The sequence below is a fragment of the Notolepis coatsorum genome, assembly GCF_963971535.1.
Source record: "Notolepis coatsorum genome assembly, chromosome: 5".
Taxonomy (NCBI): domain Eukaryota; kingdom Metazoa; phylum Chordata; class Actinopteri; order Aulopiformes; family Paralepididae; genus Notolepis; species Notolepis coatsorum.
Window position 1 is genome coordinate 58,251,159 of NC_140169.1, and position 67,789 is coordinate 58,318,947.

General features: G+C 44.3%; 1 protein-coding gene across 1 annotated transcript; it reads right to left on the reverse strand.

Moving 5' to 3' along the window:
* Nucleotides 1-14,535: 14,535 nt before the first annotated feature.
* On the reverse strand, nt 14,536-59,867 carry LOC311228217 (uncharacterized protein; the record flags this gene model as incomplete). Its single annotated transcript, XM_084314128.1, has 9 exons — nt 14,536-15,477; nt 17,436-19,012; nt 24,984-25,205; nt 27,345-27,869; nt 30,591-30,704; nt 33,564-33,755; nt 33,850-33,921; nt 58,175-58,474; nt 59,132-59,867. 9 exons carry the CDS (start codon nt 59,865-59,867, stop codon nt 14,938-14,940), a joined length of 4,278 nt encoding a protein of 1,425 aa, XP_084170254.1. The 3' UTR covers nt 14,536-14,937.
* Between the last annotated feature and the right edge of the window lie 7,922 nt (nt 59,868-67,789).

The window sequence follows — 67,789 nt, forward strand, 5'->3', positions numbered from 1 at the left end:
AGCCCAGTGGAAACACCCTGGTGGTCTGCAAGCTCCTCCTTCAGCCCAGTGGAAACACCCTGGTGGTCTGCAGGCTCCTCCTTCAGCCCAGTGGAAACACCCATGAGTGTCTCTATTGGCATAACGACTAAATTGGGATGGGGAGAAAAATTGAAAATCAGGCGGAGAAAAAGATTAAAAAAAAAATATTATTTGTGCACTTTATGAGTACACCCATGCACGCAAAGCGCTGGCGGGGGGGTGTTGCAAGCACTCCTGTCTGTGTGTCGGTCTCTGCATCAGCCATAAATGGTAAATAAATGGTAAATGGCTGCATATAACAGCTTTTATCCAAAGCGCTTTACAATTTGTTCCTCACATTTTACCCATTCACTCACACATTCACACACCGACATCAGAGGCGACCATGCAAGGTGCCAACCTGCTCTACCGTGAGCAATTAGGGGTTAAGTGTCTTGCTCAAGGACACTTCGACACGTTGCCCGGGAGGAGCGGGAATCAAACCGGGAACCTCCGGGAGGCGACTGATCTACCTCCCGAGGAATGTGTATTATAAGATGATAAATCTAGTGATCTATGCATGGAATCCATCATTTCCCCCCCGGAACACACGCTAGGGGGCGGAACACACGCTAGGGGCAGAACACACGTTCCGTCTACAAAGTGCTCCAAATAGTCTAAATGTGAACAGAGTTTGGTCAAACGAAAAAAAGAGAGGAAGAGAAAGAAACAGAAACATGCTGGAGCAGAGGAAAGAGAAGATCACCAAGATAAGAGAAAGAAACTTACGGACATCCTGGTCTATGTGCTCCTCCTTCATCTCAACGCACGTATCCATGGGTGGATCTAGTGCGTCCTGAGCCTCTTCTTTTTTAATGACCATCACGAGGTTTCCAGGTTGATCTGAATAGAATAGAAATAGAATAGAATACTTTATTTATCCAGAGGGAAATTCGGCACTACTGATCGCTCACAGTAAATAGTAAACATTTAGGGAGTGAAAAACAAAGTCACGAATAAGAATAAAAATTATATAAAATATTGTCAGAGATATACATTCTGATATGTATATACATTCTAAAATATACAGAAATATACAGTCAAATGTACAGTAATAAGTGTCTAATTGTAAAATGTCGATTTAAAAAGTAAAAGTCCAGGAAGAGTATGCCAGATTGTACTGTCACTCTGTGCTCAGTGATGCATTATGAATAAGTCTGTCAATCGATACAAATATTTAATCTGAGTAATCGCATGATTGTCCATAGTTAACTCGCGATTAATCGCATATTCTTTATCTGTTCTAAATCTACCTTAAACGGATCTTTTTCAAGTTTTAATACTCTTATCAACATGAGTCAACAAATGCTTGCTTTATGCAGGGATTAAAGCAAAAGAAATCTCCTGACTGAACTTTTTTTCTGGCCAAGTCATATTATTATTTTAACCTCCACTGTATTTTTTTTTAATAGCGTTAGTGTTTAAGGGAGCCTACTTGTAGAGCCTACTGTCCTGACTGTGACTATAGACCCTACTGTTGTGGTTGTTGTGCCAGGCAGGGAGGCTGTGTGCTGGAGAGCGTGAATGCAAGTCTTGTGGCACTGGCTAGCTTCTGATTGATGGCGAGCTAGCACCCCTTTCCCATTACTTTGAACCATGAACTAAACGGCTTGTTATCATACAAACAAGGGACTAAACACGTACCGTAATTATGCCACAACAACAATGGACAGTCTCCTCCCCACCATTTGTATATATTTTTTACCACCCACCCCCTCCTAATGTACAGTCTCCTCCTCATCATATGTATATATTTACGGTTAGGATCTCTGGGTAACAGTACTGTATATTTGCATATCGTATATGTGACAAATGTAACAGTACTATATACCTGTAAGTCATGTATGTCCCTATGTCATAAATGTCATATATGTTGTGTATGTCATAAATGTCACTATGAATTGAAAATGGGGGACCCTGATGATGTAAACAAGACAAATGCCTTTCTCTGGTCTGCATCCCCTTAACAATTGTGTGTATTGCTACTGGATTTACCAGATCCAGAATGAATGAATGAAAACTTTATTTTATACATGAGACCCTCTTCTTGGGACCAAGTAAGTTTTCGTCGATAATCCAATGTACAGTTACAACCCCCCCACCCCCCATCACACCCACCCAACCACCTCCAATGTACAATTTCTACGTCAAATGGATACTCTATTTTTTAGACTATTTTTGTATCACAAACAATACTGTATTTGTAAATCTGGTATGTCATAAATGTATAGATGTAACAGTATTGTCTATCTGTATGTCATGTGTGTCATATATGTTATGATGAATTGAAAATGGGGGACCCTGATGTAAACAAGACGAAAGTCTTTCTCTGGTCTGCATCCCTTAACAATTGTATGTATTGAGCTGTACTGTATTGTACCCATTCTGCAATCTGTTAATAACAATCAATCAATCAATATTTAACAGATTGCAGAATGGGTACAATACAGTACAGCTCAATACACAGTTGTTAAAGGGGATGCAGACCAGAGAAACACGTTCGTCTCGTTTACAACGTGGTTCCCAAACGTCTTGTTTATGCGGACCACTAGATTGTTATCAAGAACATTTGCGGACCACCTCGTATGCAAACAGTAAACAAAATAAAAAAATTTATCAACATTCATATGTACATTTATCATACACGGACAGCGAGCGGCGCAAGCACACCAAGTCAGAGACGAAATGCACAAGTTATTATGGTTGCAGACATACAACTAAAAGACGTGTAATAATTGAGCTTAAACCCCCTGAGCTTCCCACAAGGGTGCACAACGTTTACATGTCAGTTGACTGCCGATACACTGTATGAAGACCACAAGGTGCAAACTGCAAATAAGAATCAGAGAAAAGTTTGTTTGGAGTGGAATTGAGTTGACGTGAATAATACATTACAGTTTACGGAGAGAATGATGATGAATGTGATGCAGCAACAACAACACGTCGCGTAAATAACGTTCTGATTAACAAAAGGCATTGAATGAATGAATGAAAACTTTATTTAACAGATTGCAGAATGGGTACAATACAGTACGGCTCAATACACAATTGTTAAGAGGATGCAGACCAGAGAAAGACGTTTGTCTTGTTTACATCAGGGTCCCCCATTTTCAATTCATATAGACATTTATGACATACACAACATACATGACATTTATGGCATTCGTTTTGTGGCATTCACGTTACCTAGATTTATCAATAGCAATAGTAATATATATGTTTCTTTAGACTAGAATAAGTCAAATTAACTTACTATCTCGGAAAAGTTGCCGCTTGTCTCGCATGTCTTGAGTAGAGCTAAAGCAATGGCCGACATTTCAGAAACTGAAAACTCAAATAGTCGCTTCCCATTGGTGCTGAGCACAGCGGAGGCGGGTGAAAGGAGTAGGGGGTATCTGCAGAGCCGCAGAGCCAGGCTGGACGGGTTGGAGGCGGGGCTTCGTGGTCTGAACAAGTATTAGTGGTCTGGACAAGTATTGCGGATGAGGGGGGGGGGGGGCTTTGATTGATTGATTGATTGAAAACTTTATTAACAGATTGCAGAATGGGTACAGTACAGTACAGCTCAATACATACAATTGTTAAGGGGATGCAGACCAGAGAAAGACTTTCGTCTTGTTTACATCAGGGTCCCCCATTTTCAATTCATCGTAACATGACATACATGACATACAGATAGACAGTACTGCTACATCTATATATTTATGACATACCAGATTTGCAAATACAGTACTGTTTGTGATACAAAAAGAGTCCAGAAAAAAAAGTATATACACTTGACATAGAAACTGTACATTGGATTGGGTAGGTGGGGGGGGGGGGACGAGTCGGACGACGACTGTACATTGGAGGTGGTTGGGTGGGGGGGGGGGGGGGGTAGGAGTGGGGGGGGGAGGTTGGGTAGGAGGGGTGGGTGGGGGACACTGTACAAACAAAACTGTACATTGGAATATTGACAAGACCACACTTGGTAATTTACTGTACATTGGAGGGGGTTGTGTTAGGACATTTACAGGGGCCAGTTTCGAATTGCAGTCTCCCGTAGGTGTTTTTTGAGAGTGTTTTTGAAAGTGGGTAGTGATTCACATTCCTTTACAGCTTTGGGTAGGGCGTTCCACATTGATGTGGCATAATTGCGAAACGTGTTTAGTCCCTTGTTTGAGCCGAATCTGGGTTTAACATGATTTGTGGAGCTCCCTCTGGTGTTGTGATCGTGGTATTCACTGACCTTTGGGAAGTATTTTGACATGTACATGGGTACCTTGGTCGTGTAGTGTATCTTGTAGACCAGGCCGATTGCAAGTTGCTGTACTCTGTCGTCTACTCTAAGCCATCCTAAGTTGTCAAAGTGGGCAGGGGTGAGGTGGGTTCTAGGAGTAAGGTCAAGCAGTAGTCTGACCAGTTTGTTTTGAGATGTTTGTAATCTTGTTTTTAGCGCCTTTGAGGTGCTTTGGTACCATGAGGTGCAAGCATAGTCGTAGTACCCTTGAATGAGTGCTACTGCCAGAGTCTTCAGGGTATTCTTGTTTACCAGTGAGGAGATCCGGTACAAGAAACGGGTTCGTTGGTTGACTTTTTTTATTACATTGGATGCCATTTTGTCACCGGAAAGATTTGCCTCTAGGATGGAACCCAGCTCTCTCGCTATGTGTTGGAGTGCGCAATGTGTATGCGCATGCGTGTGGACTGGAGCATGTGAGAGTATAAAGAGTCAATTTTTTCCTAACTCTTTCTCACATCACAACAAGAAGAAGAAGAAGAACTCTTTCACAGTGTGAAACTGTGCCTAACTTGCCTGCCATTACGTTGCGTTCTGAAAAGCGAAACTGACCCTGAAAACGAAACGAAAATGGCCCTGTGTGTAACTGCAGCCGTCTCTGTGCTAACAGTCACGTTTTCAGTACGAGAAGACGAGACAAAACTTCTTTCTCTGGTCTGCATCCCCTTAACAATTGTGTGTATTGAGCCGTACTGTATTGTACCCATTCTGCAATCTTGTTGAAATAAAGTTTTCATTCACACTCAAAATCTGTGTTCATTTTTTATTTTGCATACTAATGTTCTGTGTCTTGAGTCGTACTTGTATTGAAAAACTGATTTTATATGTTTGAGGAGAAGACCGGTACTCATCATCTTCGTCTCCACAAAAAGAAAAATTACATGTGAAGTATGTTGTGTGCCAGGTTCAAACAGTGCTGTATATGTACAGTTTATTCCTACTCCTATCCAAGCTCCGGGAGGGTCATCAAAGAGAAGTCGCCTATTCTTAGTCCTTGCCCCACAATGGTGGAATGAACTACCCACCCCAGTTAGGACAGCCGAAACCCGTCCAATCTTTCGCCGTCGACTAAAGACTCACTACTTCAACCATTATCTAAATAAAAAAAATCTAACCCTAACTAACCTTACTGTCATGCACTTGTCCTAATAAACTAACCTACACTGTAGCACTCAACACTTTATGAACATTGTTACTCAGCTGATAGAGTTATGCCCTTCCTGATGGCTTGTCGTACAGAACTTGTAAGTCGCTTTGGATAAAAGCATCGGCTAATCATAAATGTCTAGATGTAACATTACTGTCTATGTACCTATGTAAACGAGACGAAAGTTAAGTTTACTCTATTATTTCGCCGTCGACTAAAGACTCACTTCTTCAACCATTATCTGAATAAAAAAAATCTAACCCTAACTAACCTTAATGTCATGCACTTAAAGACTCACTTCTTCAACCATTATCTGAATAATAAAAAAAAAAAAAAAAATCTAACCCTAACTAACCTTACTGTCATGCACTTGTCCTAATAAACTAACTTACACTGTAGCACTCAACACTTTATGAACATTGTTACTGAGACGAAAGTTAAGTTTACTCTATTATTACTAGATCTGGTATGTCCTAAATGTCTAGATGTAACATTACTGTCTATGTACAAGTTTACTCTATTATTTGTCTAGATGTAACATTACTGTCTATGTACCTATGTAAACGAGACGAAAGTTAAGTTGAAAATGGGGGAAGGTAAGTTGAAAATGGGGGATCTATGTAAACGAGACGAAAGTGAAGTTGAAAATGGTGCGCAGTAGTGCAAATACTCAATAGGGTCGAGCTGCAGACTCGGAGCCTCGAGGTCCAGATTGGTACTTCCGGCCTGCCACAGGACTAATGCGGAAGTATCTCGAAGTACGTCTGACGTAATAGTCCTGTGGCAGGACTATGCGGAAGTATCTCGAAGTACGTCTGACGTATCTCGAATTACGTCTGACGTTTCTCTACGTTAGCTAAGCGAACATTAAACGTTGTATTGTATTCATAAAATAATATAAAATCAGCAGCATGGGGAGGGCCGGGGGGAGGGGAGGTACAGGTAGTAGAAGACATAGAGGTACAGGTCACATAATTATAGTACAGTGGAGAAGTAAAAATGGAATAAAAAGGCAGTGTAAACAATATACAATATTATTAACTCTAATAATAACACGCCTCGCGGGCTCATTATAATACGAGAGCCGTGGGTCTGCATTGTATAGAGCGGATCCCCCGGCCGTATTCAAGCGCTGGAGCGCTTTGCGATGGATCAAACTGTATTAATATAGTAGTAATAATAGTAGTTGGCTAGTTGCGAGCTTCTGGCCACCTCCCGCAGTGCGCGCATACACACATACTGTCTGTAGCTATACAGTACGTGCAAAATTAATTGTCAAGAGCCAATCGCACAGGTTGCCTCATCTCATCTGGCTCTGCAAATAGATCTAGAGTCTGAATATCATATAATAGCCTGCTGATGATCTCTCTCTCTCAAATCCATTCTGAGAACGGAATGCAGTGCCCGCGACGAGGGTCTTGATTGATTGATTGATTGAAAATTGTATTAACAGATCATGCTGGACCTACAAAAGGCCTTTGACACTGTCAATCACTCCATTCTTGATTGAACATTTTATTAACAGATTGCAGAATGGGTACAGTACAGTACAGCTCAATACACACAATTGTTAAGGGGATGCAGACCAGAGAAAGACTTTCGTCTTGTTTACATCAGGGTCCCCCATTTTCAATTCATCAGGACATATATGACATACCAGATTTGCAAATACAGTATTGTTTGTGATACAAAAAGAGTCCAGAAAAGAGAGTATATACATTTGACGTAGAAACTGTACATTGGAGGAGGTTGGGTAGGTGGGGGGGGGGACTGTACATTGGAGGTGGTTGGGGGGGGGGGGTCGGGTAGGAGGGGTGGGGGGACACTGTACAACTGTACAAGCAAAACTGTACATTGGAATATTGACAACCATACTTGGTCATTTACTGTACATTGGAGGGGGTTGGGTTACAACACAGGAGCAGAGTATAAACAACAGTACAGTACTGTTTCTCATTCCTGTACTGTTGTTTATACTCTGCTCCTGTGTTGTAACCCAACCCCCTCCAATGTACAGTAAATGACCAAGTATGGTTTTGTCAATATTCCAATGTACAGTTTTGCTTGTACAGTTGTACAGTGTCCCCCACCCCTCCTACCCGACCCCCCCCCCAAGGCGAAAGTCTTTCTCTGGTCTGCATCCCCTTAACAATTGTGTGTATTGAGCTGTACTGTACTGTACCCATTCTGCAATCTGTTAATAAAATGTTCAATCAAGAATGGAGTGATTGACAGTGTCAAAGGCCTTTTGTAGGTCCAGCATGATCTGTTAATACAATTTTCAATCAATCAATCAATCAATCAAGACCCTCGTCGCGGGCACTGCATTCCGTTCTCAGAATGGATTTGATCATCAGCAGGCTATTATATGATATTCAGACTCTAGATCTATTTGCAGAGCCAGATGAGATGAGGCAACCTGTGCGATTGGCTCTTGACAATTAATTTTGCACGTACTGTATAGCTACAGACAGTATGTGTGTATGCGCGCACTGCGGGAGGTGGCCAGAAGCGCGCAACTAGCCAACTACTATTATTACTACTATATTAATACAGTTTGATCCATCGCAAAGCGCTCCAGCGCTTGAATACGGCCGGGGGATCCGCTCTATACAATGCAGACCCACGGCTCTCGTATTATAATGAGCCCGCGAGGCGTGTTATTATTAGAGTTAATAATATTGTATATTGTTTACACTGCCTTTTTATTCCATTTTTACTTCTCCACTGTACTATAATTATGTGACCTGTACCTCTGTCTTCTACTACCTGTACCTCCCCTCCCCCCGGCCCTCCCCATGCTGCTGATTTTATATTATTTTATGAATACGTTTAATGTTCGCTTAGCTAACGTAGAGAAACGTCAGACGTAATTCGAGATACGTCAGACGTACTTCGAGATACTTCCGCATAGTCCTGCCACAGGACTATTACGTCAGACGTACTTCGAGATACTTCCGCATTAGTCCTGTGGCAGGCCGGAAGTACCAATCTGGACCTCGAGGCTCCGAGTCTGCAGCTCGACCCTACTCCAAATACTTGTCCAGACCACTAATACTTGTCCAGACCACGAAGCCCCGCCTCCAACCCGTCCAGCCTGGCTCTGCGGCTCTGCAGATACCCCCTATTGGGAGTCACAGAGCCCTGCGTGGCAATAGGGTCCAGCTGCATCCCCGGAGATGTTCTCTCACGGGCAACTTCCGCCAGCCACACGACATTTCTGCCGCTGACCGGACACGCGCTGATTGGCGGAAAGTACGGAAGTATCTCGAAGTACGTCTGACGTATCTCGAAGTACGTCTGACGTTTCTCTACGTCCGTTAGCGAACGTTAATTGAACGTCAAAAGCAAGTACGTCTGCGCTGACGTGCGGTTGTTGAGAGTGATTGATTGAAGAGTTCCTTGTTCCATGAGAGGGGGGGGGGGGGGGGGGGCTTGTATTGATCAGGTTAGTAGATATTGTACCGATCAGGTATTACAGATCATATCCGCATGAAATAAACTAAAATTTAGACCCATTTAGACTGTTTCTCATTCCTGTACTGTATACTCTGCTCGTGTGTTGTAACCCAACCCCCTCCAATGTACAGTAAATGACCAAGTATGGTTGTCAATATTCCAATGTACAGTTTTGCTTGTACAGTGTCCCCCACCCCCCAGTCCTTTGTACAGTTGTACAGTGTCGCCTATTCTCAGTCCTTGCCCCACAATGGTGGAATGAACTACCCACCCCAGTTAGGACAGACGAAACCCGTCCAATCTTTCGCCGTCGACTAAAGACGCACTTCTTCAACCATTATCTAAAAAAAAAAAAATCTAACCCTAACTAACCTTAGTCATGCACTTGTCCTAATAAACTAACCTACACTGTAGCACTCAACACTTTGATGAACATTGTTACTCAGCTGATAGAGTTGTGCCCTTCCTGATGACTTGTCGTACAGAACTTGTAAGTTGCTTTGGATAAAAGCGTCAGCTAAATGACTAAATGTAAATGTATTCCCCCTCAAATGTATATACTCTATTATTACTATATTTTTGTATCACAAACAGTGCTGTATATTTGTAGATCTGGTATGTCATAAATGTCTAGATGTAACATTACTGTCTATGTAAACGAGACGAAAGTTAAGTTGAAAATGGGGGACCCTGATGTAAACGAGACGAAAGTTAAGTTGTGTATGTGTGTCGTAAACGAGAGGGAGCGAGCGAGAAACCCCCCCCCCCCCCCCCTCATCCGCAGTAGTGCAAATACTTGTCCAGGCCACTAATGCCATGAAGCCCCGCCTCAAACCCGTCCACGCCTGGGCTCTGTGGCTCTGCAGATATCCCCTACTCCTCTCATGAGGCGACATCACAACAGTGGAGGGAAAATCAAATGTAAGATGTATGATTTTATACCTATTGCTATCTGATTTTGATGTTTTTGGGCTAACTCTCCAAATATACTTATATAATACGCAACGCTTTGGTGGTCGAAGTCCCCGCCCGTCTCTTGAACGGCCTCTTCGTATTTCGCCCCTAATCACTATACTGGGAAGCTAAATTGGCGGCGCCCAAGTCGCTACTTCCACTCGCTCCCGCCGACACGACCTCCATCATCTGGGAATTTTGGCGAAGAGAAGGTTCCGCCGCGCGCTGAGCGCTCCTCCTTGATCCCCGCTTCTTCGTTCCCTCTACCTGTTGCCAGACCAACTCCCACCAGCTCCCCTGGCGGTAGTCCTCTGCCAGGTCTCACTGAGTCCAGAGCAAAACGAGCCACAAAACAAAATTACACAACAATATTTACACAACAGTTAGGATGACAGTCAGACACCTTCACGTGTCTACATATAGTCAAGAATCTGCAGCATCAATGTTACTAATATTAATATTAACAGTATGTTGTATTAGCTATAGTCAAGAATATGCAGCATCAATGTTACCAATATTAACACACATGTTGTATTAGAGTCAAGAATATGCAGCATCAATGTTACTAATCACAGTAATACACAAAGAAGGGAAAGACGCAACACTATGTGGGTCCTAGTACCGTCCAATAAGTTTGCTCAACTGTGATTTAAAGGTGCTCACCACTGTTTTAGCCCGGAGGATGAACTCAGTTATAAAAGAAATTATTATACACCCTGATCAAACAGGATTCATCACAGGCAGATATTCTGGTAATATACGAAGGCTCTTGAATGTGATGGCGTTTTCCCAGAAGGGTCAGGATGAAGCAATGGTCTTAGGGCTGGATGCCGAAAAGGCTTTTGACCGGGTTTCATGGGAATTTTTATTTCAAACTTTAGAAAAATTTGGTTTTGGCCCAATATTTATTAATTATATTAGAGTATTATATTCAGATTTGAAGTCCTCTGTGCGTGTGAATGGCAACATTTCTACTCCCTTCAGCCTACAACGGCGAGTTAGGCAGGGTTGCAGTCTTTCTCCTATACTGTACGATATTTCAATAGAAGTGCTGGCCCAGTTGATAAGGGAATAGGTGAATATCAGCGGAGTGAACGTGGGAGGGGAAGACCATAAGATTTCATTGTATGCAGACGATGTCCTCCTCTACCCAGTGAGGTCAATTCCATGCCTTATGAGTCAAATTAAAACATTTGGTTATTACTCTGGATATAAAATTAACAGACAAAACAGAGGCACTGGCTATTGGGGGGGAACATTTCTCAACAGGCCAGATCCCTCTTCCCTTTTAAATGGCCAAGCACTGGTATTAAATATTTAGGCATTACCATAACACCCACATTTGACCAATTGTATAAAGCCAACTACACAAGGCTTATCAATAAGCTCAGAGAGGACGTGGATAGATGGACTGTTCTGCCTCTTTCCTTGATAGGGAGGGTGGAAATAATCAGAATGAACATACTCCCTAGACTACTGTATCCGTTTCAAATGCTGCCCATCCCAATTGATAACCCCACTTTTAATTTACTTAATTTAATATATCAAAACCTAATATCAATGAACCCCAACGACTCGCTATACATTAAGTTGAAGTGGGAGGCTGAGCTCCAACAGGAGATCTCACAAGAGGAGTGGTTCGATGTTTGTACTGAAGCACATAAGGTGACTAATTCTAATTCCTGGAGAGAATATATATAAATGGAAGGTCATTAGTAGGTAAAGCAGGTACGACTCCCACAAGCGAATGCTGGAGGGGATGTGGTGAACAAATAGGTAACCATACACACATTTTCTGGATATGCCCAAAACTATGTCACTTCTGGAATGATGTATTCAGGGATGTAAAAAAAGTATTCGACATGGACATCACACAAGATTTCAAAACTGCCATCCTCTCGGAGTCATACCAGAGGGCATTGAGGGAAGGAAAAGTGTGTATCTGATAGTTTTTTAGTTCATTGATGTAGTAATATTTGTTGTCAATATCCTATGTATCTGTGCACCTATTGTCTGATGCACGCTGTAGCCAGGGCGTCTCTCAGTCTGTGTCGCTCACTAGCTTGAGTGACCTGCTGACCTCGTGGCTGTCTCCTTCCACACACACCCATTAACACACACAGGGCCCCCTGTACATCCTGACTGGGTTATCGTCTGTGGCTCCCTCCTCACACACACACATCCTCCTCTTCCGACGCTTGTATAGTGCTTAACAAGCATAATTTAATGTTGCCCAGTTGTGGCCTATTGAGGGGCAATACATGATCAAAAGTTCCAAAACATCTATTGTATTTGTATGATCCACTATATAAACATAGTAATTATAATAATATCTACATATATGGCATTTGATTGGAGGCTAGTCTCACTTTGTCCCACAGCAACATTAAAATAGTTTAGATGTGTGTATGTTGTTTATGTAAAAAAAAATACTTGAAAGTATCGCAATAGTTACTTTCTGAAGTAACTAGTTACTTTTATAATTTGTAACAGAGTGAGTAATTTAGTTACTTTTTGGAAGAAGTAACTAGTAACTGTAACTAGTTACTTTTTAAAAGTAACTTGCCCAACACTGCTAATAACACACATGTTGTATTATCTATAGTCAAGAATATGCAGCATCAATGTTACTAACAAAAACGAATACTAAAATGGCCACTTTTGGGGGCGCCAGTTAAGAGGTTAACTTAACTTCAAAATTGCGAGGGTGACCCCTCTGCACAAAAAGGGCAGCAAATTAGACCCAGGCAACTACCGCCCTGTTTCTATTCTCACCTCCATCTCGAAAGTCATGGAAAAAATAGTCTACGAACAGGTCGAAAAGTACCTAGCGGAAAAAAATCTAATCTACGAATTCCAATCTGGCTTCAGAACATCCCACTCCACTGACACATGCCTTCTCTATTTGAATGACCACATCAAACAAGAGGTGGACGCAGGCAAATACTGCGGCATGGTCATGCTGGACCTACAAAAGGCCTTTGACACGGTCAATCACTCCATTCTGATTGACAAGCTAAAAGCAATTGGTTTTGATAGTCAGTGAGCTGGATGCAATCCTACCTTGAGGGGAGGGAACAGATGGTGGAGGTAAACGGTACTCTATCCCCCCCCCTCACAGTGAGCTGTGGTGTTCCACAAGGAAGCATACTAGGACCGCTACTGTTCCTAATTTATGCAAATGACATGTCGTCAGCTTGTGACTGCAACTTGTTCCTGTTTGCGGACGACTCAGCCCTGCTGGTCTCTGACAAGAACAAGTTACAGGTTGAAAAAACCCTCAGCTCGGAACTAGGCAGAATCTGCATATGGCTCGCTGATAACAAACTATCATTACACATGGGCAAAACAGAGTCCATTCTCTTCGGTTCAAATAACAAACTCAGCATGACCGACGGCTTCTCAGTTACAGTGGGTGACAATATTGTCACAAGGAAAGATGAAATTACCTACCTGGGTTCCATCCTAGAGGCTAATCTCTCCTGTGACAAAATGGCATCCAATGTAATAAAAAAAGTCAACCAACGAACTCGATTCTTGTACCGGATCTCCTCTCTGGTAAACAAGAACACCCTGAAGACTCTGGCAGGAGCACTCATTCAGGGGTACTACGACTATGCTTGCACCTCATGGTACCAAAGCACCTCAAAGGCGCTAAAAACAAAATTACAAACATCTCAAAACAAACTGGTCAGACTACTGCTTGACCTTACTCCTAGAACCCACCTCACCCCTGCCCACTTTGACAACCTAGGATGGCTTAGAGTAGACGACAGAGTACAACAACTTGCAATGGGCCTGGTCTACAAGATACACTACACGACCAAGGTACCCATGTACATGTCAAAATACTTCCCAAAGGTCAGTGAATACCACGATCACAACACCAGAGGGAGCTCCACAAATCATGTTAAACCCAGATTCGGCTCAAATAAGGGACTAAACACGTTTCGCAATTATGCCACATCAATGTGGAACGCCCTACCCAAAGCTGTAAAGGAATGTGGATCACTACCCACTTTCAAAACCTCTCTCAAGGGACACCTACGGGAGACTGCAATTCAACACTGGCCCCTGTAAATATCCTAACCCAACCCCCTCCAATGTACAGTAATTTACCTAGTATGGTTTTGTCAATAGTTCAATGTACAATTGTGTTTGTTTGTACAGTGTCTCCTCCCCCCCCCCCTCAATGTACAGTGTTACTTGTTTATACAGTGTGCCCCCCGCCCCCCCCCCCCAACCACCTCCAATGTAAATTACCCAGTATGGTTGTCAATATCCCAATGTACCCAACCCCCCCCACCCAACCTCCTCCAATGTACAGTTTCTACGTCAAATGTATATACTCCCTTTTCTTGACTCCTTCTGTATCACAAAAAGTACTGTATTTGCAAATCTGGTATGTCATAAATGTATAGATGTAGCAGTACTAGCAGTACTGACTATCTGTATGTCATGTATGTCATATATGTCTATATGAATTGAAAATGGGGGACCCTGATGGAAACAAGACAAACGTCTTTCTCAGGTCTGCATCCCCTTAACAATTGTATGTATTGAGCCGTACTGTATTGTACCCATTCTGCAATCTGTTAAATAAAGTTTTCATTCATTCATTCATTCATTCACATAACAAGATGCAATTAGTTTAATTTGAAAATTAACAAAAGCTTGGCAAATGATCCTGTGCCACTGTGAAATAATTAGGCATAATAAAAAGTACAGTTGTAGGCCTACAGTAGGCTACTTCCCTGAGTAGTAATTTCTTTTCATTCAAATAATAATAATTAGCCTTCCCTGAGTAGGCTCGTAGATTTCTTTACATTCAAATAATAATTGCAGTACTTCCGCCACTTCTCCATTTTTGTTCGATTCCTCTCAAAAATGTCTCTCATCTCTCTTCGATTCCCATTCATTCACTCATTCGCTTGGACAATAGCTACATAATAGAGAGAAGACAGAGATAGGAGCGGCTAAACACAGACTTTATGAGAATATCGACTGCAGTTGCAAAGCATAACGGTGCATCTTCGGTCTACTTGTACATAAACACTGCTTTTCTCTCTTCCAGAGCTGCAAATTTCTCTATGACCTTTTTGGTGAAGTCCGGAATGTCAGAAATCAGTTCCCTCTCGACGGAAACCATGGCTTTGAGCTGCCGCCCGGGCGCGGGGCTCTTCAGAAAGGCCTCGATCCTGCCCCGGGTGGACACGGGCCCCTGGGACTCGGTGCACATGGGCGTGGTCACGTGGATCTTCAGCAGAGCCACGGTCTCCGAGAACACGCCCTTCAGGTTGTTTCGGGTGAAGTGCTTCAGCATGGCTACGGCCCGACCGCCGCAGGCCCGCAGCTGCTCCTCCTTCTCCTTCTCCTCGCCGCCGTAGACGCGGGAGAGTTCCGCCCGCAGCTTGGCCTCGTTCAGCACCGGGTAGGCGTGGACGACGACGCAGAGGGACGCGTCGGGGAACTCCGCTCTGTACCGCGGGAACATGTCGGCGCGCAGCAACGCGGCGGTGTGAGCGTGTCCGTTGAAGGAGAAGAGCTCCTCGGCGTGGGACACGATGACGTCACACACCTGGGGAGTGACAACACAGCAGCTTTACAAAGGGGATTATGGGAACTTGTGTTTCATTAGGTCACAGACTGAGATACACATGCAGGTCTTATTCAGGTGACCGCTCTTCTTAATCAGGGTAACTGCAGGTTTCAACAAGTTCAATTTAAGACCTTTTAAGGCCTTTTTTCTAATACCACTTAGAGCTAAATTTAATACCAATTCACAACCATACAAAATAAAAATAAAAAACATAGCGACACTGAACTGGCAGCTGCACTTTAAAGGTGACATGCATTATAAATGTCATTTTTCAGTCTCTAGCATTGTATTATAGTAATAGGAGTTAGTATCAATGTGTTTTAGTGTCTAAATACCATATTGGCGGATTGCTCTGATTCAGCTCAGATCATTTCCTGCTCCAGTAAATTAGGCCATCCTGATTTGAAGGCCTGAGTGACGTTACTCAGGCTCTGGGTAGCAGACAGTGATGTGATTGGCTCTGTGGTTGTAGCTAATGCCCGCCCACAATCTACCTAGACTGACTGTACACAGCGAGTGGAAACCACTTCCTCATACTCTGCATGCACTCTGGAGGGAGAGAGATAGAGAGCATTCGGGAACACTTGGGGGGGGGGACCTGCCGCGGCACACGGGAGAGTGAAAGAAAGAAAAAAAGGGAGGTAGGGAGGGCCCCCCCCCCAAGCTGCCGCGCGGCACACCCGAGAGGGAGAGAAAAAAAGAGAGAGGGAGGGAGCCTTATCAATACTCTCTCTCTCTCTCTCTCTCTCTACCAGTCGCAGACTGTGTGGACTGACTGTCACTCAAAGTGCTTAAGCTGAAAAATGATGGTCGAGTACTTGATTAGAAATATAAAACAATGCATTTTTTTTGAAAAAAACCTTACAGAGGTCTTCAATAGACTCACAGGAAATGTGTAAAGTTGCCCAAATAGTGCTAGGAATAGCAACGCATGTCCCCCCAAGGGCAAGGCTAAGAGAATCATTAAAGACTCCAGTCACCCGAACAACTGCCTCTTCGAACTGCTGCGGTCAGGCAAGCGATACAGGAGTCTCAAGGCGAGCACAGAAAGACTCAGAAGTAGCTTCTATCCCCAGGCCATCAGGCTGCTAAACGAACAATGAATGAACACTACACAACAACAACCACCAAACGCACATAGCACACACATCCACACGCACACACTCACTTTAAACAAACACACTGTAGCACCCACTCCACACACTTTATAGCACACACCCACTTTAAACAAACACACTGTAGCACCCACTCCCCACACTTTATATTTATGGATGAAGGATTGCACTACAACTCGTACACCTTACTGTAAATTGTACCTAAAATTGTACCTCATCCCATTTCTGCTTTGCACTAGATAGTACTGTACATTAGTACACTGCATAGTATTGTGTATTGTATATTATATGGTAACTCAGAACATTGTACATATGTCTATACCGAACACTGTGACCTCATTTTCTTCTTCTAAATTCATGCTATATTATGTTATTATGTTATTTGATACTATCTTGTCTAGCACAGTCTCTGGAGCGTAACAGTAAGAAGCATTTTGTATGAAAGTATTCTGTACTTCTGTATGACAACTATTAAAGAACTTGAACTTGAAATTTAAATTCTTGCATTCTTCCATCCAAGCTCTCGCCAGATGCACCAAGCTCCCGGTAGCCCCGCAAAAAACAACAACTTGGATACCCAAATCTGGACCGTAGCATACAGCAATAGTCTTGTATATAATTTGTCCAAACGCTTACTCAACTGAAAATTGCAAGCAAAATTGCAATTACCAAATTAATGTCAAAATCAATAGCTTTTTGATCATAAGTACATATTTTATTATAATAAATAACCAATTTCACACCAATGTTCCAATACTGTACCACCACTATACCACCAGCAACATGAATGAACAACAAGCCAATACATGTGATGTCACTCACCTCTGCAGCCATCGCCTGGTAATCCAGTTGGTCCTGCTGTACTGGAGACATCTTGCGTTTAGCATAGAGAGAGGGAACGGACGTCTTAATCCCCCTCATCGTTTCTGTGAAGCTCTTCAGGACGACCTGAGGAGAGACCGTATCCTGGAGCCGTCCAGAGAGAGCGTCCACATGCGGCATGACGGCGTGGAACAGATCCAGGAGGAAGTCGAACTCCTCGTCCTCCAGCAGTCTCTGAAACACTTGCGCCTCTTGCACGGTCTCAGGACGGAGCGGCTCGCCGCTGGACACGATGAGCTCCAGGCAACGGGCCATATCTTCCCTGTGCTCGGACACAATGTACACGCCGCTGCTCTGGAAGTCCCACTGTGCGGGGACGGATCCCGTGGAATGTTGCGCGATCACCGCACGGAGCACGCTCGCCGTCGCGGGAGAGGAGAAGAAAGCGCAGAGGGTGCTGACGTTGGAGAAGAAAGCACTGATGGATGGGATGCGGCTGGTCACCTGCTGCATTACTGGACCCAGCCGGTACGTGTAGGAGTGGAGCTGGTAAACGCCAGGCGTGTGCGGGTAAACACGCTTTATTTCACCCGGCACTCCCCCGGCAGCGCGTACGTCGGTCAAAGCGGCATCCAGGCGGCCCAACAGGGTTCTGGCGATCTCGTCCGTCATCATGTTCTGGACGGGGATGAACTCGTAAAATCTCTCTTGCAACTCGTCGGACGTGTCGTTGGACCGGTCGACGTAGCGGTACGCGAGCAGCCGCTGGCGCCGCGCGGAGAAGATGCCGGACTTCTCGTCGAACTTGAACGACAGGAAGTCGGCGCCGCCCATCTCCGCACGGACGTGTTCCCGCATCACGGACAGCATGCAGTCCAGCCAGTCGTCGATCACGGACGCCTTGGAACGGCCTCTGAACCCCAAGAAACACTCCATGTGGTGCAGGATGGTGTCAAGTTTGACCACAAAGTCTAGTAAACCGGAAAACGGTCCCGTGCTCCTCAGAGACGCGTTCGTCTTGCTGCCGCTCTCCGGAGCGAATACGACGGTGCCGCCGGACAGCACGCAGTCGGTCATCCTGGATAAGATGCAGCGCTTCGTGGTCACTTCCTCGTTGTGCTGCTGGACGCCGACTGACTTCCCCTGCTGAGCAGAAGCAGACTCCTTGTCGAACTGCATCAGCTTGAGCACATTTTCCATGTGGCCCCCATGCCGCTCATGTGCCTCTATTCTTGCTGCTAAATGTTCCATATCGGTGATCCCCGCCACGGTCCATGCCGGGTCTGTGCCCACGGCCTGGAAGAGCAGGCATGGGAAGCAGAACAGAGCCCGGTCCTGGCAGCAGCCGGTGAGCCAGGACGTTTTACCGTACAAGCACTTCGTGAAGATCTTCATGTGCTTGTTGCCGTCTGCCGAAAGCTGCCATTTCTCCAGGGCGGGTCGATCGGGCCCCAGTATCTTCACCAAGACCTTCTCTTCCCACGTCCGTTGCAGGAAGGGACGTTTCTGCAGGGATTTTACTCGGATTGGACGGGAAACTCTTGCCAGTGCCTGTGAGGTGCCGGCAGTTTCAGCAACTAAAAGAAGAGGGCAAGTGTTATTAGTAGGGGTGGAACGGTTCACAAAATCTATGGTTCGGTTCGTATCACGGTTTTGGTGTCACGGTTTTTGGTTCGGTATACGTTGTTTTTTTTATTTATTTTTTATTTAACTTTTCAGTTATTCTCAAGGACGTAGTCATGCAAAAACTGAAAGAATGAGACAGTTTGACATCAGGCACATTATTTCGACAGGGACGGTTAGAGCTAGGAGAGAGAGGGGAGGCATTGCTGATTTAAACATGCTTCTCATTTATTTGGTAAAAATTCCCGGCCAACCACGGACATGTCCGTGTTTCGGATCCAACAGTAGAGGGCCAACCACGGACATGTCCGTGGCAAGGTTGTTTTGGCTTTTATTCCATTTTAATAACCTACTCAATGTCACGAGCGGCACTGCAGATTTACCCCACTCTTGGAATTCTGAAAAGTGCATTACCGGCCAGATCCTCGTAGGGGCGCTGTCTCGATAATGCACTGTTCCCTGTGGCAGAACGGTGCTTTCTTTTTTCTTTTTTCTTTTTACTTTGAATGGAGTTTACCGTTAGCTGGAATCTATACCAGGGGCGGATTTAGGATTGTAGGAGATCCGGGGCTTAGCCCAGATGCCCCCCCCCCCCTTTTTTTTTGTATTTTTTTTTGCAGGCAAGGGGTGGTTTGGAGGGGGTCATGCACGACCCCCTCCACGACATTTTTTTTTTTATTTAATGAACCTGTACGTGCAATTTCCTGCAATATAGAGCCTTCAATCTTGACCAATAAAGCTGCTCTTTTCACTATAAAACTCAGTTAACCATAACGTAGTATTTATATATTGGGGGGGATATATCATATTTTTCATATAATCAAAAAGTGGTGGAGCAAGATCATACCTTTGCTCCCCCAAGTTCAATAGTGGGAGAGCAGAGATGCTCCGAATGCTCTTATGGCCAGGCGTCTATGATTCACTGATACAAAGTAAAATAGTGCAGTGCAATAAAATAGTTAGTAAAATAGAATAAAATAATGCAATAGTGCATTGCAATAAAATAGTTATCGTATTTTTTTGGGAGGCCGGTAAGGAGTGCATTACAGTAGTCGAGTTGGCTTGAGATAAATGCATGGATCTGGTTTTCAGCGTCCTTTTGATTTATAAATGGCCGTACTTTAGCTATGTTTCTAAGGTGGAAGAATTACGTTTTTGTCAACTTGTTGATTGTGATTTAAAGCTTGGGTCTGAGTCTACCATAACACCAAGACTTAACTCACTCAAATACAGTTAGCAGCTGGATAGACCACAGATGGAAATTAGCTTCTGCTAAATCTGGTGCAAACATATTTTCATGTAACAATGATGAATTGTATAAAAAAATTAAAAATAATAATAATTTTCTTTTAAATAGATTCGGGGCTTTTCAGAATACATCCGGGGCTTGAGCCCAGGTAGCCACCCCCTAGCTCCGCCCCTGATCTATACGTGTAGCCGGTAGCTTGGAATACCTTTTGCGACGCCGAATTCACTATGGAGTAAAGGAATATATCATCAGCCAATGGACATATCGATCTACCAGATGGCGATCGATAACTGGGAAATCCTTTTGGGGATCCAACCGGCCCACGGTAAGATCTTTTTCACGTAAATTACATGCTGATCAGGCCTTGTTATCATAGCCAACCAGGCGATCAGCGAATGTGGCTACTGAGGCTAACGCATTTATTGGTAATCAATCAGAAACAACGTCCCCCGCCCCCCCCCTTCATGCATTCATGGTGGACCATGAATACCGACAATATGCATTTTGCGTTTTAGCTCTAGCTTCTGTAGTGCCGAAACGCTGTTCGATTTAATGTTATTAGCTTAGCGCCCTGTATCTCGCCTTCCAGGAAATATACTAGCCCAAATCCCATATAACGCTTATATTCACGAGGCTATACGTATTGATGAAAAAATTATTTCTTTAAGCCATTTTGAAGGGACGGTTTATGGTCTCAATTGACAATGAGAATGGACAGATAGCAATACTATAAAGTATAGATTTAGCTCTGGTCTTATAGAGTGAGATTAGGGAATGTGTTAAGTTTGGCACACAAAGACCAAACTGACTAAAAAATATAGGCAACATTTGTCAAAGTGTTAACTTAGTGCAAACAAACAAAATAATTAAACCTTTCTATTTTTGTGGCCATATTATAGACAAAGCCCATCAACATAAAGTATGCATATGCTCAACCAGCACTAGACTTTCTTATCAAAAAGGAAAAGTCACTGTGTTATTTAAAATAAATAAATCATGTGTACTAAATATATATTTACTTTGTAATTGCATGAGAATAAGTATTCTCTTATGCCGCTTTTCACTGCATTGTACCTAATCGACTCAACTCGCTTTTGCTTTTTGAGTGTCTTGGATGCCGTTTTTGAAGTGATGTCACACAAGGAAGTAAATAGTCAACAGTAACACTGCGTTGGAAGGAGAAGCCCTGATGATATAATATAAACCAACAGCCAATAAATAAATAAATATGAAGTTATCTTTGAACCTCTGTTGTCAAACCACGTCAATATACCCCCCCCTTCCCCACCAAATGGAACTGGTGTCATGGAGTCACTTCACTGTGTTTTACAGGGTTAGCTTGGGGCTAATTTAACGTTAGCCTAGCTTGCGGCTAACATTATAACCGAACAATAGTTTCAAGTTCAAGTTTCAAGTTTCTTTAATAGTTGTCATACAGAAGTACAGAATACTTTCATACAAAATGCTTCTTACTGTTACGCTCCAGAGACTGTGCTAGACAAGATAGTATCAAATAACATAGTATAGCATGTAATTTAGAAGAAGAAATGAGGTCACAGTGTTCGGTATAGACATATGTACAATGTTCTGAGTTACCATATAATATACAATACTATGCAGTGTACTAATGTACAGTACTATATAGTGCAAAGCAGAAATGGGATGAGGTACAATTTAGGTACAATTTACAGTAAGGTGTACGAGTTGTAGTGCAATCCTTCATCAATAAATATAAAGTGTGGGGAGTGGGTGCTACAGTGTGTTTGTTTAAAGTGGGTGTGTGCTATAAAGTGTGTGGAGTGGGTGCTACAGTGTGTTTGTTTAAAGTGAGTGTGTGCGTGTGGATGTGTGTGCTATGTGCGTTTGGTGGTTGTTGTTGTGTAGTGTTCATTGTTCGTTTAGCAGCCTGATGGCCTGGGGATAGAAGCTTCTTCTGAGTCTTTCTGTGCTCGCCTTGAGACTCCGGTATCGCTTGCCTGACCGCAGCAGTTCAAAGAGGCAGTTGTTCGGGTGACTGGAGTCTTTAATGATTCTCTTAGCCTTGCCCTTGCAACGCTTGTTGTAAATGTTCTGGAGGGTGGGGAGCCCCCCTCCAATTGTGCGTTCGGCTGAACGTGTCACTCTTTGTAGTCTGCTTCGGTCTTGTGCAGTGCTATTCCCAAACCAGGAGGTGATGTTGCCGGTCAAGATGCTCTCCATTGTACATGAGTAGAAGTTCTTAAGGATCTTCTGACTGACTTGGAACTTCCTTAGGCGCCTGAGGAAGTAGAGGCGTTGTCGTGCCTTCTTCACAACACTGTCAATGTGTGTGGTCCATGTCAAGTCCTCGGATATGTAGGCTCCGAGGTACTTAAAGCTGTTGACTCTCTCAACCGGTGCCCCGTCGATGCTGAGGGGGCTGTAGTCCTTGACCCCCGACCTCCTGAAGTCCACAATCATCTCCTTTGTTTTGCTGACGTTCAGGGAGAGGCTGTTTTCCTGGCACCATCCCGCCAGGACCTTGACCTCTTCCAGGTAGGCCCTCTCGTCGTTGGCAGAGATCAGGCCCACCACCACTGTGTCGTCAGCAAATTTGATGATTGTATTGCTACTCCGCTGAGCCACACAGTCGTGTGTGTACAGGGAGTAGAGGAGGGGACTCAGTACACACATGCCCCGAAGGGTGGAGGTCTTACCGAACGGTGTACGGTTCGAATGCGTACCGTTCCACCCCTAGTTATTAGGGCTGTGAAAAGAATGTGTTAACGCAAATGCGTATTAACACCACACATTTATTCACGGCGCGGTACTTTGCACTCGTCTGCGTGCTTCGGTTCTCAACATGATGATATATCCGGCGAGCGTCATTTGACAGACCTCTCCGTCAAATTACCATGTCCGGTAATGACCGGTCCTGAACTGCCCAATCACTGCTGATGGCGAACATTTTTGATCACCTTTCTAGCCAACGAGCGTCCACTCCGAAAGAGATCCCACACGGGCGGGTGAGAGTGGGGAAAGGTGAAACAAGACGACGAAGAAGTCCATTGTTTTGACTTGCGCGTGGCAGCGGACGGCCATTTTGGATAATCAAGCTATATTTTTACCAGTACATCAGGTATAGAGTCTAGATCAGGTATAAATAGTCTAGATCAGGTATAGAGGGTCTAGATCAGGTATATAGAGTCTAGATCAGGTGAGTCTAGATCAGGTATAGAGGGTCACAAATCTGGGGGTTCGATTTGACCCCCACCTGACCTTCAACATCCACATAAAACACCTCTGCAAGACCTCATTCTATCACCTAAAAAATATATCCAAACTGTGTCCCACTTTAACCCTTTCAGACGCAGAGAAGCTTGTCCATGCCTTTGTCTCCTGAAGACTGGACTACTGTAACGGACTCTTCATCGGGATTCCTGGCAAGAGCATCCAAAAGCTGCAATACATCCAGAACAGCGCTGCCAGGATCCTGATGAGAGTCTGTAAACACGATCATATAACCCCCATCCTCCACTCACTACATTGGCTCTCCGTCTCATCCCGGATCAACTACAAAATCCTGATGCTCACCCATAACTGCATAAACGGACACGCACCCCTCTACCTACGGGAACTCATCACTCCACAATCCTCCACCCGCACCCTCAGATCCGCAGGTAGCCTGCTCCTTCAGGTCCCCAGTACCCGGCTCTGCACCATGGGGGGCCGAGCCTTCTGCACGGCTGCACCACGCCTGTGGAACAGCCTCCCCATCCAGCCGAGGGCACCACAGAGCCTGGACTCTTTTAAAGCAGGCCTGAAAACCTGTGTTTCAAAAGGCCTTTGATTGCTATTTTCTTTTTTTCTTTTGAATTTTCTTTCTTGTGCTGTTTTTTGTTTATACTATGTTTTTAACTATGTTCTATTTTTATTTTATTTTAATTCTGTATTTTATTTGTATTATTATTAATAATTTTTTAATTTTTTAACCCTGTAGCACTTTGGGATCCTAGTGAACGAAAAGTGCAATACAAATACAATTTATTATTATTATTATTATTATTATTATTATTATTATTATTATTATTATTATTATTATTATTATTATTATTATTATTATTGTCTAGATCAGGTGATGAATTGAAAATGGGGGACCCTGGTGTAAACAAGACGAAAGTCTTTCTCTGGTCTGCATCCCCTTAACAATTGTTTGTATTGAGCTGTACTGTACTGTACCCATTCTGCAATCTGTTAATAAACTTTTCAATCAATCAATCAAGAGACGAAAGTGGGAGGATTACAAGGGGAACGAAAACGACATCACAGAGGAAGAACCAAATGCATCACAAGAGGGCGAAGGGTAAAGGAGGAAAGAGGTTCAAGGAGGGTCTCTGAACCCATGTCACACACTTTTGACTTAGTTAGTATTTTTTGATTTTATTTTTATTTTTGTTGGGTATTAAAATTGTACTATATTTTTTGTACTTTATATTTATATTTATTTATGTCTGTTTAACAATGTTGTATGCTGTTGGTCTATAAATGTCAATAAAAATGTAAGTTTAAAAAAAATTTTTAAAATCAATCAAGAGACACTGCACATCTTCTTGACTAGCAGAACAACAGAGTACACTATTTTACAGACTTTTTAATGATAAGCAGTGGTTCAGAGACAAATATGTGATATAGTAGAGGCCAAAATAACTTCTCCTCACCAACAACTTCCTCTGTCTCGAGTACGGGGCCGCTCTCCCTCATGACCTTCTCCGTGTTGACCGTCTCCGTCTTGACCGTCTCCATGTTGACCGTCTCCGTGTTGACCGTCTCCGTGTTGACCGTCTCCGTGTTGACAGTCTCCATGTTGACAGTCTCCATGTTGACAGTCTCCGTCTTGACCGTCTGCGTCTTTGCATTGACCCCAACTCTCCTCCCCACATCTTTTTTTGGTGAAATATAAAAGAAAAAGACAAAAGCAACAATTGAACTTAAGGTATATTTCACTTTAGTAGAAATCAAATCAGCAGTCTTACCTCTATCTAAAGTCAGCTACAAGTAAGCTATTCATTTTACTATAGGTATACCTTCCTGGACATTTCCATTTGACTATAGGTATACCTTCCTGGACATTTCCATTTGACTATAGGTATACCTTCCTGGACATTTCCATTTTACTATAGGTATACCTTCCTGGACATTTCCATTTGACTATAGGTATACCTTCCTGGACATTTCCATTTGACTATAGGTATACCTTCCTGGACATTTCCATTTGACTATAGGTATGGACCTGGACATTTCCATTTTACCGTATATTGTCAGACTGTATATTTCAGAATTTTAGAATGTATTGTATATACATATTTTAGAATGTATATCTCTGACTGTGTATTTTTATTTTATTCCTATTCCTCTTCTTATTTTTGACCAACTAAATGTTCATTGTGAGCGATCTGTGGTGCTGAATTTCCCTTGGGATTAATAAAGTACTTCTATTCTATTCTAGCGACCCTGTTGTGCCAGGTGTCTTTATTTATTATGGATTTATTCCCAACTGTATTTGGACCGGGTCACATACAGGAGGGTATTGTGGCCATTTGCCACTGAGAGAAAGAGGTAGAGGAGCAGGAATCTGGCTCTGCGTCATCCGCAGCACAGGGAATGCCGGAAGTGACAGCGAGTGGCACTCGCACCGCGTCACTCGTTGTCAAGAAATCCCAGGCTGGCGAGACAATGCTGTCGCGTCACGCCTCAACACGAGCTGGCCGGGACAGGGCGAGAGAGGGAAGACAGAGCGTGCGATTGGTGCATGGAGCAGGGAACAGGAGTGTTGTTACTGTTAACTAGGGATGTCTTAAATACTTCGAAGCTTCGTTCGATGGGCATGGGATTCAAATATGAAAATAAAATTTGATTATTAAAGAAAAAAAAAATAATAATTTAAATCAACTCTGCCTCTCTTTGTTAACACTATGATCGCCGGGAACGTGTTAAGACGTCATTCCTAGCCATGCTCATTCTGCCGAAGACGCCGTAACTCGTCTTTGATATCAATATTTAAAAAATCTGTGATCGAAATCATATTTCCCCTCCGGAGCCCTGAGACCCACTGAAAAGCTCCACTCAACTCTCTAGCGGTTCAAGAGCGCCATCTGGTGGCCGATCGGCAGATCGAAACCGGAAATCACCCTTTGACCCAGAAGGGGTCACTCCATATGTGGTCCGGGCACTCGCTAATGTTAGAGAGACTCAGTCTTCACACAGTGAACATCGATCGGTGGAAATAACTCGAAAAAACAACATGATTTGGACGTATATACTATTATACAACCTGGAAATAGATCGGGCATTTCTCCATCCCATAATAGAAAAAATTCTGTTCCACGATCATCTGCCAGCGGCGCGAGGAAGCCACGGTGAGTTTCAATGTTATTTTCGAATGTCTTATATACTAACTGATCTGATGAACATATGACCCACATTAGATGAATGGTATAACGTTGCCCACGGAATTATAAACGCCCCCTTGCCCATCCGGTCAACATCAGATGACGTGTAGTAACTTCTAGAACCACGTCCAGTTGACATTTTTGATCTTGCACAGATTCCTACCAAACTGTATTTGATCATCAATATAATGCATTTAGGGCTATAAATCACGTTCTGGAGAAAGCTGCAGAAAACGATAAAAACATACTTATACTTTAGACCATATTTTAGTATGAATATGTGAATGAAAAAGTGTAACGTTGCTACACCCTGAACAATACATATAGGACATTGAATGGGCCATAATAATGGCAATTTAGCAATAGAATTTAAAAAGTTATAGCCCTGCAAAGAAGGGGAACTTCTCCATAGACAAATAGAGCTGGCAAGGGATGGTAAATCATGAATTTTAACGATGGCGATCAAAGTGTTAATTACAACAAGCAATGCTGTTTGTTATTTAAGATGAGGTCGGACTCGGCACTGACAGATTTGTGTTCATTGTGCTGCTTTTATAAAGCCTCAAATGTGGCTTTAAAGACATACAGATGTGCTGCAAGAGAGAATGAAGACAAGAAGAAGAAACATACTGATGTCCTGGTGGTCTGCAGGCTCCTCCTGACGCCCAGTGGAAACACCCTGGTGGTCTGCAGGCTCCTCCTTCAGCCCAGTGGAAACACCCTGGTGGTCTGCAGGCTCCTCCTTCAGCCCAGTGGAAACACCCTGGTGGTCTGCAGGCTCCTCCTGACGCCCAGTGGAAACACCCTGGTGGTCTGCAGGCTCCTCCTGACGCCCAGTGGAAACACCCTGGTGGTCTGCAGGCTCCTCCTTCAGCCCAGTGGAAACACCCTGGTGGTCTGCAGGCTCCTCCTTCAGCCCAGTGGAAACACCCTGGTGGTCTGCAGGCTCCTCCTGACGCCCAGTGGAAACACCCTGGTGGTCTGCAGGCTCCTCCTTCAGCCCAGTGGAAACACCCTGGTGGTCTGCAGGCTCCTCCTTCAGCCCAGTGGAAACACCCTGGTGGTCTGCAGGCTCCTCCTGACGCCCAGTGGAAACACCCATGAGTGTCTCTAGCCGCTCCAGAGCCTCTTCTCTTTTAATGATCAGCAACGGATCTGGGGCAGAGAGAGAGAACAAGTATTTATATTGGCATTAAAATGTATTTGTGAGGGCGGTCGGGTAGCGGAGATTGCGCTAGTCACCAATGGAAGAGGCTGCGGTCTCGACTCCCGGAGTCAGCATTGCCCTGCGGCTTGGGCCAGTCGTCATTGTAGGAACCATTATGATGGTGACATATTATTTTATTATTTTTAATATTATTATTGGACACCTGGTGGCGGGTTTTAGGTTTGACAGCACTGGTTAGGTATTTAGAGGGTCACATGTGCAGTAATCAAATAGGACACAGGTAGTGAGGAGTACACCGTTCTTACCAGTAGCTCAGTAACAGTAACTCAGCAGCTCAGCAACGAGAAGCCAAGAAATACCAAATAAATATAGAACACCATATAATTCCTACAGAACCCACACTGGCATTAATGGAATGTACAACTGCAATTTCAAGCAATAAATACACTTAAACCTGGAATCACAACTGGACATCCATCTGTGTGTGTTGCTGTGTCTTAGGGCTGGGCGATATAACGATAACGATAAATATCGCGATATATTTTAATAATCGATATCGAATAAATATATATATTGATTATTTTTTTCTTTTTTTTTTGTGACCTGCAACAGGGCAGTTTTAAAACCAGAGACAGTGGACAGACTTGTCTTTCTTGCCTGCAACTTAAAGTAATGGCTTTGCTCGTCCAAATGACAATACTGACCAAATTGAGATTTATTTTTCTCTTGTCCATTTATTTTGTTTGCTTTCTAATTTAAAATACAGTTTGAAACAGTCTGTACACAGTAGGCTATGTGTGCTAGCAGAGCTAGTCTCCAGTCGTGAGTCACGGTGCACATGTGTGCGGTGGTTTGTCCACCAAAAAAGCGCCAAAAGATAGAAAAGAAACTAGCAGAGCCAGAACTGTTCAACTCCCCTGGAGCCACAGCCAGCAGAGAAGCCGGTTTACTTTAGCTTTTAAACCAGCTGCAGCCTGAGAACTGGAGTGTGAGGGGATGTAACACTAAAGATGGCGGCAACGACAAAGAATTGCTGCAAAATAAACAAACATCTGTTTAAAAAAAACCAAAAAAAATAAAAAATCTTTTACTTATAACAATTTTGATAATTATCGATAGAGAAATATGATAACATTATCATATCGTTATCGCGATATGATTTTTTGCCATATCACCCAGCCCTACTGTGTCTACTGCGTAGGATCACTCCCATACCCTACCTGTGAAGTAATGTGCAAGGTAAAACCGGACATTGGAACATGGAAATTAGCCTTTACATTCAAACTAAGTCGTTTGGCTGAGTTAGGGGGAGGGAAGTCGTGGGTGGTAATCTGGCGTTGTGGACAGCGACGCCTACAGGTCAGGTCTGGGCGCCTGCTCAGCGAAAGGCAGGAAATGGTGAAGGCAGCGTGACCTCCCACGCGTTACACTTCACCAATGAGAGTCCTCGCTGTGGAGACTGGCTGTCTCCACAGCGTTATTTTTTTTCGTAGCCGCATTCTGCGGAGACGCTCTCTGATTGGCCACTTCATGTGACATGTGCGCCCAATCGTGCGACGCCTGTTTCTACACCGGTTAAGCTTAGGCACTCTTTCGAAGTTGGTTAAGGTTAGAGCACTCTGAGATTCTAACGAATGTAGAGCGCGGTACAAATGGAATCCATTAGTATTATTATTAGTTTGTCTTAGAGCAGGCCGATAGAACACCAGCCCTGATTCCAAACTCTAACCTTAACCAACTTCGAAAGAGTCACCTAAGCTTAACCAGTGATAAACTAGGCGTTAGGTAGTTTGCAGGCTGTTAGACCCGGAAATGGGCAAAGACACAGCTCGTCACGCGATTGGGCGCACATGTCAGTGGCCAATCAGAGAGCGTCAGTCAGCGGCCAATCAGAGAGCGTCTCCGCAAAATGCGGCTACGGAAAAAAATAACGCGTCTCCACATGTGTCGGAGGAAGCATGTGGTAGACTTCAGGGTTCCCTTGTACCGACCAGTAGGGGGAACATGCGCACAACAACCAGGTAGGGGAGGGGGGGGAATTGGCATAACGACTAAATTGGGATGGGGAGAAAAATAGAAAATCAGGCGGAGAATTTTTTTTTTTTTAATTATTTGTGCACTTTATGAGTACACCCATGCACGCAAAACGCTGGCGAGGGGGTGTTGCAAGCACTCCTGTCTGTGTGTCGGTCTCTGCATCAGCCATAAATGGTAAATAAATGGTAAATGGCTGCATATAACAGCTTTTATCCAAAGCGCTTTACAATTTGTTCCTCACATTTTACCCATTCACTCACACATTCACACACCGACATCAGAGGCGACCATGCAAGGTGCCAACCTGCTCATCGGGGAGCAATTAGGGGTTAAGTGTCTTGCTCAAGGACACTTCGACACGTTGCCTGGGAGGAGCGGGAATCGAACCGGGAACCTCCGGGAGGCGACTGCTCTACCTCCCGAGGAATGTGTATTATAAGATGATAAATCTAGTGATCTATGCATGGAATCCATCATTTCCCCCCCGGAACACACGCTAGGGGGCGGAACACACGCTAGGGGCAGAACACACGTTCCGTCTACAAAGTGCTCCAAATAGTCTAAATGTGAACAGAGTTTGGTCAAATAAAAAAAGAGAGGAAGAGAAAGAAACAGAAACATGCTGGAGCAGAGGAAGGAGAAGATCACCAAGATGAGAGAAAGAAACGTACGGACATCCTGGTCTATGTGCTCCTCCTTCATCTCAACGCACGTATCCATGGGTGGATCTAGTGCGTCCTGAGCCTCTTCTTTATTAATGACCAGCACGAGGTTTCCGGGTTGATCTGAATAGAATAGAAATAGAATAGAATACTTTATTTATCCAGAGGGAAATTCGGCACTACTGATCGCTCACAGTAAATAGTAAACATTTAGGGAGTGAAAAACAAAGTCACGAATAAGAATAAAAACGATAGAAAATATTGTCAGATATAATTTTTTTTTCTTTTTATCTTTTCCCCCCTCCATTTTACTCCGATTTTCTCCCATCCCAATGTTAGTCGTATGCCAATTCCCAATCCCCTTCCTGGTCGCTGCGCACTTACCCCCCACAGTCGGTCTGGGAGAGTGGAGGCTATCACGTGCTTCCTCCGACACACGTCTAGCCAATCACCGCTTCTTTTCACCTGGCAGCGCGGATTCTCATTGAGAGGGCGTAGCGTGTGGAAGGATCACACTATCCCACTCAGGTCCTATCCGCGCTTAGCAGGCGCCCCGACCGAACTGTAGGAGTCGCTGTTTACAACGACCCGGACCCACCCCTCCAGCTTCTCCCACCCTCTAATACTGCCAATTGTATTAGTGTGAACGGCCAGCCAAGCTGGTGACAACCCCAGAGCTGTGAGCTGGATTCGAACAGGCGAACAGGCGAATCCAGCCGCCCCGGGGTTTGGTGACGAACGCAATCTCCGTTACGCCACCTGACCGCCCTGTCAGATATACATTCTGATATGTATATACATTCTAAAATATACAGAAATATACAGTAATAAGTGTCTAATTGTAAAATGTCGATTTAAAAAGTAAAAGTCCAGGAAGAGTATGCCAGATTGTACTGTCACTCTGTGCTCAGTGATGCATTATGAATAAGGCTGTCAATCGATAAAAATATTTAATCTGAGTAATCGCATGATTGTCCAGTTAACTCGTGATTAATTGCAAATTAATCACATATTCTTTATCTGTTCTAAATCTACCTTAAACAGATCTTTTTCAAGTTTTAATACTCTTATCAACATGAGTCAACAAATGCTTGCTTTATGCAGCCATTTAACACAAACGGATGCATTACAAATTTGCATCAAATTCAAAACAGAGTGATGTACAAAATAACTTAAAAGAAAATAATAATGGGCGCTCTAGTAGCACACCATGTATCGCACTGCGTCGCGAAGCGGCCGTCCCGGGTTCGCTTCCCACTCCCGGTGACTCCCATTTGTCGCATGTCTTCCCCGCCTCTTCTCCCGTTCATCCCCTCCTCATCTGTCGGTCATGTCTGACCATGAAAAGCGATAAACGCTCAAAAATAAATCTTAAATAATAATAATAATAATAATTTAAAACAATGAATAAAGTGTGCATGAAATAATAGGGGAAAGAAAACGTTACATTCACCCACACAAGGGCTGAGGACTCATACCCCCCGCCCCCCCCTCTCTCTCTCTCTCTCTCACACACTGGCACTCTCCCAGCTCTCTTTCTCTATTGCCCCTTCCTCATCTCTCTCACCAGTCACCCCCCTCTCTCTCTCTCTCTCTCTCTCTCTCACACACACACACACTTTGAGTCAGAAACCAACATAGTATCAATGAGAATATCAATAATACACCCGAGTGAAGTCTAGTAAAATTTTTTTTTTTTTTTTTTTATTATCTTTCTTCCCCTCCTTTTTTCCCGATTTTTTTCCCATCCCACCCTTCCTGGTTGTTGCGTACTTTCCCCCACTGTTGGTCCGGGAGACCGGAGACTGTCACATGCTTTCCTCCGACGCATGTGCAGCCTGCCGGCAGGCCAACCTGGCCGCGCAGGTTCTCACCGGGGAGAGTGTAGCGTGTGGGAGGCCACACTATCTCTCCTCAGTTCCAACCCTTGCTGAGCAGGCGCCCCGACCGAACTGTAGGGGTCGCTGTCCACAACGCCCAGGACCCACCCTTCAGCTTTCCCACCCCCTGATACAGCCAATTGTATCAGTGTGAGAGGCCAGCCAAGCTGATAGCAACGCCGGGAGCTGGATTCGAACAGGCGAATCCTAGTGTCTCCCGGTGTTGGTGACGAACGTAATCTCCGTGCGCCACCTGCCCCCCCCTAAAATTATTTTTTAAGTTAAACGTTAATCATGCGTTAAAAAAAATAGTGGCGTTAAAAAAAAATTGTGGCGTGGGCGGCCGGGTAGCGCAGCGCACTAAGCGTCTGTCTACCACCGCAGAGACACTGGTATCGAATCCAGCTGTCAGCGGTGCCTCCGGCTTGGCCGGTGTCAGCGGGAGGGAAGCCGGTGGGTGGTAATCTGGTCGTTGTAAACAGCGACTCCTACAGGTCGGTCAGGGCGCATGCACAGCGAGGGAGGGAAATGGTGATGGTAGTGTGCCCTCCCACGCATTACACTCACCCAACGAGAGTCCTCGCTGCCAGGTGAAAAGAGGCTGCTGGCTGTCTCCTATGTATCAGAGGAAGCATGTGATAGAATTCAGGGCTCCCTAGACCGGCAAGTAGCGGGCAAATGCGTGCAACGACCAGGAAGGGGAGGGGGGAATTGGCATAACGACTAAAATTGGGATGGGAGGAAAATACAAGAAAAATAGGAGAAAAAAGTGGATAAAAAAAATGGTGGCGTTAAAAGAATTGCGCGTTAACACGTTAATATTCTTTTAACACGTTAAAAGAATTGCGCGTTAACACGTTAATATCTTAGTCCAACACTGAACGTGCTCCTTCTATCTGGGACACAGGGAAACGCAACGTACAGGATGTCTACAGGTATCAGCAAGTAGTTTTATTGCCACAGTTTAATTAGAATTAAGGCCAATTTTGCAATAGAAATACCGGTAAGCACCAAATGTGAAAATATCGGTATTTATAATGTAATGAGTAAATAAAGATATTATTTGTTAAATAAACCGAATTCTTATGTGTTTCGCACAAACCTGATCTTTTTCTTCCTGTGAAAGATTCTTCCTGTGTAGCTCCGCTCTCCACCTCCACCTCCACCTTCACCTCAGCTCCTTCTGCACCTGGACGTTGAAGGCTGCAACTCTCCGCAGCACTCGAGGTGTCGGATGGGACCAAAGAAAACTGAATCAATCCATAAACAAGGTGGCCTGTTGGGATGGTAGATCCTAATGTAAAAAAATAAAAAATAAAAAATAAGCATGTGCTTCAGCCTATTCCTTTTTTTCGGTCATTGATTTTGGATTTTGTGTGCGAGTTTACCTTGAATATGTACATTTGTGATTTTCTTCTTTTTTCTTTCTGTAAGTCCACACAAGTGTGTTTTTGATTCATCTGTAAACAAGACAGAAAAATAAACTTCATTCAATCATTCATTCAATGTATTTATGTCTTCCATCGAGGACCACCTTGGAAATAAGTGTTTTAATTAATGCTTTTTAGGTGATATCCTCAGGAAAACAAATCAGTCATGATCATTTGTTTTTATGATGAGTTTGTAATTTCAAATCAAATCAAATACTTCAGGTCATATGAACAGGTCTATGACCAAAGAAGAGCATAAAAGTGTCCTCATTGTTTAGCCACAGTTTCTATAGGCCACTATTGTTCAAGTTCAAGTTCAAGTTCTTTAATAGTTGTCATACAGAAGTACAGAATACTTTCATACAAAATGCTTCTTACTGTTACGCTCCAGAGACTGTGCTAGACAAGATAGTATCAAATAACATAATAACATAATATAGCATGAATTTAGAAGAAGAAAATGAGGTCACAGTGTTCGGTATAGACATATGTACAATGTTCTGAGTTACCATATAATATACAATACACAATACTATGCAGTGTACTAATGTACAGTACTATCTAGTGCAAAGCAGAAATGGGATGAGGTACAATTTTAGGTACAATTTACAGTAAGGTGTACGAGTTGTAGTGCAATCCTTCATCCATAAATATAAAGTGTGGGGAGTGGGTGCTACAGTGTGTTTGTTTAAAGTGGGTGTGTGCTATAAGTGTGTGGAGTGGGTGCTACAGTGTGTTTGTTTAAAGTGAGTGTGTGCGTGTGGATGTGTGTGCTATGTGCGTTTGGTGGTTGTTGTTGTGTAGTGTTCATTCATTGTTCGTTTAGCAGCCTGATGGCCTGGGGATAGAAGCTTCTTCTGAGTCTTTCTGTGCTCGCCTTGAGACTCCTGTATCGCTTGCCTGACCGCAGCAGTTCAAAGAGGCAGTTGTTCGGGTGACTGGAGTCTTTAATGATTCTCTTAGCCTTGCCCTTGCAACGCTTGTAGTAAATGTTCTGGAGGGTGGGGAGCCCCCCTCCAATTGTGCGTTCGGCTGAACGTGTCACTCTTTGTAGTCTGCTTTGGTCTTGTGCAGTGCTATTCCCAAACCAGGAGGTGATGTTGCCGGTCAAGATGCTCTCTATTGTACATGAGTAGAAGTTCTTAAGGATCTTCTGGCTGACTTGGAACTTCCTTAGGCGCCTGAGGAAGTAGAGGCGTTGTCGTGCCTTCTTCACAACACTGTTAATGTGTGTGGTCCATGTCAAGTCCTCGGATATGTAGGCTCCGAGGTACTTAAAGCTGTTGACTCTCTCAACCGGTGCCCCGTCGATGCTGAGGGGGCTGTAGTCCTTGACCCCCGACCTCCTGAAGTCCACAATCATCTCCTTTGTTTTGCTGACGTTCAGGGAGAGGCTGTTTTCCTGGCACCATCCCGCCAGGACCTTGACCTCTTCCAGGTAGGCCCTCTCGTCGTTGGCAGAGATCAGGCCCACCACCACTGTGTCGTCAGCAAATTTGACGATTGTATTGCTACTCCGCTGAGCCACACAGTCGTGTGTGTACAGGGAGTAGAGGAGGGGACTCAGAACACAGCCCTGGGGGGCCCCTATGTTGAGGGTGATGGATGAGGAGGTGCAGTTGCCTGCTCTCACCACCTGGGGTCTGCCAGTCAGGAAGTCCAAGACCCACTGGCAGAGGTCATAGCCCAAGCCCAGGTCCCTGAGCTTGGCTATGAGTATGGAGGGGACTATGGTATTGAATGCCGAGCTGTAGTCGATGAATAGCATTCTCACATAGTTCCCCTGCCTCTTGTCCAGGTGTGATGCTGCTGTGTGCAGCACATGTGATATGGCGTCCTCCGTGGACCTGTTGGGGCGGTATGCAAATTGCAGGGGGTCCATGTTGATGGGGAGGGAGGAGCAGATGTAGCCCTTTACTAGCTTCTCGAAGCACTTCATGGCTATGGAGGTGAGAGCTACAGGGCGGTAGTCGTTGAAGTAGAATTGTAGTAGAATTGCAGTAAAAGGTTACCGTTTGGCATGGGAACTCTTTCTGTGAAACAAATCTATAGGGTGGTAATCTTGCATCTGTAATGAGAAGAGTTTGACATGACACTTCCTGTCCTGAACATGTGATAATGGGGTGAATGAAGGGGGGAGGGGGGTTCTGCCCCCTCGGCCATGTCCACACTAAAACGATTTTGGTCCGTTTCGTTTTCATTTAAAAAGTTTTCCGTAAATAGTTTTAAAAGAACTAGTGCGTCCTAATGAGAACACTGAACCGCTAAAACGCTGCCGCAAAAAAAACACCAAAAGCAGAGAAGAAGAATGGAGCATGCGCAGTTTGCACCGACCTGCTCCTCCTACCTACCGCCAATAAAAAAAAGAAGAAGAGCTGACCTACTTTTCCAGAGACACACTGCGCAACGTACTTCGGGAGTGGAGAGAGAGAGAGAGAGAGAGAGAGAGACCGCCGGCTCAAACTACCTGTTGGAATAAATTAATTGATTGATGTTTAACTTGTCCCTGTGTGTGTCCAGTCATTTCGACTAGCAAACGTTGTCTGTATTTACTTGGTTAGCTATTTAGCTAATGTGGATAGCATTTTGAATAGCATCAATGCTAGCTGGCTGGCTAGTGGCTACAGCTTTATTTACTAAATTAGAGGATTTTCTCTTTTTTTTTTGTCTTTTTCCCCCTCCATTTTCCTCCGATTTTCTCCCATCCCAATGTTAGTCGTTATGCCAATTCCCAATCCCCTTCCTGGTCGCTGCGCACTTACCCCCCCCAGTCAGATCATCTGGGAGAGTTGAGGCTACCACGTGCTTCCTCCGACACACGTCCAGCCAATCAACCGCTTCTTTTCACCTGGCAGCGCGGATTCTCATTGAGAGGGCGTAGCGTGTGGAAGGATCACACTATCCCTCTCAGGTCCTATCCGCGCTTAGCAGGCGCCCCGACCGAACTGTAGGAGTCGCTGTTTACAACGACCCGGACCCACCAGCTTCTCCCACCCTCTAATACAGCCAATTGTATTAGTGTGAACGGCCAGCCAAGCTGGTGACAACCCCGGAGCTGATTATGGAGGCTTTTTAATCGTCAAGGTAAGAGGATTTGTCATGATCAACTGAAGGGGTATGCTATGGAACAGTTTGCCGCAAAAAGCCCGATCAGGCTCAATAGCTTCTGTACCACGAACGCAACTACTTGTTGTTGTGATGTTGGCTGAGGCGTCGGTTACACACAGGGTGTTTTTCGTTTCGTTTTCAAAATGAGTTTAGCTTTCCAGGTCGCAACGTAGTGGCAGCCGAGTTAGACATTTGTTTTGCAACCTGAGCACTTTCGTTTTGCCTCCTGAGCACAGTGATGTAGTACAATGCCAAAGCAGTAGGTGGCGAACATGAAGGCAATTTTCAACCAATCAGAACTGGAATGTGCCAATACACTTCCTGCAAAAAAAATCAACAAGCCGCCATCTTTAAATAACTCTGTGAGCTATTTAGCCAATGTAGCACTTATTTTTCAGCAAAGAAAGTGCAATAAAAGTGCAATAAACAAAAAGGATACATTCACTGCGTGTTCTGCCTCTCATTTGTTGATGAAACAAAACTAACATCAACACAATTGACCACCAAGAGCGGATAGTTTAGTCTCACAAAAAGATCTCCAATGTTGTTAGCTACATGCTAACGTGAAAGGAATATGCCAGTATAACAGTATAGCATTGTGGCTAGCAGCTAACGTTAGCTCACGTTAGTTAGCCAGCCAGCACCAAACTGATGATATCAGGAGCTATGAGACAACGCCTTGTGTATTAAACAAAGGTGAATAGATGACTGGGCCATTTTGTTTAATGCTTGTTAAGATTGAAAGAGGAGCTCTGAGCTAACAGGGTCTGATAGCTAACGTTAGCTCACGTTAGCCAGCTGCTCATGCAATCGTTAATGCTAGCAGAATGAATGGATGTAAACTTTATTTAACATATTGCAGAATGGGTACAATACAATACGGCTCAATACAAACAATTGTTAAGGGAATGCAGACTGTTGTAGCTTGGACTGGGGTCCTTATAACAATAACTTGATAACACATGGTAGCTGCAGCTATTTGGGACAGCTCTGTCGTCACCGGACGTTGGTGAGGGCACGCAGATGTCGGTATCTACTGTGCATGGGCGTTGAGCAACAACGGCTCTGTGCAGATTACATGACACGTTGTCGGCGAGTAAAACACCTTTTCAGCGTTCCCGCTAGGGCAACGCGTTTTCCTGCCAAAACGGCATTTCTATTTAACAGGGACAGCAAACGTATTCATTCAGCAACAAAACGAAAACAAAAACACCCAGTGTAACCATGGCCTGAGAATTTGCGCATGCGGGGTAAGGGAGAGGTGGGCCAAAGCGTCATCGGTTCAGGAGAAGCCGCGTATCGCTTTTAAAGATGGTGGCGCAATGGGGGGCGTCTTCAGAATTGCGCACTCTGGAAGTTGGTATCAAAAAATACCGTCTTCAGGCTGCCAGAACGCAGTTCCGTGTGGCAGAACAATGCAAAAACGATCAAATACTTTGCCTAAAATGACCAAAATCGTTTTAGTGTGGACATGGCCTTAGAATGGGACAAAGCAAGAAAGACACAAACTGGTTTAGACTGGATTAAAATGGTTCAGGCGGTCTAGGGTGTTTACAGGTAGGCTCTTCAACGGCTCTGGGTAGGCTGAGGAAACAATAGGAGAGTAGCCACCTCTTTGTGCTATTCAAATGAGTTCTCCTACTCACAGACAGCAGTCTGTTGTTGTACAAATGAGCATCCTCTTAGGCTGAGGTTACACCTTTCGTATCATTTCGTATTGTTTTCTTATACGTATCGCCGCGTATCGCGTTTTTACGTTTGTGTTAAATAACGAGACAGGAGACTAGAGCGTATCCACTGTGCATCTGTATTGAATCCCAACCCATAACACAACAGCGTACCTTACATCCTGGTCCCTGCTGGACCGTACCAACACACACACCATTGTGGGGGGGTTTATATAACAATCCCATTCTCTTGTAACATCTCCTTTTTTTTAGATAACAATAGTTACAGCATCCCTTAGTGCACATTATTATTATTACATAAACGTCCTTATTTAAAACCCTAACCATCTGTTCTGTGCATTTTTTCCATTTTTTCTTTCTTTTTTACACCATACCATACCATACCCATTAACCAGTCTCTATAAGTCCAGTCTTTGTGGCACTCTCACCAGCCTACCACTGGCCGTCCTGTACTCTGGCGCCGGTGGAGGGTCCACCACAGGCTGGTACAGGTCGCTCCGCCTGAATGGCCTGACTTCCTGGGTGATAGTGTCATTGCCCGTGTTACTGTCCATCCCTTTGCTGGGCGGACTGCTGTGTGGCTCCTCAGGTGGGCCGCTGTGCTGCACTCTGTGTTGCTCCGGGCGGCGTCCAGTCACATCCCCCTCCGCTGGTCGCAGGTCCACCCGATTCCGCCGGTAGAATGTCCCCTCGACATCCACCAAGTACGATCTGGGGGCCACCGGTTGCAGGCACACTCCTCTCCTCCACTTGCCCGTCCTGTCTCCAGGCAGGGGCTTCATTCTTATGTCCTGGCCGACACACAACTCGGGCAGATCTCTGGCCGACTTGTCGTAACCCAGCTTGGCCGTTTGATGCTTAACCCGCAGCTTCTCAGGAACCCCCGTGACCACGCTGGGGCCCAGGAGCGAGTCAGCGACCGGAAGTGGGGTCTTCAGTCTCCGGGACATCAGTCTCTGTGCTGGGCTGCTGAGCATGCCCTCTGTGGGCGTGTTCCTCCATTGCAAGATTGCCAACCATGGGTCGTTACCTGCACTAGCTGCTTTCTTGCACAGGTTTTTCACAACTTTCACCGCCGATTCAGCCTTTCCATTAGACCTTGGGTGCCTGGGCGAGGACATGACATGGTCGAAATCCCATTCTTTTGCAAACGTTCTACATTTCTCACAGTCAAACTGAGATCCACAGTCTGTTACCACCCGGTCAGGCTGCCCGTGGCGTGCAAACTGGGCCTTACACCTTAACACCGCGGTGTCTGCTGAGAGGTCAGGGAGTAGCTCTATTTCCCAGAAATCTGAATAATGATCAACCATGAGTAGGAAGTCCTTGCCCGCTTGTCTGAACAAATCCATACTGACAATCTGCCATGGCCGTGTTGGGAGTGCATGCGACATCATTGTCTCCCGCTGCTGCTCATGAGAATATTCATTACACGCTGAACACTGGCTCACGTAATCCTTGATTTCACCCTGCATGTTGGGCCAGTACAGTGTGTCTTTGGCCTGTCTGTAGCAGGCATCTCCCCCTACATGGCTGGCGTGTATGCGTTTCAACATTTCTGCCCGTAACGTTTTCGGCACTATGACTCGCTGACTTTTGAAGAGCACCCCATCTTGTGCGCTGATCTCGTCCCTGATTGACCAATACTCTCTGATCGCCAGGGGAGTCTCCTCCCGGTGATCTGGCCATCCCTGGAGCACTGCCGCTTTGAGCAACTGAAGGGTTTCATCTCCCCCAGTGTGTTGCCTGATCTGATTCAACCGCTGGCTGGTGACATTCAGATAATCAGCCTGATTAATCTGTTCAGTGTCCTCTTGTGCCCTCTGCAGGCTGCAGACTGTGTGTTTCATGTATCCCGTGTCAGTCCTCTGTGGTGGAGCCGTGGCCCTGCTCAATGTGTCACTGATGTGCATGTCCGGGCCTGGCTTGTATGTGACCTTGAGGTTGTAGTTCTGCAGCGTGAGCAGCATGCTCTGGAGCCGTTTGGGTGCAGTGAGGAGGGGTTTGTTGAATATCGAAATGAGTGGCTTGTGGTCCGTTTCAATCTCCCCCCGTGCATACAGATAATAGTGAAAGCGTTGGCACGCAAACACAATACTCAGACACTCCTTCTCAATCTGTGCATAGTTCTGTTCTGTCTGAGTCAGTGCCCACGATGCGTACCCTACTGGCTGACCCTCCTGGAACAGACAGCAGCCAAGTCCTTTCTGACTTGCATCACTCTGGATGGTGACCGGCTTGGTCACGTCGTAATATTTCAGGATCGGGGCCACTGTGATCAGACGCTTGATCTCCTCGATCGCCGCACCATGTTTGGGAAGCCAGTGCCATGGGACGGCCTTGTCCAACAGCCTCCTCAGTGGCTCGCATATCTCAGAGAGGCGGGGCATGAACCTTGCGAGGTATGTCACAAACCCAATAAACCGCTGCACCGCCTTGGCGTCCGTGGGGTGTGGCATGTCTTGGACCGCCCTGACCTTCTCTGGGTCTGCCCTGAGCCCCTCTGCTGACAGGATGTGTCCATGAAACTTGACTTCTCTGAGCCTGAACTGCAGTTTCTTCAAACTTAGCCTCAACCTAACCTCTCTGCACCTCTCCATGAGTGCTATCAGTTTAGTGTCATGGTCCTGTATAGCCTCCTCTTCTGTCTCCCCACAGCCCACTACCAGTATATCGTCTGCGATGGGCTCTACTCCACTGAGCCCTGCTAAAAGCTCATGCTGCTTTCGCTGGTATATCTCTGGGGCCACAGACACCCCAAATGGCAGCTTTAACCAACGCTTCCTGCCCCAAGGTGTCCAAAATGTGGTGGTGTAACTACTTTCCTCGTCTAGCCTGCACTGTAGGAAAGCATCCCGTGCATCCACAAGAGTGAAAATGCGAGCCCTGGGCAGCTTGTATAGGACATCCTCCAGCGTCGGCATTAAGTAGTGAGATCTCCTTAAAGCCACATTGTATAGACGGCACAGCACCTTCTACGAGTCTCACCCGGTCCAAAGTTCGAAATCCCAATCTATAGGAGAGGAGATCTCCTGGGATGTAATCCGTCTCTCTGAAATGAGCTCCACATATGACCGTGTGTCGATCAGTCTTTCGCCGACGACGCCGGAAAATCAGCCCTCTTCACCTGTACGAATCTCACCCATGATCTAAAGGCTGGCGTGCCTTTCTTCGGAAAGGTGTGCATTTTATGGCCAGAACGGTTGGAGTTAGTACACCCACCACACACACAAACATTCACCATGTTTTAGCAAGTCAGAAGAAGAGAAGAGAACAGCGTGTTGCAAGCTCACAACGTGTTAGTCAACAAGTGGAGCCGGATGCAACAAGTAACAAGAAGGGCTCTGCCAGCCCCGCCTCCTTGCTACTGCCTGTGACTCCCAGAGCACAGAGCCCCCTGGTGACCAATACCTGTTGTGACGACATTACACGCGCACGCTATGAACCATTGATTAAAATATGCACGTGCATGCTGATTGTGTTGGGCAGACAAAATGTTTGATAAAAACGCTAAAACTGGGTCAATTTCAATACTTTTTTTTCCCATTCTTCATGAAAGTCACTGTTGGCCTAGTCCACATTGTTTATTGAACAAAAATACAACGTGGAGGTTGCACTTTAATGACTTTGGGTCTATACATATCCTGATCGGCTTCTCTGGCCGTCTGACAATCACCATATTGCTGATCCATTCTGTTGGCTCCGACACTGAAACCAAGTGGCCATCTTTCTCATATTTATCTAATTGTGCCTTCACTGCCTCCCTAAGTGCCACTGGAACATTACGTGGAGCAGCTTGCACTGGGGCTACATTACTGTCCAACTCAAAATGAACTTCACCTGGGACTGATTCCACAGGGGCGTTGAAAACCTCATCGTACGTACAGACAAGCTGCTGCCTGGTTAGTGGGACTGAGCTGCTATGTCCTACCATCAACAGCTCCTCAGGGATGGTGAAGCGCATTAAGCCTAGGCGCTCACTGGTTTCACCTGACAAAAGGGGTCTCTGACTGCTTCTTACTACCTCGAAGGTCAGCTTGTGTGTCTTCCCTCTCACTACACACTCGGTTTTGAATAAGCCAAATGAGGGAATTGATTGACCTGAATACAGCACCAACCTTGTTTGGCTGGGCAATAGCCTTGCTCCAGGGCCCAGCCTCCTCATGTCTTTTATGCTCATCACATCACAGGTTGCCCCTGAATCTAACTGGCACCTCTGCAACCCTCCGTTAATCTTTAAATTTGCAAACCATTTTTTTCCACCTCCCTGAACTGCCCCTATGCTCTCTGCCGTGTATATGTGAGCCTCTGCCTCCCCACTGTACATATTCTCAAGGTATTCAGTGTCAATGTCTGCTGTATGTAGCTGTCGGGTGGCAGGTCTTGCCATAGGCTGGGCACTGTTCCCGTCCGCGCCTGTGCGCAGTGCCGCAGAACCTACAAGCAGGATGATGCAGCGCTTGAATTCGCGCCTGGCGCGTAATATTGAGGCCTGTCAGAACGTTCCTGCCTAGGTGGATATTGCGACCTGTCAGAACGTTCCTGCCTAGGTTGATATTGCGACCTGTCAGAGCGTTCCTGCCTAGGTTGATATTGAGACCTGTCAGATCGTTCCTGCCTGGGTAGAACTCGTGGCCGCCGGCCATCTGACGCATGTACAGTCTCTGGTATCATTGCTGATGTCTGATGTCTATCCTGTGTCATTGCCTTTATTCTAATATCAGTCATTTCTGCAGCCCGGCATATCTCAATGGCTGATTCCAGTGTAAGATCTTTCTCTCTGAGTAGACGACGGCGCACACTCTCATCACACACCCCCAGCACTACTTTGTCTCTTATCAACTGCTCTCTGAGTTGCCCATAATCACAAGAAGACGCCTTCTCCTTCAGCCTTGTTATGAATGAATCTATGGGTTCCCCTTCATCTTGATTGCATTTCCCAAACACATATCTTTCAAAAATAATGTTCCTTGTTGGCTTAAAATATGCCTCTAAAGCAGGAATGATGACGGCCACGTCCTTCTCCTGGTCCGCCGTAAGTCCTAAATTATGTCTGTATATATGGCGACATTCACTGCCCATCACGCGTCGCAAGATTGCTGCTTGCACTTCTTTTACCTTGTCCTTCAATCCCGCTGCCAGTATGTAGTCCTCAAATTCCGATCGGAAATTATCCCAGTTACTTGCGAGATCGCCGCTCATCTTCATCTCATCTGGTGGCGGTATTGCTGTTGCCATGGTGATGCTGTGTTTTTGTTTGTAGCTTAGCTCGCCGCAAACGCTCACTGCTTCACTCCCCGACTTCTCCTTTTCCTCGATTTCCTGTGCCGTAGCGCACCATATCCGTATAATTACTCACGTAATTATAGCCACTTCTGACACCATGTTTGTGTTAAATAACGAGACAGGAGACTAGAGCGTATCCACTGTGCATCTGTATTGAATCCCAACCCATAACACAACAGCGTACCTTACATCCTGGTCCCTGCTGGACCGTACCAACACACACACCATTGTGGGGGGGTTTATATAACAATCCCATTCTCTTGTAACATCATGCGCCTCGAGTCACACTTTCGTTTTTTTTCCGTTTTTGTCAGCCGAGCACACTGATGTAGTACACTGCCAAAGCAGTAGGTGGCAGTAGGTGGCAAACATGAAGGCAATTTCAACCAATCAGAACGAATGTGCCAATACACTTCCTGGTGGAAGCTCCAGCAAAGAAAATGTCAATAAGGCAGGCGCCTATGCCGCGCCACCATCTTGCAATGCAAGATGCACTCAATGCAGCAATAATTTTTCAGCAAAGCCTAATAAAAGTGCAATAAACAAAACGGATACATTCACTGTGTGTTCTGCCTGTCATTTGTTGATTAAACAAAACTAACATCAACACAAGTGACCACCAAGAGCGGATAGTTTAGTCTAAAAAACGATCGGTAGCATTGTTAGCTGCATGCTAACGTCAATGGAGTATGCCATTATAACAATATAGCATTGTGGCTAGAAGCTAACGTTAGCTCACGCTACTTAGCCAGCACGAAACTGATGATATCGCGAGCTATCAGTAGTTAGATAACATTAGAGACAACGCTGTGTGTATTAAACAAAGGTGAATAGATGACTGGGCCATTTTGTTTAATGCTTGTTAAGTTGAAAGAGGAACTCTGAGCTAACAGGGTCTGAATCCTGATAGCTCACGTTAGCCAGCTGCTCATGCAATCGGTAATGCTAGCAGAATGAATGGATGTAAACTTTATTTAACATATTGCATATGGGTACAATACAATACGGCTCAATACAAACAATTGTTAAGGGAATGCAGACTGTTGTAGCTTGGACTGGGGTCCTTATAACAATAACTTGACAACACATGGTAGCTGAAGCTATTTGGGACACGGAGCTCTGTCCCAAACACACACACTGTTGTCACCGGAAGGGCACGCAGATGGTATCTACTGCGCATGGGCGTTTTCGCAACAACTGCTCCGTGCTGACTACACGCTGTTGTCGAAGCGTTTTTTTTGCGTATCTCCAAACGCAAACACAATTTTGCGTTTCAGCCGTATCCACAAAAAAACGCCAAAAAACGCATTTCTGTGTAGATAGGACATCAAACGTCGTCAAAAACGTATAAAAAAACGCCAGGAATACACTAGTCTAACCATAGCCTTAGACTTAGCAGTTGTTTTGTATTGAGCCGTACTGTATTGTACCCATTCTGCAATCTGTTAATAAAGTTTTCAATCAATCAATCTGTTGCCTGGTCAATCCATTCCATTGTTATATCAGGAAAGAAAATCAACGTCAATGTGTGAATTTGAGCCAATGCAGTCAGTCTGTCCCTTTACAGAGAAACCATTGAAAATCCACTACTAGGGCTGCAACGATTAGTCGACATAATCGATGACGTTGATTATAAAAAATCGTCGACGTGGAATTGTTGCGTCGATTAGTCATTAGAAAAAGAAAATATTATAATTTTATTTTTTTAGCACTACCTATCTTTGTGAAAGTGGCTTCTCAGCTCTGGTCCAGCCAGCTGAAGACTTCTTAGCAGGGAACAAACTTAACTTTTTGACTTACCAGCCATTTGGCTGGTAGACTTTAAAAACTACCAGCCGGGCAGATTTTTTACCAGCCACAAATCAAATTAGTATTTATATTGTAACGTTTGGCCACTTTAAATCATTGAACACACACAGAGAGAGACAGAGAGAGAGACAGAGAGAGAGACAGAGAGACAGAGAGAGAGAGAGAGAGAGAGAGAGAGAGAGAGAGAGAGAGAGAGAGAGAGCGAGAGAAGGCAGGCCTGAAAACCTACCTGTTCAAAAAGGCCTTTGACTGTTAGCTTTTTATTTTATTGCGCTTTAGTTTTTAAATTGTCTGTTTATACTATGTTTTCAATTAACTATATTCTATTTTTATCTTATTTTTATTCTGTTTTTTTTAATTTTTTTTTATAACTTTCTTTTTATTGTTTTTCACAATAAGCAAACAATCACAAACAACAAGACATAACAAAAACACAATCCCGGGCTGCATTATTAGTGTCACTTTACAAAAATATACTTTTCACATGCTGAGTTCTCAATTCTCTTACTTTCCCTATAGGTATGGCGAATATTCTTTACAACTATACATCAATACATCATCCACTGGTTGTCGTCATTAACATATAAAAGTCCCACTTTTCCCAGTACTTCAAACCTTTCTCTTCCTGTAATCTGAGAGTAAAAGTAAGTATTTCCATTGTGTATATTTCGCCTATAATGGCCAACCATTTTTCTTTTGTTGGAGGTTCTTGTTGATACCAGAGACGCATGATCGCTTTCTTACTTGCTGCTAAAAATATTTTCATCAAATATCTGTCTCCTCCTACCAATTCCTCAGGTAAGTTACCCAGGTACAAATAGGAGAAGGTCTCCGGTGTCTTGAAATTCAATATAACCTGCATGGTGGAGTGAACATCTTGCCAATAACGTTGAATTCCTGGACAATTCCAAAAGATATGAGAGTGGTTTGCCTCCCTCTGGCCGCACTGTCTCCAACATGGTTGCTCTATGCCTACTTGTCGGGATTTGATTTTGGGAGTTATGAAGAATCTAGTCAAGTTTTTCCAGCAGAATTCTCTCCATGTTTTTGAATTAGTCGAGCTACATTGAGTTCTGCACATGTTCTCCCATTCGTCTTCGGTTATTTCAATATTTGATTCCTTTTCCCAATTTGTCTTAATGTAACTTGTGGAGTCAGTTCTGGCCTGAACAAAGCTATTATACAATTTTGACACAGTTTTACTCATCTTGTCCCTGTATGCCTGAATGAATATCTGAATAACACTGTCTATTGGGGTATTGGGCTCAGACACCTTTACCTCTTTTAGAAAGTATTGGCGTAGTTGTAGGTATCTGAAGAAGTCGTGTTTATCCAAACCGTATGTATCTTTCAAGGTTTGAAAGCTCACAAGTTCTCCATTCTCTACCATTGTGCTGAATGAGGTAATACCTCGGAGAGCCCATTCCTTAAATGTTTGATCATACATTCTTGGTTTAAATCCTAAATCGAAGGCAAACCACCTCAAGATCTTAATCCTTTTTTCTAACTTGAATTGTTTCACAGTTTTGAACCATGTCTGTAGGGTGTGTACAATAAATGGGTTTAAGTTTCTATATAGGGTCTTGGCCTGCTGTCTATCACCAATTACTGTCTGGAGTGGTATATCAAGTGATTTCACTTCAATGTCCTTCCACTTCGCTTCGTAGTCCCTTTCACACCAACAGACCAAAGGTCTTATTTGCGCTGCATAGTAATACTCCTTCAGATTTGGGAGGGACATGCCTCCCTTCTCTTTAGGGAGTTGGAGTGTCCGGAACCTAATTCTCGGTTTTTTCCCGCTCCATATGAATCTAGAAATCATCCTGTCCCACTCGTTAAACTGTTTAGCAGGGATTTCCACCGGCAAGGACTGGAAAAGATATAGTAGTCTAGGGACTACGTTCATTTTTACTGAGTCTATTCTGGAGGTGAAATCCAGGGGGGCTAATGACCATCTTTCTATATCTTTTTTAATTTGTGTGTTTAGGGGCTGGTAATTTGCTTCATACAATTTTGTTAAGTCCTTAGTCAGCCTTACTCCCAGATATTTTATGGACTTCATGTTCCAATTTAAATTGTAGTTTTCTTTTATTTCTCTTGGGGGGGTATAGTTATATGTAAGTATCTGTGTTTTTCCTATATTTAGTTTGTATCCCGAATGTTGACCATAGGTTTCAATAAGGTCCATTAGTCTAGGGAGGCTCAGACTGGGGTTTTTTAAGTAAATTAAGACATCATCCGCGTATAATGCTATCTTATGCTCCGTTTCTTTTATATTAATACCTGTTATATTGGGGTCTTCCCTAATTGCTTGGGCTAGCGGTTCAATGAAAATCGCGAACAGGGCGGGGCTACATGGACAACCTTGGCGTGTACCGCGTTCTAGGGCGATCGGATTTGTTAACCGACCGTTTACTTTTATTCTCGCTGTGGGTCTTGTATAGTGTTTTAAAACACCTAATTGCATCTTCCTTGAATCCTAACCTTTCTAGTACCAAGAATAAATAGTCCCAGCTCACACAATCAAACGCTTTTTCCGCGTCCAGACTTAATAAGGCCGAATAAACGTTGGTTTGTTTAATCTGATTCATAATATGTAGTGTTCGTCTTAAGTTATCCTGAGTTTGGCGACCAGATATAAATCCAGTTTGGTCCGTGCTCATTAGGTCTGGCAAAAACTGTTCTAATCTTTTTGTGATAATGGAGGCGTACAGCTTATAATCCAAATTAAGGATCGATATTGGTCTAAACGAACTACATAATTCCTTATCTTTACCCTCCTTGGGAAGTACGGTTATAGTCGCCTCCCTCCAGGAGGGAGGGGGGATGCCCTCTCTAAGAGTGTAGTTAAATGAGGCCACCAGCAATGGCATGATCTCCTGGCGAAAAGCTTTGTACCATTCTGCTGGAAGGCCGTCACTACCTGGCGATTTGTTAGTTTTAAGATTAGATATTGTCCTGTCCAACTCCTCTATAGTTATTTCTGCAGTCATAATTTTGTTCTGCATTTTGCCAATTGAGGGCAGGTCAAGAGATCTCAGGAATGCAATAGTGGCTTCACTATCTATTTGTGCTGGTTGTGTATATAGGTTTTTGTAGTATGATTCAAAGGCCTTCTCTATATCTCCCAAATTACTGGACACTACTCCAGTTAAGGGATCTTTAATCTTATTAATTGTATTTTGTGTCAGTTGCTTTCGCAACCTTCTGGCCAATAATCTAGTAGCCTTTGGGCCTGATTCATAATATGTTTGACGTAAAAATCTAGATTTTTTCTCAATGTCATCTTTATAGACTTCGTCAATCAATTTTCTTGTTTCCCTAATTTGCTGTAGCAGCTGACTAGTTGGAGTATTTTTATGCTGTTGCTCTATAGATGTCAATTTTTGGGTTAGATCCTGATATTTGCGTTCTTTCGTCTTCTTCAGTGTTGCTGTGATGGCAATCATTTTCCCCCTTAGCACAGCTTTTGCGGCATCCCAAACAATCACTGGATTAACCTCACCATTGTCATTAATCTCTATATATGTTTTTAATTCGGTCCTAATACTTTCAACAATTGTTTTGTTGTTCAATATTCCTGTGTTAAGCCTCCATAGTGTGTTCCTTGGCCTACTATCCAAGTGTAAAGTCATATAGACTGCAGAGTGGTCTGATATGTCAGTAGTTCCCAAAGTACAATCCATTATCCTATGTCTATCACCTCTAAACATAAAAAGATAGTCAATTCTTGAATAAACAGAGTGAGGAACAGAATAGTGGGTGTAGTCTCTCTCAGATGGGTGGAGATCTCGCCATACATCAAACATTCCTAAGTCTGTGAGTGAAGCATTCATTATTTTTGTCTGTGGAGTCCTGTTCACCCTATGGCTTGTAGTGTCCAGCTCACGACTAAGAATAGTATTAAAATCTCCCCCACAGATTAGTATCCCCTCAGACTCCGCTGCTATCAGACCAAATATGAATTTATAGAAACCTTTGTTGCTCCCCGGCGGGGCATATACATTCAGCAGCGTAACCAAGTTGCCCTCTAATTTGCATTTTATCATGACATAGCGTCCTTCCTTATCATTAGTTTCCGTCATAAGTTCAAAATTTAATGAGTTAGGAATTAGTATAGAAACACCTCGTTTATGACCCGATCTAAACGAGCTATAGAACGTATTCCTATATCCATATTTCTTGAGTTTCTCGTGCTCCATCTGAGAGATGAGTTTCTTGCAAAAAGATAATTTGAGCTTTTTCACGTTTCAATTTGGTTATGACTTTGCTCCGTTTAACTGGGTTAACCAGACCATTTACATTTATAGATACCACTTAAAGTTTCTACTCATCTGTGCTTTAACAACTTAAACCTGACACTGTCAACCCGGAATTCACACATTACTAAACATGAACAGTTAGACATATACACATAGAGAACAGGTGTAACATTAACAAAAACAATACTTGGCTTCCAAAAACAGACGTTCGCTGGCCATCCCATGGCTTAGGTCCCGTTGGGGATGGGGGAATAGACTCCACTCAAGTGCAGGCCCCCGCGGAAAAAAAGGAGCTATAAAAAAAAAAAAAAAAAGTGTCTAGTCTACCAGCGTGCCTGAGTGACTCTCGTCGGTCTTTCAATAATCAAGTGGAGTCTGTTAAACTATAAAAAATGGAGACTAATAGTCATCCAGTCATTTAGGTCAAGGGGCTATTCAGCGTTCACGTGAATAGCTTACAGCTAGTCCGCATTAGATCCAACAAAAACTCGGAACGTCTAGCGTTAAGCGAGTCAAAACAACACAATACAGCCCATAGTCCGCGACATATTCGGGCAGTTCACTCACATCACGTTGACTTAACTCACCAGTCTTATTATCTCACCAGTCTTATTATGCTATGTATTTCTCACCCTGAGATTTATTTGCTGGTGGTACATTGAAAGTCCTGCAGTCTGTTCTTTGCTCGTTGGGTTATTCCTCTCTCCCTCTCGCTCGCATCTCCCGGGTGTCTCTCCTTCCTTCCAGCGCGCTGCCACGGTTGTCCTCGCTGTAGTCGCTCGTCCTGGTCTGTTCTAGCAGCGCGGGGGGCTGGCTCCTCCACAGCGACTCCTCTCTTCTTCAGATCCTGTGCGGCTTCCTCGGCGCTGTCATATGTACGTGTGCCGGAGTCCCAGTGGATTCGGATCTTAGCGAGGGGTGTCTGGAACCGAATCCCGTTTACTTTCAGTGCCCTTTTGATGCCACCATATTCTCTTCTCCTCTGCATCACCGCCGTCGCATAGTCATGGTCAAACGACAAGCGTTTGCCCTCGATCTCGATCTTCTTCTGCCAGGCTTTACCGATGACCATCTCTTTGGTAGTGAATTGGAGGAAGTTTATTATAATCGACCTAGGTGGTGCATCGGGTCCTGGCTTTTGAGCCAATGCTCTGTGGGCCCGCTGGATCTGCAGGTCGGTATCTGTCGGTAGTGAGAGCTCAGCTCTTAGCAGCTTATAAATAAACTCCGGGAGAGTCTTTCTCCGTTCCCTCCGGTACGTTATAGATGCGCATATTTGTTCTTCTGGACCTCCCTTCCATGTCCGTTAGCGCTTCTTGCATGGCTCTCTGCTGTTCCAAAGACATGAGGAGTGTTTCCTTGACTGTCATATTCCATGTTTCTGTTTCTCCGATGCGTGCCTCTGCCTCGTGTATTCTGGTGCTTTGTGCTTTGGCCTGTAGTGCGTTAGCTCTCAGTTCTTGATTAATTTCCTTTTTAAAATCTTTGAGTTCTGTCATCAGTTCTGTCTTTAATTCTTCTTGCGTCGTTTTCAAGTCGTTCTTCAGTTCTGTCTTAAGGTCGCGTATCTCTCTGCTAATGTTGGCAAGTCCCTCTTGAATTGTTTCAGTCGTGTTTTCACCGCCGCCATCTTCACCCATGTTAGTTGATCTTACTTTGTCCATCTCGCCGTTTTCGTCGTCTTTCTCCTGTTTTTTACAATTCCTTCGACTCCTTCGACTCATAGTTTATGTCCTCTCACTTATTTCCGAGTATTTCATTATTGTTTGAGCTTTTCTTTTGAATTTGGAGAGGTTATCTCAATCGACCGTCGGGAGCTACAACTTCAAGCAGCCATCTCGTGTGCCTCTCCCTACGGAAGCCCTTATTCTGTATTTTATTTTATTTGTTTTACTAATAACTATTTTATTTAAAAAATTTTAACTGTTTTAACCATGTAGTGTAGCACTTTGGGATCCCAGTGAACAAAAAGTGCATTACAAATCCAATCTATTATTATTATTATTATGTGTGGCTGCCGCCCTGGCGGACATCTGTGCTCTACTGAGTGCATCTTTCTAGTCTAGAGAGAGAGCGCTGATTCCCCGTAGCTGAGCAGGGTTGCATTTTGTCAACACAAGTTGGAACCCTGGAGGAAGCGATATAAGGAAACGAATTGCTCCGCTAATCGCTCATGTTGACCCCGCCCCCAAGTCGCTCTCCGCTCGCTCACCGCTCACCTTGAATCGAGCGCTCCTCACTCCCCGCGCCACATCGCTCGGCAGATTTTTAATTCTTTTTGGAGCATGGTGTAAACGAGCTCAAACTACAACAGTCTACACCCCCTGGGCCCCTTAACAATTGTTTATATTGAGCCGCATTGTAATTGTACCCATTCTGCAATGTTAAATAACGTTGTTTATCCATTCACTAGCTCTATTAAGCGATGATAGCTAGCCTAGCCACAATGCTATGGTCGCTGCCATTAACGTTAGCATTGTAGCGGTGTCCACTTATAGTGCCTATAACCTTTACCGTTGGGCGCCAGACAGGTATAACCCCTGCCAATGAAGATAAAAATACCTTTTTGATTTGGTTAATTAGGCCTATAGCTCCGGCATAAGACTGTACCACATAAGACAAATAATAATAATAATTTTCATTAGACAAATAATATAATAATTTTCATTAGACAAATAATATAATAATTTGATTTATAGGTCTGGACTAATGGCCAAGATAATTACTAGGTGAGTTTGATAACAAAGAAACACTCAGGAGTCATGCCCAATTCAGTCAAAATGTCCATGTATTGGATATTAGTCAAAATCATAAGAAAAACTCTTAGAACACAAAACAATTCATTTACAGACCAGTTCGTTCACGCAGTTCAGTGCATTGGGTGAACCGGTATAGGCATTTGCCAATAGTTCCAAATGTCAAAGAGTTCGTGATGACCGCCACGCAACTGTGTGAATGAACGAAAAAATAGAAAGTCTCTAACGAAAATATGTGTGTGTGTGTGTGCGTGTGTGTGTGTGTGATTGCGAGAGTAGGGGAAAAAGAGGGGCGTTGGACTTGGGCTGGAGGGGGTAGAGAGAGAGATGTTTGGCTTGGGCTGAAGGGGTAGAGAGAGAGAGATAGAGGCGCGTTTGGCCTCGGCTATGTGTCGCCGTCGTTAGGAAGCTTGGAGAGGGGAATGTTTGAGTCGGAGACGCTTGCGTCACAGCCTCGGAACAGGAGCGCAACCAACAGTGCAGCGTGTACTTTACCGCACCGAAGTCCGCGTTGGGTGAAGATGACCAGGTCGTAGACGTCCGGACTATCCCCGTTTCTCATCCATCCCGTGTTAGGTAACGTTTACTGGCGCGTTTTCAACTTCTCTAACTCCGGTTCACGTTCTCCTGCTCCTCACATCGGCTGCACGTCTTCTTTCAGGTAAACAACATTCAAACTCGCCGCTCTCACTTCCGCGTCATGACTTCGCACGTCTGTCTCACGTCTCACCAGGCCAACCCCCCACCGTCTGACGTCTCACCTCTTATCCGCTATCAGATCCCAGATGAGCGCATCCGTAATTGACAGACATAAAGGGACAGGCGCACTTTTACCTGGCAGGTTAAAGCCGCTCTGTTACAGCATGTAAGCTAACGACAACAACAATGGCGTCAAAACTTTTTCTAACAGGATGTGAGTGACAAAGCCTGAACAGGATATCACAGGTTCACCCTTCTCATTGGTTGAAAATGGCCTTCATTGTACATCGCCATCTGTTGCTTTGGCATTGTACTACATGTATATTACATCAGTGTTAAACCACTGTGAGCGGCCTGGAGGGAGTGGATTGGAGCGGAGGAGAAGCGGTAGATGCAGTGTATTTTGTTAGCCGCCAGGTGGCGGGCAGACCTTAAATTCTAATCGCCAAAGAATAAATCTACAAGCCAGTGGCGCTGGGCGTGTAACTATTTTGTACCCTGCTTCTTAGCTTAACATAACAGACCGACAGTTTGGGGGAACTAATGGAATAACTGGGGATGTTGTTTGGTCCCGACAAGACAACTCTGAGGTCATGCTCAATGTCCAATCTGTTCCTCTGCTCTGTCTTCAGCTGGACCAGAGCTGAGAAGCCACTTTCACAAAGATAGGTAGTGCAAAAAAATATTATATATTTTTTTTAATATAATTGTTTTTCGATTAGTCGACTAATCGAAAAGATAATCGACAGATTAGTCGACTACCAAAATAGTCATTAGTTGCAGCCCTATCCACTACACATTTTATAGCTAATGACATAAATCCATTATCCAAAAAGCAGCCATTATTCCACAATGCCAGTCTTCAACAGATCATGCACACAAATTGTAATCTGTGTTCCATCCGTCGTTTACATTTTACTGTCATATTATGTTTTCTATGTTTTACCAGGACAACTTGAAGTCTCCCATAATGTCCTTCTCAAGTATTGTCCCAAGCGGTTACATTTAAGAGTATCCATCGTCGATGCAGGCACGCACAATGTGTTGGCCATCATGGATCATAATGAGAACCACAACACAAAGCGTGAAGCGGCACAAACGGCAGCGGGTAACTAAGTACTAAAAATAAGTTCACACAAAATACACAAGAAAAAACGATCCTCTTACCCAGAGAGTGCCATCTATCCATCCTGATGTTTTTGTGTTTTCGGCCATAGAAATGTCTGTAATGATCGGTATATGATTTCTGGCCTAGACATACAGTATCATAACGGACTCCATTTGTTTACATGATCACACTTGTGCTGCTAGAACAGGCATGAAATAATAATATAGCCTACAGATCAGAGACGACCTGATGGAGCGAGGCATGGAGTACGTCCAAAACCAAACCAGGAGGAGACCCTAAAAGCACACGGAGATTCAAAGGCTCATCGGAGGGATAATTCTTGTGATTGTCGTCGTCTGTGAAAGTATTTTCCACACTCAGCAAGACCAACTCCAGTTCTTCTAATGCTAGGCTAGTGCCTTGGTCAATGGCAATAGCAGGGAGTATGTAACTACCTACTAGGGCTGTCTTAAATACGTCGAAGCTTCGTTCGAAGGGCATGGGATTTGAATAAATTATTTTTTTCGAATCTAATTGATTTTTTAAAATAAATAATAATATATATTTTCTTTTTACCTGCAAAATATTGCGCCTCCAATGCAATGGACGCCATACACCTTATTAACTCCGCTTCTCTTTGTTAACTACAACAAGCACATGGAGATTCCTCATTAACTCCTCACTGTTGAATACAACTTGCTGCTTTTATAAAGCCTCAAATGACGGCTTACAATATTTCATAAAAGCAAAGTGTTTCGTTTGTCTAAGATTTAAAAAGGTTTAAACTTTACAGCACTGACAATTCTCTATAGTATTTTTTTGTTTTACCTGCGTTTGATAAGACACCCAGTCAGCAGCAGTGTCCCGACTCATACAAACATGTCTTAATAAAACGTGCTTAACACTTTGACTGCCCAAGTTTAATTCCTTATTAGTCCCTTGAATGCCCAAGGCCACTTCAATGTTAACGTTAATATCGCCTAATCTATGTTTTAAATTATGGCTATGTGTCTAATCTGCCCGTCGCATTATCAATGACCTATTTCCAGTCAACATTGTCGAAGCAGATTGTTTTTTTATCGGTTCATTTCCGTTTCATAGCATTTAGAAAACCCCTCGTTTTCACAGAGAAAAAAGAGGTTTCCATGATAATCGCCTTTTACTGGAATATTCTAGAACGTTGTCATTGTTCGGCCTATTTATGAATCGTTTTCAAATAAACGCTAGATTATCGATAGTATGTGTATGCATGCACGCTCGTGGCGCGCGCTGAAAAACAGCATTATCACATAATCACATAAAAGCTTATATATCCGTGAAAACGAGTCCGATTATCCTTAGACTTGTAACATAGATTCCTTACCTGAGATCAGATGGTATCCAAATGGATTATTCAAATTCCTGATCGCCATTCGAAAAAAAGATATTTTTATTGATTCACGGTGTATACAGTAAAACACATATTCCCCGCGGCTCCGAGAGTCCAGCATGAAGCTGGTAGATGCCGGCTGCGTGAGTGAGAAGTAAAATGTGGAGTGCAGTTTTTTTTTTTCTCATTCATTTGCATTGAGTTCAATCCAAAAGGGTGAATTACCACCTGGGAGACGATAGGGGGCGCTTTTTTCACATCTGAGCGCCTGGGGTGGCTGGATCTCCAACGGTAGACTTGGTTGATGAAATATGATTTCAGATCGCTAAAAAAATAAAAAATAAAAGAATACGAGAATTCTCGTGAGTGGGCATTCAACCCGCGGGGGGTAAACCCGAGAAATCTCGGGCGTGGCATGCAAAGTGTTAATTAAGTCGAATTCTGCCTTTGTCTCTATTAACTACATATAAATATTTATATAATTTTTGTTTTATAGACGAAGGTTGCAACATAATTATGTAATGTAATGTCATTGGCTGTGTAACGGAGAGCAGCCGCCCAGGCAGCGCAGCTCCCGACTCATTAATTTAATTAATTAATCCAATCCACTTTATTTGTAGAGCACATTTTAAAACAACAAAGTTGACCAAAGTGCTGTACAAGTTCCACAAAATAAATTATTTTTTTATTATAATATAAATTTTTTTTATCTTGAAGCTTCGAATTAAAAATCGAATCTCGGCCCCGAAGCTTCGAAGGCCAAAAAAGCTTCGAAGGTCAGCCCTAGTACCTACTGTACCTAGCATGCATGTATTTTATAGTTTGAGGAAATCCATGTGAACTAGGGGTGTAACGGTACACAGAAGCCACGGTTTGGTACTATTGGGGTCACGGTTCGGTAGGCTGGACAAGATATGCCTCCTAAAGTGTCTAAACAGAAGTACAGGAAGTACAGGCTACAGGCTTCCCGGTTCCGGTCAGCCCAGATCTGTTTGTAGTCCCCAGCTAAACAAAGAACGAAGCAGACGCTCGTAAATCTCGAACCAAGAAAAATGAGAGTCATCAGTGGACATTTGACAAAACAATTATAGCAACGTGTGAAGTGCACAATATTTCGGAGGCAGGTTCCAGGGGAAGTAACATACACCGGAAATTCTACCCCATAGACACTTTCGGCAGTAGTTCTTTACCAGGCTTCATCTCACAGAGATAAAACTGGGAACGAGGTTACGGTTCGGTACAACAGGAAAGAGATTATTATAATTATTAAATAGAATAATATTCTATAGGCTTCCCGTGGTAGTCAGTGATACTGGTGTAATTCTGTGTTCAGGCATCCACTGAGTAAATGAATTGTGCGTCTTTCCATTGGTTACCATTATTGGGCGAACAAGAAAACTAAAGAAAACTGCAAAATTGTAATGACCCTGTTACAAACATTTAATTAATTCATCATGGTTTTGTTTTAGGGACACATAGGCTGTAGTAAACGGGAGGGGAGGAGGGGAGAGCCGAATGCAGAGTGCGCGTTGTTAATTCTGTCCGCTTGTCATCGTGCCTAAGCTTCAACGTTTTATTCGTCATCTACATTTGGCAATAATACAAGTTTAATATTCAACGTTAAAGTCAATGTAAGCCAGTGTAAAGTAAAGTAAAGATATTGAGCATAGATTTGTCAAATGTGCAACCCTACTTTCACCTAGTGGTATGAGACGTATTCTTCGTATGGCTGCGCGTACCGCACCGCGACGCCCGTACCGTACATTCGCGGGACGAATACACGTACCGTTACACCCCTAATGTGAACACAAACATGCAAGCCCCCCCCCCCCCATAGACCTCCCATGTTTAAAAAAAAAACGAAGAACCGTGTTCCTCGTCGAAAAGTACACGCAACGTCCATAACCACCTGCCTATCAGAGGGATAGCATTTCCTTTTTCCTTCAGCTCAAGGCTGCTAGTGCCCCTGGGAGTCTGTGGAAACCTGCATGGGCTTGAACAGTGACGCAGAGCTCGCTCCATTTTCGCTGGGCACGTTAACTCACTCTTGCTGATTTCTCCGAAGTTGCCTACTGCAGCTTTAAAAAGAGAAATTGTGACTTTAAAAGGGTAAACATTTTCTTTTCTTGCTGGAACAGTACATAGCCATTTTGTTCCAAAGCGCTGCCTGTAGGAGGGGGGGGGGGGGGGGTACTCACCCGTCTGGACTCCATTCCTCTGTAACGTTCCCGACTCAGGACAGCCTGGTAACACTGAGGGGAGGAGGGGGCTCCGGTTCGTTGGTGCCATTTGGATCGATTGGGGCCATTTTCCGGTCACGCCGCAAGGTCCGTGTGTCAGCTGGTGCTTCTTGCAGGCCTCCATCTGAGTGAAGGACCTCAGACACATGTAGCAGTGGTACAACGTCCCCTCAGGGGCGCTCAGTCTGGGCCACTTGTGTTCCGTTGGCTTTACCTCCTCCGCTTTTCTCTTCCGAGTCGCTGTTTTGGGGGTTCCGTCTGGAAGAACAAGAATACATACCGGTACAAAATGTGGAAAAACAAAAAGACTCACTGGACAATTTGTCTTGTGAAGACATTACAACTTGTCCACAGTACGACAGACATATATATATATTAGGGGTGTAACGATGCATCGATTAATCAAAATGCATCGATTCTAATGTGACGATTCAACTGCATCGATTTGAAAATGTTAGAATCGATAATAAAAATTTATCAAAATAGAAAAAAATAAATAAAATGTATTTCTTATGTTTTTCTTTGTTGTGTGTATTGTTTTTATTGACCTATAGTCCATTCATGCTGAGTGAATCAGTTCCCCCAGCCACATTTGTGTATTCAACATTTTTGGGGGAATTAACTGATAGAAAATTAATCGAACTCGAATCGTGGTCAAATGAAGAGATTTCATGATGCATTGAATCGTTGCCTGAATAATCGTAATCGAAATTAATCGTTGTGAGGTTGCATCGTTACTCCCCTAATATATTTATATAGCCCTGCTGAATGACAAGAAGAGGGCTTTAAACGCAGGTAACAGAGAGGAGGTGAAAAGAGTTCAGGGGCTGCTGAAAACCAACCTCAGCGTACTGCGAAGATGGCTCAACAGGTGTGTATGTTTGCGTTTTCAATTATAATAAATAAATCACTCACCCCCTCCTACTTGTAGAGCAATGAAATCCTCCTCTCTTCCATGGTGGCAGGTGGCAAAACAGTCAATCACTCGGTCATAAAACACTCTGCGGTCCTTTAGTTCATGAAGCACAGACGCTTCCATCGACATTTTCGTCAAATGTGCGAGTCTCTCTTGTCCACAGCTATTGCGTAGATAGGTTTTGATGCGTTTCAGACAGGAGAATGGCCTTCCAGCTGATGTACTTGTAACAGGAATGGTGAGCACCAGTTTCAGGAGTTTGCATAACTCAGGTAAGATGGTGACCAGGTCGTCTTTAATAAGTGATTGCAGCAGCTCACGTGGTGGTTTGTGGAAGGAGGCATCAGCATAGACGACCTGTAACTCGTTTTTGATCTGCTCGTCAAAAAAAGGGCAGGCCTTGAGCAGCTGTGTGAAATCCCTGGCAGGAAACTCCTGGAAGTACGCGGGGAATAGGCTGTGGTCCAGGAGACGGAAAAAGCAGAGGCTCTTCATGTCTGCAAATCTCTCTCCCATGTGAAGTGTGATTCCATCGATCAGTTCATAGTACAGTCGCCTGTAATGGTACTGGAGGCCTGGGTCGTTGTCAGCGTGATGATGGTCTCTTTTCAGTCTTTGGTCTTCACATCCTACTGTCTGGACAGTGTTGTAATATATGGTTTGGAACTTTGTGGTACTTCTTATTGCCTTCAAAGCATTTTGTGTATCCTCCACTCGTACACAGGCATTCCTCATGTTGTCCAGAGAGGTGCTCTGTAGAGCCTGAAACAGTGGTTCCGTTATGCCAAAGATGGCCTGGAAAACCCCAAGTAAAAAAACAAACATAAACTCCTTCAGTTTTTGTTTAAGAGCACCGCTCTGGGCGATTGACTCGTTGTCCCAGCCAGGCTCAGCAATGATCCTATCAAAAACAATATTCAGCGATCTCTGGCCTTCATGTATAGCATGCACCGCTCTGCTTTTGAAATCCCACTGTGTCGCACAACCACCTGGTACCCGAATGCTGTTGTCAACCTCGGTCAGCATAGCTGTTCTTTTGCATGACCGGGTGAAAAAGTCGTGAAAGCTGTCAACGGCTGCAAAAAACACCTTTGCTTCTTGGACATTGCTCACCCCCTGAGCTAAAACCACATTTAATTTATGGGCATAACAATGAATGAAGAGGGCATATGGACACTGGGTTTTCACAAGAGCCTGGACACCACTCATACAGCTTGTCCCATCATATGTCTGACAGATCAGTTTGGCTGATGGGTTGTATTTGCCTATGGTTTCCATGACAACAGCAGTGATCGCCTCTGCGTTTCTCTCTGCGCTCACGTCGACAAACCCCAAGAATCTCTCGCATGTAACACCCTTATCGTTTACATAGCGTACTATGATCGACAGCTGACATTTACATGAAATGTCTGTGTCCACTTGGACGGATATAAATGGTGCAGAACTGATCTCACCATCTATCTCTCTCTGTATGACCTCTGCGATGCTTTGAACGAGTTCCTCTTGGATGGTAGACGACAGACCCGTGAACACCGTGGAGGACCCGAGTTGTTCTGCCATGGCAGTGTCGAACTCGGCAAAGGCATTGACTAGTTCCACAAACTGTCCTCTGTTGAGGCTTGTTGCTGCCTCGTCATGGCCTCTGAACGCCTGTTCCTGCCTCCCCAAGTAGGACACAGCCGTTATGAGCTTCTTCAAGATGCCCCTGTTCTTCGTTACCTCCTGGATGTGTCTTTGGACATTTCTCACTGCAGCCTGGTCGACAGCATCGTTCCTTCGTTTACCGGCGAAAAGTTTCAGTTTTACGCTCGCAGTGATGTGGTTCTTTGACTTGCTATGCCTCTCAATGCCCCTGGACAGATTAGGTAAATCCCCGTACCCAGTGGTCCAGGGGTTGTTTATCTTCGAAGATGCCAACAGGAGACACGGCCAGCAAAATAGCTTATTTCGCTTCGCCGATCCAGTTAGCCATTCTGTTCGGTAGTGTTCGTGGTTAAAAGAACGTTGTTGCTGCTGCATACTCGCTCCCGAGTCCGACTGAATAAACAATGTCGGTGTCGGCCTTCCATTTTCTATAATTTCCAATTGTTGTTCAAAAGGTAACTTGGTGAAATCGTTCACTGTCAGAAACTCTAGATCTCCATCATCACCGTCCATAGTTGGTTAGCTGCTTCCAAGCATGTGTCTTCTTCTTCAGTGGAGTTTTTGTAAGCAGCTGGAGGCTATTGTTGGGAATAAAATGTGAAACTTTATTAACAGATTGCAGAATGGGTACAATACAGCTCAATACAGACGATTGTTAAGGGGATGCAGACCAGAGAAAGACTTTCGTCTCGTTTACATCAGGGTCCCCCATTTTTTATTCATAGTGACACACACATATACTGAATTAGCCAGCTAGCTAGTTAGCCTTTTAAATTGTATACATGTACGCCACGCTTTGCTTGATATTATGATCGTTGGCTTCCTGCTCGCTGACGTTAAGTGGTACAGCCAACTGTGTCAGCTGGCCAACTGCTTGCTTTGTGCTAAACGGGGCTAGCCAACTGTTAAACATAACACGTACGTCTGAATGAATGAATGAATGAAAACTTTATTTAACAGATTGCAGAATGGGTACAATACAGTACGGCTCAATACATACCATTGTTAAGGGGATGCAGACCTGAGAAAGACGTTTGTCTTGTTTCCATCAGGGTCCCCCATTTTCAATTCATATATATATGACATACATGACATACAGATAGTCAGTACTGCTACATCTATACATTTATGACATACCAGATTTGCAAATACAGTACTGTTTGTGATACAGAAGGAGTCAAGAAAAGGGAGTATATACATTTGACGTAGAAACTGTACATCGGAGGAGGTTGGGTGGGGGGGGTTGGGTACATTGGGATATTGACAACCATACTGGGTAATTTACATTGGAGGTGGTTGGGGGGGGGGGGGGGCGGGGGCACACTGTATAAACAAGTAACACTGTACATTGAGGGGGGGGGGGGGGGGAGACACTGTACAAACAAACACAATTGTACATTGAACTATTGACAAAACCATACTAGGTAAATGACTGTACATTGGAGGGGGTTGGGTTAGGATAGTGTTGAATTGCAGTCTCCCGTAGGTGTCCCTTGAGAGAGGTTTTGAAAGTGGGTAGTGATCCACATTCCTTTACAGCTTTGGGTAGGGCGTTCCACATTGATGTGGCATAATTGCGAAACGTGTTTAGTCCCTTATTTGAGCCGAATCTGGGTTTAACATGATTTGTGGAGCTCCCTCTGGTGTTGTGATCGTGGTATTCACTGACCTTTGGGAAGTATTTTGACATGTACATGGGTACCTTGGTCGTGTAGTGTATCTTGTAGACCAGGCCCATTGCAAGTTGTTGTACTCTGTCGTCTACTCTAAGCCATCCTAGGTTGTCAAAGTGGGCAGGGGTGAGGTGGGTTCTAGGAGTAAGGTCAAGCAGTAGTCTGACCAGTTTGTTTTGAGATGTTTGTAATTTTGTTTTTAGCGCCTTTGAGGTGCTTTGGTACCATGAGGTGCAAGCATAGTCGTAGTACCCCTGAATGAGTGCTCCTGCCAGAGTCTTCAGGGTGTTCTTGTTTACCAGAGAGGAGATCCGGTACAAGAATCGAGTTCGTTGGTTGACTTTTTTTATTACATTGGATGCCATTTTGTCACAGGAGAGATTAGCCTCTAGGATGGAACCCAGGTAGGTAATTTCATCTTTCCTTGTGACAATATTGTCACCCACTGTAACTGAGAAGCCGTCGGTCTTGCTGAGTTTGTTATTTGAACCGAAGAGAATGGACTCTGTTTTGCCCATGTGTAATGATAGTTTGTTATCAGCGAGCCATATGCAGATTCTGCCTAGTTCCGAGCTGAGGGTTTTTTCAACCTGTAACTTGTTCTTGTCAGAGACCAGCAGGGCTGAGTCGTCCGCAAACAGGAACAAGTTGCAGTCACAAGCTGACGACATGTCATTTGCATAAATTAGGAACAGTAGCAGTCCTAGTATGCTTCCTTGTGGAACACCACAGCTCACTGTGAGGGGGGGGGATAGGGTACCGTTTACCTCCACCATCTGTTCCCTCCCCTCAAGGTAGGATTGCATCCAGCTCACTGATAGACTATCAAGACCAATTGCTTTTAGCTTGTCAATCAGAATGGAGTGATTGACCGTGTCAAAGGCCTTTTGTAGGTCCAGCATGACCATGCCGCAGTATTTGCCTGCGTCCACCTCTTGTTTGATGTGGTCATTCAAATAGAGAAGGCATGTGTCAGTGGAGTGGGATGTTCTGAAGCCAGATTGGAATTCGTAGATTAGATTTTTTTCCGCTAGGTACTTTTCGACCTGTTCGTAGACTATTTTTTCCATGACTTTCGAGATGGAGGTGAGAATAGAAACAGGGCGGTAGTTGCCTGGGTCTAATTTGCTGCCCTTTTTGTGCAGAGGGGTCACCCTCGCAATTTTGAAGTCCTTGGGGACGTGTCCCTGTTTTATGGAGAGGTTTATTATGTGTGTGATGATTGGTGTGATGGCGGCTGCTGAGTCTCTGAGGAATTTGGAGGGGATGTTGTCATGGCCAGTGGCCTTGTTAGGTTGGAGGGCGCTCAGTTTATTGAGTACCTCATCTGTTGTTACCATTTCCAGCTTGAAGTCGTCCTTGCGGACCCCTAGGTTTTTGTAGTAAGCTACTATGTGTTCTACCCCATAAAGCCCTGAGTGGGAGGGTAGTTTGTTTACCAGTGTTGTGGCTATGTTTGTGAAGAAAATTTTTAAGTAATTGGCTACATCCAGCTTGTCTGTGATGAGCGTGTTGTCCGTTTTTATGTTTATGTTTGAGAATCTGGTTTTAAGTTTTTTACTGCATCCTAGTTGATTATTGAGTAATTTCCAAAGTTCACGTGGTTTGTTTTTGTTTTCCTCAGTTTTGTCATTGATGAAATTCTTTTTTGCAGTTTTGATCATGGAGTTTACGTCGTTTCTTAGTCTGTTTCTTTCTAGTTTGAGTTCAGTCACGTGGGCTTGGAGTTCACTGCTCGTGCTTTTAGTAAGCTTTGAATGAATGAATGAATGAATGAATGAATGAATGAATGAATGAATGAATGAAAACTTTATTTAACAGATTGCAGAATGGGTACAATACAGTACGGCTCAATACATACAATTGTTAAGGGGATGCAGACCTGAGAAAGACGTTTGTCTTGTTTCCATCAGGGTCCCCCATTTTCAATTCATATAGACATTTATGACATACACAACATACATGACATTTATGGCATAGGGACATATAGGTATTTAGTACTGATACATTTGTGACATAGGCGGTATTCAAATATACAGTACTGTTACCCCTAGATCCTGACAGAGTATATACATATGATGGGGAGGGGACTGTACATTAGGAGGGGGTGGGTGGGTGGGAGGGAAATATACATACGGCGGGGAGGGAATATATACATGCGGTGGGGAGGAGACTGTCTATTAGGAGGTGGTGGGGGTTTTGGGCATTTACGGTGGCCAGTTTCGAATTGCAGCCTCCCGTAGGTGCTCTTTAAGGGCGGTTTTGAATGTGGGCAGGGATTCACATTCCTTTACAGCTTTGGGTAGGGCGTTCCACATTGTTGTGGCATAATTGCGGAACGTGTTTAGTCCCTTGTTTGAGCCGAATCTGGGTTTAACATGATTTGTTGAGCTTCCTCTGGTGTAGTGGTTGTGGTATTCACTGACCTTTGGGAAGTATTTTGACATGTACATGGGCACCCCGGTCGTATAGTGTATCTTGTAGACCAGGCCCATTGCAAGTTGCTGTACTCTGTCGTCTACTCTAAGCCATCCTAGGTTGGCAAAGTGGGCAGGGGTGAGGTGGGTTCTGGGGTTCAGGTCAAGTAGTAGTCTGACCAGTTTGTTTTGTGATGTTTGTAATTTTGTTTTAAGCGCCTTTGAGGTGCTTTGGTACCATGAGGTGCACGCATAGTCATACTGACTTTTACGAAACTCAGAGCATTTTTTGTCTCTGGTCTCTGGTCTGAACATGTAACGTTACTATAGAACTATATAAAATAAGTGTACGTACTCGTAGTAATATCGTTAGTTAGCTAAAGAAAGGGTTACTTGCCTGATGGTAAACCACCACTCGTACTAACTCCGCGTGCAATATTCACAACAATTCTTCTTCTTCTTCTTCTTCTTCTTCTTCTTCTTCTTCTTTTCTATTTTATTGGCGGTTGGCAATCACTTTCGACGAGCATTACCGCCATCTACTGATAAGGAGTGTGGATCTGGATGTTCTAAAAATCCTATAAAATAAACCTGTTGTTCTCAAAAAATAAAATAAACTCTCCATACAAACTTCTCCAGAATTTCTTTGCAATATGTCAGCTATTTTAAGTGCTATCTTTTCCCTCTGAAAATTCCTGATAAGAACTGTTCTTTGCCGTTGATATAATGTACACTGTTCTACAACATGTTCTACCGTCTCTTGACCAACACTGCGCTCACATTGTCCATTAATATGCTTTTTTAACTTTACTAACGTACTGTTCAACCCTGTATGTCCCAAACTCTGCATTATTATTATTACTTATAGATCACTTCTCTCTCCATGTGTTCAGTACCTTACAGGTGAACGTATAGATCACTTCTCTCTCCCTGCTCCTTCTCTCACCATGTGGTCAGTACCTTACAGGGGGACTTATAGATCACTTCTCTCTCCCTGCTCCTTCTCTCACCATGTGGTCAGTACCTTACAGGGGGACTTATAGATCACTTCTCTCTCCCTGCTCCTTCTCTCACCATGTGTTCAGTACCTTACAGGGGACTTATAGATCACTTCTCTCTCCCTGCTCCTTCTCTCACCATGTGTTCAGTACCTTACAGGGGGACTTATAGATCACTTCTCTCTCCCTGCTCCTTCTCTCACCACGTGGTCAGTACCTTACAGGGGACTTATAGATCACTTCTCTCTCCCTGCTCCTTCTCTCACCATGTGGTCAGTACCTTACAGGGGACTTATAGATCACTTCTCTCTCCCTGCTCCTTCTCTCACCATGTGGTCACTACCTTACAGGGGGACTTATAGATCACTTCTCTCTCCCTGCTCCTTCTCTCACCATGTGTTCAGTACCTTACAGGGGGACTTATAGATCACTTCTCTCTCCCTGCTCCTTCTCTCACCATGTGGTCAGTACCTTACAGGGGGACTTATAGATCACTTCTCTCTCCCTGCTCCTTCTCTCACCACGTGGTCACTACCTTACAGGGGGACTTATAGATCACTTCTCTCTCCCTGCTCCTTCTCTCACCATGTGTTCAGTACCTTACAGGGGGACTTATAGATCACTTCTCTCTCCCTGCTCCTTCTCTCACCATGTGGTCAGTACCTTACAGGGGGACTTATAGATCACTTCTCTCTCCCTGCTCCTTCTCTCACCATGTGGTCAGTACCTTACAGGGGACTTATAGATCACTTCTCTCTCCCTGCTCCTTCTCTCACCATGTGTTCACTACCTTACAGGGGACTTATAGATCACTTCTCTCTCCCTGCTCCTTCTCTCACCATGTGTTCAGTACCTTACAGGGGACTTATAGATCACTTCTCTCTCCCTGCTCCTTCTCTCACCATGTGTTCAGTACCTTACAGGGGACTTATAGATCACTTCTCTCTCCCTGCTCCTTCTCTCACCATGTGTTCAGTACCTTACAGGGGACTTATAGATCACTTCTCTCTCCCTCCTCCTTCTCTCACCATGTGGTCAGTACCTTACAGGGGACTTATAGATCACTTCTCTCTCTCTGCTCCTTCTCTCACCATGTGGTCAGTACCTTACAGGGGACTTATAGATCACTTCTCTCTCCCTGCTCCTTCTCTCACCATGTGGTCACTACCTTACAGGGGACTTATAGATCACTTCTCTCTCCCTGCTCCTTCTCTCACCACGTGGTCAGTACCTTACAGGGGACTTATAGATCACTTCTCTCTCCCTGCTCCTTCTCTCACGACGTGGTCAGTACCTTACAGGGGACTTTTAGATCACTTCTCTCTCCCTCCTCCTTCTCTCACCATGTGGTCACTACCTTACAGGGGACTTATAGATCAAATCTCGCTGCAAGTGGGAACAGAGGTCAAGCTTGCTGTGATCAACTGAAGCGCAGCAGCTGTTTTTTTTAATCTACTGTGGCCCAGTGATGGAAGAAGAACCAAAATCCTTTACTTAGAGAATCCTTAACCTAGTAGAAATACCCAGACAGAATAAAACAATGGTAAAAGTCCTCCATTAACACATTAATTGCCAATAACGAGAGTATACTCGTTATTGGCCGCCATGCGTTGAGTGCCAACAGCGAGTAAACTCGTTATGATCGCTATTTCTTTTATTCGCTATTGGCATCATAATTCATCCAGGAAGCCTCCGGGAGCCAGCTGGACCCTGTCTGATATTGCAACGCCTCAATACCGCCGCCTGGTGGATTTCGGGGCAAGTTACACTCCACTCTAAATCGGAAGTGGCGCTCGGTGCATCTGGGAAAAGGCTCCGCCAGAGATATCTTGTAGCGTGGATCAATATACACACCTCAAGTGCATTGGATCGCTTTCGAGACGCAAGAATCAATATGCCTTCAGCGTTTATTGCGTCATACAAAC